This window comes from Nicotiana tabacum, chromosome 22, assembly GCF_000715075.1.
Source record: "Nicotiana tabacum cultivar K326 chromosome 22, ASM71507v2, whole genome shotgun sequence".
In the NCBI taxonomy this organism is placed as follows: Eukaryota; Viridiplantae; Streptophyta; class Magnoliopsida; order Solanales; family Solanaceae; genus Nicotiana; species Nicotiana tabacum.
In genome coordinates, this window is record NC_134101.1 from 158555535 (window position 1) to 158627623 (window position 72089).

The 72089-nt window shown below is 39.2% G+C and overlaps 2 protein-coding genes across 4 annotated transcripts; both read left to right on the top strand.

Moving 5' to 3' along the window:
• Positions 1–23504: 23504 nt before the first annotated feature.
• Positions 23505–26897, top strand: LOC107772612 (endo-1,3;1,4-beta-D-glucanase-like). The gene is made up of 7 exons (XM_075243942.1): positions 23505–23823; positions 24455–24476; positions 24971–25097; positions 25526–25616; positions 25727–25816; positions 26178–26278; positions 26607–26897. Exons 1-7 carry the CDS (start codon positions 23676–23678, stop codon positions 26745–26747), a joined length of 720 nt encoding a protein of 239 aa, XP_075100043.1. The 5' UTR covers positions 23505–23675; the 3' UTR covers positions 26748–26897.
• A 13495-nt stretch (positions 26898–40392) lies between these two features.
• LOC107768049 (endo-1,3;1,4-beta-D-glucanase-like) lies at positions 40393–42729 on the top strand. 3 transcript variants are annotated; one of them, XM_075245141.1, is made up of 6 exons: positions 40393–40640; positions 40934–40955; positions 41100–41641; positions 41711–41803; positions 42102–42202; positions 42391–42729. In XM_075245141.1, exons 4-6 carry the CDS (start codon positions 41734–41736, stop codon positions 42442–42444), a joined length of 225 nt encoding a protein of 74 aa, XP_075101242.1. In that variant the 5' UTR covers positions 40393–40640; positions 40934–40955; positions 41100–41641; positions 41711–41733; the 3' UTR covers positions 42445–42729. The 3 variants fall into 3 exon arrangements, with proteins under 3 accessions (XP_075101242.1, XP_075101243.1, XP_075101244.1); XM_075245142.1 differs by having other exon boundaries at positions 40934–41641; XM_075245143.1 differs by having other exon boundaries at positions 40393–40581; positions 40934–41641.
• Positions 42730–72089: the final 29360 nt, after the last annotated feature.

A 72089-nucleotide genomic window follows, 5' to 3' on the forward strand; every position in this document is an offset into this window, starting at 1 on the left:
CAAGGAGATCGGTGAGCGGTAGCATCCTACAGCAGCATGCAATAGCGCACAACAGCAGCAAGCACTACAATCACACGGCAGTCCCAGCTACCAAAATTTCCCGAACTACATTGACCTGATTCCTGTTCAGCCCAGGATATGTAGGAAACCTCTGAAGCAAAGGTTCGGTCAAATCTTTTTCAAAAAATGCTTCACACGGAGTACTCAGACGAGCAAAAATCGCCCGCTTTATCTTTGCGCGAAAACCCTTCGTGTCTTCGGGCAAAGAGGGGCAGCTGTAAGCACGTGATTTTTGCTTCGCGAAAGTTACTCCAAAAGAAAAAGAAAATCAAAAATATATGTTAAAATGGTGTGTTAATTGTTATAGGTGTTAACCAATATGTGTGTAAGTTTATTTTAATTTTTACAATTTTTTTAGGAATTGTTAGTTTAATTTGTTGATTTGAAAAAGGGAAAGGGAAAATCGGATTGATCCCCAAAATGAGGCCCAAAGCCAAAGCAAAGACCCAGTCCAAACCAGGCCTGCCCAGGCACGTCCCCAAAACGACGCCGCATAGGGCGTTTGATCTGAGCCATCCGTCCAGGCCAATCCAACGGCTCAGGACCCCTTTCAGCAACCCGTTTTCAAACCCGACCCAATAACCGGTCTAACCCAACCCCTCACTTAAACCAAACGACCCCGTTTCCATACCAAACGACCCCGTCCTGTTACCCGCCAATAGATCTAAGCCGTTCAGATTACTTGATCCAACGGCTCCAATCTCCCGTCCCCTTCCGTATATAAACTTGGCCCTTCACCCCACGCCCCCTATCCGAACCCCCCCCCCCCTTCAGTCATCTCCTTCCCCAAGCTCTGAAACCCCCAAACCCTAACGCCACCCTAGTTTCCCTTTCACCAGAACCCGGCGGCATGAACGCCGATGACCACCCCCTTCACACCCCTGAAGCATCCAACCACCCTGAACACGAATCCACTAACCATGAACCTCGAATCACCTCCTATCGTCTCGAATCTGGATTTGAAGATTCGAGACAAAACTCGATCTATACCAAACCTCACCATCTTTGTATCAGACACTCCCATGACCCTCCTCGTGACCAAACCAAACTTGGTTTGGTCCGAATCTACCCACAACTTCTAAAAACCAGATCTGAAAATCCAGACCCTAGAACATATGAACCTGTGGAATCCGGCCAGTCTTGACAGGGGTCTGAGGTCTAATAGACCTTAACCAAGGTTTTCTCATGTGAGAACACCCTGGTTAAAGTTTGTTCGGCCTCAAATGGTCAAAGTGAGTCAGTTTTGGGTCAGTTTGGTTTAAACATTTTTTCGGTAAGTTTTTCTTTCCCTTTTCGTTTTATTCAACTGCTAATTAAGTCGTTAGCATGCTTTGTGATGATTGTTTGTTATTTTCTGATAGTTTCTTAATTTCTTCCATCTCTGTCAAAGACCTTTTATTTGGTCGATTGTTTTCTGTGTATGATTTAAATGCGTCCTGTGATAAGCATGTCCGATTAGGATAGTCGTCGCATAAATAACTTATATAGGTTCCCAGTGATAGACCAAAGTTGTCCGAAGCCCTTTAGGTCCCTGTACGTGTTGTTTATATGAGCGACTGATTGTTACTTGTTATAATTAGTATAGTCGACTTGATAAATATCGTCGACTAACTTCCCACGACTGAATGTTCAAATATTCTAATACGTACAACCTCACTTGACTGAATGGACCTGTATTGTGATTTGAATGTTGGGCATTACCTATGAATGTTAGTTTGTAACTACATTGTAAACAATTAAAATAACCAGGCTGGGGCAGTTCTGAAATCGAACGATCAGAAGCCCAAAATGCCTTGATGCTGCAATAGGCAGGGCAGTAATAATCAAGGTTAAACAGGGGTAGTCTGGGGTTTGAAAAGGACAGAAAAGATTAGTTTAAATGAACTGACAAGCAGGGTACTAATTAAGATTAAACTAATACCAATGGGGAACAAGACACAAGAGTATGGGGGTTTAAAGTGAATACTAAAATGAGCCCATAACTCTTGATTAAAGAATAAGCCAGGCGTGGGGAACAAATGGCTGGCATAAAAGATGCTTAAGCATGGGTTTAAAGAGTATGGGCAGTCTGCAAGTAGGAGGGAGGCGGCTTAGCTGCACTGGGTCATTTGGCTTATATATAGGCCATTTGAGAACTTAAAAAGGACTGGAACTTTTAGTCTGAAGAGAGGTCTAGTGAGTTTAAAGAAAACTGAAAAACATAAGGTAGTTTCCAGTAAACATTGTAACCAAACACTGTCTGAAAGTTGTATAAGAGTTCATATTGGTCAAGCTGCCTTGGCCAAGTTCTGTTGTTTGCATTGACTGAGCTGTTTGTGGTTGTCGAACTGTTGGTGTTGCTGCATTGAACACTCTGTTATTGTTGTTGTTTCATTACTCTTTCCTGGGATCGCTCGTTTGGTGCTCGACTATTTGTTGGTTCTCTTTGTTCTGGGAAATATTGCTAGTTGTCTGTGGGCTATGGAAAACACTTGGATTGTTAATTTGTTGCTGTGTTGTTGCTGTGTATCTGATGTTGCTGTGTTTACTGCATACTGCCCAGCTGATCATTCCTTTCTTCTTTGTCCTCTATACCAGGTACACTACCAATGCACTGTCAAAAAATGTAATTGGAAAATTTGAGCATGAATACAAATGAAAGTCCTGAAGAATGTCTTTTATACATATATTGTTACATTAAATATTCATGTAATGTGTAATAGTTTGCATTTTGTTTTGGATGCTGGAGATAGCCTTCAGGCCTAATAAATGTCAATGAATGGTAGTTGTATGTTAGATTATGTATATAGGTTGGTGATAAGAGTATGCCTAAGGCAGTAGGTTGTATCTCAGATTTAGTTCAATGGTGTAGTATAAGCCTGTAATGTATGCCAAGCATGACAATCGTACACTACTAGTTAAGTTCTTTCCTTTCCGATAAATTGCCATACATAACTGTTAAACCATGTTTTAAGACAAAAAAAAAACACAGGGTTTACAATCTCAACCCCACGAAAGTCGAGCCCAGGTCAAAACAGACCCAACAGGCCTGCCCCGGACAAACAATGGCCCAGGTCTGGCCCATCACGCGTGGGCTGGATTTGGGCCTTTAATTTTGCTCGGCTGGCTGTGTGCGTGGCCGCGCTTCTGATTTTGCTCAAGCACTCGGAATTCTGTTATAAATAACTTGCAAGTATGTAATTAATTAGGACTATCTGCTATTTTCAATTAGTAGAGACAAACACGACAAGAAACATAGTTGCTATAGGATACCCTTTAAAAAAATAAGAACGGGATGAGCCTCGACAAAAAAATAAAAATAAAATTGCACAAGCTGCGGGGCCCTCGTTAAAATGTATATTATCAAAGCATTTAGTTTCCAGGACGGGTCGTTTAGCAAATCCCACAACCCTCCCAGAATAATAACACGATAGCCTCTTTAGGCGCGTATTTAATTATCTTACCTTCTTAAACTCGGGTGCACATTTATGTGATCCAAGTCCAATTCTCAACGGAGTCGAAATGTGTTTCTAATCATGGGTACATTGATTGTGACGTGGTTCGAGATGTGTGTCCATGACGTTGCAAATTCATTTAAAAAGAAAAAAAAAGAATGTGATGAGCCTCGCCAAATAAAATACAAATTGCGGGGCCCTCAATAAATATTTGCCTTAAAAAAATTGTTTAGACTTCGGGATGGACCGTTTAGTAAAATTCCGCGGTCTTACCCAAAATAAATACGCTAGTCGCTCTAGGCGCGCCTTTAATAATTTAATTTCCTTAAACTCGGGTGCACATTGATGTGACCCAAATCCAAATCTCAACGGAGTCAAAGTGTGTCGACGACCACGGGTACATCGATTGTAACGTGGTTCGAGATACATTTTATAACGTTGCAATTCTTGATAAAAATAACAGTAAATGATAAAAGCGGTTGAAAGATAAAATTTGCACATAAGTTCATATTGTATTTAAAATCAGATAAATAGGCCGAATATAACAGTTGAGCGACCGTGCTAGAACCACGGAACTCGGGAATGCCTAACACCTTCTCCCGGGTTAACAGAATTCCTTATCCGGATTTCTGGTACGCAGACTGTAATATAGAGTCATTCTTCGGGATTAAAATTGGTGACTTGGGACACCCTAAATCTCCCAAGTGGCGACTCTGAAATAAATAAACCAATCCCGTTTCGATTGTCCTTTAATTGGAAAAACTCCCTTGTACCCCCGCGGGTGCGGAAAAAGGAGGTGTGACACCCCTCATTCGGAATCAGTAGCAAAGATTAGAAAACACAAGCATGGAAGATAAAGAAAAAAAAGGGAAAAGAAAGCAACAAAAACAACAAAAAAAACAACAACAAAGGAGAAAGAAAAAGAAAAGAAAATAAAATAATAGGTAAATGAAAAAATAAAGAGGAATTGGGAACTACGTTTGACCTGATTCCTCAAAGAGGATACGTAGGCGCTTCACGGCTCGGTCATAGTGTGCATAGTGTGCATAGTGTAACATAGTGTAAAAAATAAAAATCCCCAAGCAAGAAATTGGGGCAGAAGTTGTGCTTGATGTAGAGAAAGCCGGTTCCGAAGGTTGTAAATTTTGAACCCAAATTGATTCGTTTTGAGCTGCTAATACCTTTTCTTTCTAGCCCTATCCAAAACCCCACGTTACGGTCCAAAGAAAGACCTTTTGACCAGTCCTCGAAAGATGCCAAGTCATACAAACGGAAGTCGGGGATAGCACCCCGACTCCCAACAGAGAAAAAGGATCATGGACTGGAAATGAATTGATAGCCGAAAAGAATCCCCAGCAAAGAGAGTCATATCGGCAACACTCCAAATCCCCAACTGGAAAGTGATACAAATGAGAGAGTCTTATCGGTGAAAATCTTCACGGGCACCATAAGGCGATGGAAGTTGAGAGAAAAACCAAAATGAGAGAGGCTTGATAGTGAAAACCCTTCGGGCACTACAAGTCGAATAAAGATTGAGAATCAGATGGAAATCACCAGACGAAAGTTGTGAAAGGCGATTAACGACAGAGGATAGGCCATATGTGCATGTCATGACCATTAGAGTTGGTATCCGCATTTGATAGGTTTTTATTTTACAGTTTCCTCATTAGAGAGTCATCTCTTTCCTTTGTCTTTTATTCCGTTCCTTTTTATCTTTCTCCTTTCATAGAAAAATTCCCCAGTAGAGTCTGTTTGGTCAGAACAAGTGAGAAATGATTTCAAAGTCTGCCATCAGCTTTCCAATTGTGCAAGACGAGATCTGACTAGTATATCCAAGTGGTATAGTCAGCAAGGAACAAGCGCAAGGCCAGTGTCAAGAAAGATATCCCCAGCAAGAGGGAATTGACAAAAGGATGGACAAGTGTTAAGAGGGATATCCTCACCAAAATCAAAGGTTATAGACCTCAAGGCCAAGGCCCGTGGACAAATCAAGAAAGAACAACGCGGAGAGCAATGGGCATGATTTGAGAAATTCATATGAGACTAAAAGGTCGGGGAAATGCCAGTTTCTGAACTATGCCACAAAAGAAGAGGGATATCCCCAACAGAAAAGGTTGTTTTCAGTGACACGAATAAACAAAGAAAGTGGTTAATCAATGAACATGCAAGATCTGCAAGTAAAATCAGCTATCATGAAAATACACGAGGTCAGATAAGGAGACTGGGAAAATGGTCAAGAGGTTTGGGAATAAGAAATCGTCAAGAAGGTCGGAAGGTATCAACCCAAGCTTCAAGATGGACAGACAATGCATAGATGGAGAATGGTTGATGGCATCCCCAACAGGAGTATCACAACCAACCACCACATTCTAAACTGACCAAATTTTCTTTGATTTGAAGCAGGGACAGGGAATGCTACCGATGACGGAAAGATGCGCCACAAGAAAGATTGTCAAACTGGGGCAGAAAATTTTCGTTCATTTCGAAAATTTTTGGAAAGTATAACACAAGTTTGGTGAAAAACGGTATCCCCAGCAGTTTTCAGGAGAAGACAAAACGAGTTTTAAGGGAGGTAGTCTTCGAAGGAAGAAGATAACAAAACAAAGAAAAGAAAAATAAGAAAAAAAATAATAATAAAAAACTAAAAAAAAAAGAGAAAAAAAAAAGAGAAAGACCAGTTTTGCAAAAGGAAACAGTTTGCAGAGGAATGAAACATCCTACTTAAAGGAAGTAGTCTTGGAAGGAGTAAGATAACATATTTTACTCAACAGAGTTATCCTCAGCAGTGTTATCTCCAGCAGTGTTACTCAGCGGTTTGTAGTGTTATCCCCAGCAGTCCACAGAGAAGACAGTACAAGTTTTAAGGTAAGTAGTTTTGAAGAAAGATAATTCAAGTTAGAAGGAAAATGTTGTTGAGGTCAGGAGCTCCCCTGAAGAACAGAATGGCGATTTATTTTCGAAGTTGTTGTTAAGGTCAGGAGCCCCCTGAAGAACAGAATGACGATTTATTTTTCGAAGTTGTTGAAATCTCGCCCGCCTGAAGAAATGAATGGCGATTTATTTTCAAAGTTGTTGAGGTCAGGAGGCCCCTGAAGAACAGAATGGCGATTTATTTTTCGAAGTTGTTGAAATCTCGCCCGCTTGAAGAAATGAATGGCGATTTATTTTCAAAGTTGTTGAGGTCAGGAGCCCCCTGAAGAACAGAATGACGATTTATTTTTCGAAGTTGTTGAAATCTCGCCCGCCTGAAGAAAGGAATGGTGATTTATTTTTCAAACTTGTTGAGGTCAGGAGCCCCCCTGAAGAACAGAATGGCGATTTATTTTTAAAGTTGTTGTCGAGGTCAGGAGCCCCCCTGAAGAATAGAATGACGATTTATTTTTAAAGTTGTTGTCGAGGTCAGGATCCCCCTGAAGAACAGAATGGCGATTTATTTTTCGAAGTTGTTAAAATCTCGCCCGCATGAAGAAAGAAATGACGATTTATTTTTCAAAGTTGTTGTTGAGGTCAGGAGCCTCCCTGAAGAAAAGAATGGCGATTTATTTTTCGAAGTTGTGGAAATCTCGCCCGCCTTAAGAAAAGAATGGCGATTTTTTTTTCAAAGTTGTTGTTGAGGTCAGGAGCCCCCCTGAAGAACAGAATGACGATTTATTTTTAAAGTTGTTGCCGAGGTCAGGAGCCCCCTTGAAGAACAGAATGGCGATTTATTTTAAAGTTGTTGTTGAGGTCAGGAGCCCCCCTGAAGAACAGAATGACAATTTATTTTTCGAAGTTGTTGAAATCTCGCCCGCCTGAAGAAAGAAATGGCGATTTATTTTTAAAGTTGTTGTCGAGGTCTGGAGCCCCCCTGAAGAACAGAATGGCGATTTATTTTTCAAAGTTGTTGTTGAGGTCAGGAGCCCCCCTGAAGAACAGAATGGCGATTTATTTTCGAAGTTGTTGTTGAGGTCAGGAGCCCCCCTGAAGAACAGAATGGCGATTTATTTTAAAGTTGTTGTCGAGGTTAGGAGCCCCCCTAAAGAACAGAATGACGATTTATTTTTCGAAGTTGTTGAAATCTCGCCTGCCTGAAGAAAAGAATGGCGATTTATTTTCAAAGTTGTTGAGGTCAGGAGCCCCCCTGAAGAACAGAATGGCGATTTATTTTTCGAAGTTGTTGAAATCTCGCCCGCCTGAAGAAATGAACGACGATTTATTTTCAAAGTTGTTGAGTTCAGGAGCCCCCCTGAAGAACAGAATGGTGATTTATTTTTAAAGTTGTTGAAATCTCGCCCGCGTGAAGAAAGGAATGGCAATTTATTTTCAAAGTTGTTAAGGTTAGGAGCCCCCCTGAAGAACAGAATGACGATTTATTTTTAAAGTTGTTGTCGAGGTCAGGAGCCCCCTGAAGAACAGAATGGCGATTTATTTTTCGAAGTTGTTGAAATCTCGCCCGCCTGAAGAAAGAAATGGCGATTTATTTTTAAAGATGTTGTCGAGGTCAGGAGCCCCCTGAAGAACAGAATGACGATTTATTTTTTGACATTGTTATTGAGGTCAGGAGCCCCCTGAAGAACAGAATGACGATTTATTTTTAAAGTTGTTGTTGAGATCAGGAGCCCCCCCTGAAGAACAGAATGACGATTTAAATTTCAAGTTTTGAAGTTGGGAGCCCGCCCATATAACAGAGGAATACATTTCAGTCTTTACATTTAAGTTGAAGAAGTTGGGAGCCCGCCCATATAACAGAGGAATACATTTCAAGTCAGTAAAGCAGAGGAATGCAGCCGAAATCCCCAGCAGGAAACAACAAGAATCCCTAGCAGAGGAAGGAAGTCCAAGACTCGATGGAAAATAATGCGAAGCTCCCGAGAAGGACATAAGCAGTTCAAGATCGGCAGTCAAAGGAGAATACAAGACAAATCGGAAGTAAAGAAATACTAGAGGAGTCACCGAGACATCAAAGCAACAAGAGACACAAGAGCATGATCTAGATAAGATTTTGTAATTCATAGACTATGGTCTAGTCTAGCTTCTTGTTTTCTTTCAGCATGGTGTAATAAGGAGGTCAGCAAGCAGTAATAACAACATGCAACAATAGTAACATTGCAGTCCCATGGTAGTCCCAGCTACCAAAACTCCCGAACTACATTAACCTGATTCCCTTCTAGCCAGGGATATGTAGGAAACCTTTGAAGCAAAGGTTCGGTTAAATCTTTTTCAAAAAAAAAAATGCTTCACACGGAGTACTCGGATGGGCAAAAATCGCTCACTTTATCTTTGCACGAAAATTCTTCGTATTTTCAGACAAAGAGGGGCAGCTGTAAGCACGTGATTTTTGCCCTATATGAGAATTACTCCCAAAAATTCCAAAAATAAAATAATTTTTTGTTTGTTTGCAATTGTTGTGAGTTTTGTGTTATTTTTCTTGTATTGTTTGCATTTGTCTGTGCATGTTTATTTGCTAAATTAATAAAAAATACAAAAATATGTCGCATTTGCATTTAGGATTTAAGTTTGCAATTATGAGTAATTAAGTTTGTTTTACAAGAATGAAAATTACAAAAATAGGCATCTTTTGCATTTTTAGCCTTTAATGTCCAAATTGTGTGATTGTATTTTAATTGTCATTTCATTTTATATGATAATTGTTGCTAGGAACTAATTAGTATTTTTAATAAGTTAATTTAGTTTATAACTTAATTTATAATTTTAGTTTTATTAATTAAAAAGTAAAAGAAAAGAGAGCAAAAATATAAGGAAAATCGGATTGGGCCACCTTCTAATTTAAATCAACAATGGCCCAAACCAAATAAAACCCCACCGGGTCGACCCAACCCGGTCCGCCCCATAACCCAAACAAATCCCAACCCCCCTTCTTCCATTTTTCATTTTTCATTTTTTGGAAAACCTAAACCTAAAAAACCCTAAACTACCCGCCCCCCCCTCTTCTTCTTCTTCTCCTTCCAAACCCTCCTCCCATGGCTGCCCTCGCTGCTTCTTCTTCTTCTTCTTCGTCAGCTCCCATGGCCGCCCCTTCCTCCTCTCTTCCTCTACTTCTCCAACTCCAGCTCCAAACGACCTCGCCATTCCATGGTTGCCCTCGCTGCTTCACCTCAACAGCCTCACGTCCAAAACAACCAACATCCATGGCTGCCTCCTCCTTCGTCTGCGTCCAAACGACCACCCCGTCCCCATCGTCTTCGTCCAGCGAACTGCAGTCACCAAACGCTGCTGCTGCTCGACGACCCTAAAACCACCATCGTCGTCACGTCCAAACCACCATTGCTGTTGCCCTCCCCCGTCCGCCATTAACGAGCAACATGGATGCTGCATTGCTGCTCCTTCTTCTTCGTCCCAGCTCATCCATGAACACCACCCAAGCTACCATTCCTGCTGCCTTCGTCGAGCTCACCCCAAGTCTCCGTCCGCCAATAACGAGCAGCATGGATGCTGCTGTTGTTGTTGCTTTTTCTTCGTCTTCTTTTTCTTCACCATGAGTGCCTCGTCGAGGTCCAGTCTGAGTTCATCAAGGTTAAAAGAGAAGGTGGGTTGTCGTTGAAGTCGAGATCCGTTAGGTTGTTGGTAGTTTTGGTTCGAGTTTTCCGTTTCCGTTCGAGTTCGTCGTTGTTCATTTCCGGTTAGTTGGTTTAAGTTTCATTTCTGTCTATACTTTGTTTGGTATTCTCGGATTTGAAATCAATATATGTTTGATTCTTTTCTTGTTCGTTGTTTATCATTTCATGATTATTTCTTCAGTTTGTTTTTATTCATTTAAAAGAATTTAGTTTTAATATAGAAGTGTGTTAGTTTAATAACTTGAATCCTTCATCTTGGTTGTAATATTGTTAGATTTAGTTGGAGGTTCAATTGATTATTGAGTTTAGTGATTTGAATCTGTTTATTTGTTTTGTTTTTATTTAATTTGAATTTGAGCTCAATGATTTGAATATACTTGTTTGTTATTGTTGTTAAATCTGAAAGTAGGTTTGTTGTTAAAAAATACCAGTTGTTTCTTTGTTGTTCATCATTTAGTTTAAGTTTGTTCATAAAATTTGATTAAGAATTGGTTATAGCTGTTGTATTTTGGTTAGAATTGATTAGGTGAATTGGTTATAGCTGACGAGGTTAGAATGGCGAATTGCAGTATTTACAGGGCTAAAATGGTAATTTCAGTAATTTCAGAGGGGTATTTTGGGAATTGAAAATCTGAACAATTATTTATTTTGAGTGCTCTATCCACTAAGTATTAAATAATATTTAAATAATATTAAAATAATACGTAGTGGGGGACAAGACATAATGGTGGGGAATTAATACATTGTTTAATATAGTGGGGGACAAAACATGCGGTAGTGAGGCAATAAGTGATTTAAATAAGGGAAAGATATGTGTTAGTGGGAATTAATATATTTGTTTAATATAGTGGGAGACGAAACATTAAGTAGTGGGAAGATAAAGGCGGATGGGTAGAAGATAGTGAGATTTTAATTTAAATGCTTCAAGTTTGTAAATAAATAGGAAGCTGGACACAAAATAAGAAAGGGGGACAATTCCGAAAATAGAGAAGGAGAATTAGCTGAAAATAAGGAAAAAGAATTCCGAAAAAATATTGAGAGAATAGGAGATTTTCTGAATATTAAGAGAGATTTGAGGATTTTTCGGAATAGAAAAAAACATTCTGGAAATTTAAAGAGAGTAGTATACACCCGATATACAATCTGAATACACTGGATATACGGATTTAGAAATTAAGGGTTAAACATTAACTGGTCTTTCAATTTGAAAAAGATTCACTTTGTTTCTGCCCGTTGATTGTTGTTGGTGTTTCTGGATTTTCATTTGGTTTGTTCCTTGAGTTTGGTTGGTTATTTGCTACTACTTCACTGGTTGTTGCTGGATTTTTGCTCGGTTTTTAAAATCTGTTGATGGGTGTTGCTGTTGTTGTATGCTACTGCATTCCTGCTGATCTTCCTTTTCTTTTGCTTCCAATATCAGGTACACAACTGACACGCTGGTTACTGTAAACTGAAACATGAAGCATGAATATGAAATGAAGAGTTGAAGTTCTGAATTATCTTAGTTATATTCTGAATTTTATTTGTATATATACATTATTTAGCTTCCTCTAAATCAGAATCATGTAGTTGTTTAATATATATAATGGACCATCTGACAGTAGCTTAGTGGACGAACTGTCTATGTATTGCCTAAAAAATAAATAAATGGTGTAGTAACTCTGTCCAGTTAGTTCGTTATTGTTGGATGATTATCATGTCTCAAAAAGCATGTTAGCTGATTTAGACTATTCTTAAACATTCAACAGTTAGCTCATTAAACGAATAGACCGTTTCGGAACTTGTAGGAATATTGTTTAGCTAGATACTATTGGTTAATTTCATCATGTAAATGGTTTAGGATTAAAACTAGATTGCCAAGTTTTTTTTGTAATTTGACAAACTATGAACATGCCTAGTATAATGTAACTAGGTAGTAACATATGAATGAGATGACCCAGGTCCAGTTTTGTGCCATACACGTTGGGCCTGGGTCCACGTTGGCCAACAGGCTGTCCATATTGTGTTTACATTCTGATTTAACAAATTGCGTTCGGAACCCGACTATAACAACTCGTAAGCATGTAAATAAATTAGGACCTTTTCTCTTTCATTTTTTAGAGACACATTTAATAGAAAAAATATAGGCACTTTAGGATTATCCTTTTTAAAATAAATGAGATGAGCCTCACCCAATAAAACGCACAAGTTGCAGGGCCCTCAATAAATGGTTAATAAATTGTATAGACTTCGGGATCGGTCGTTTAGCAAATTTCACGGCCTTACCCAAAATAATGATACGCTAGTAGCTTTAGGCGCGCCTTTAACAAATTTATTTTCTTAAACTCGGGTGCACATTTATGTGACCCAAATCCAAATCTCAACAAAGTCGAAATATGTCAATAACCATGGGTATATTGATGTGACGTGGTTCGAGATATATTTTCACGATATTGCAATTCTCTGTTAAAATAATAATAATGATAAAAGCGGTTAAAAGTTAAAATTCGCACATATGTTCAACATGTATTATATCAGATAATCAAGCCGAATATGATAGTTGAGCGACCGTGCTAGAACCACGGAACTCGGGAATGCCTAACACCTTCTCCCGGGTTAACAGAATTCCTTATCCGGATTTTTGGTGTGCAGACTGTTAAACAGAGTCAATATTTTCCTCGATTCAGGATTTAACGTGTGACTTGGGACACCATAAATCTTCCAAGTGGCGACTCTGAAATAAATAAATAAATCCTGTTTCGATTGTCCTTTAATTAGAAAAAAACTCCCTTCCGTATCCATTCATGGAGGCGCGGGCGAAAAAGGTGGTGTGACACCATTTAATTACTGTTCCATGTGTGTGTACTGTTGAATCTGATAGAGGACCTGGTTCTCTATAGAGTTTGTTGGACCCTTATTATTACATCTCGTATTTTCGTACATTAAAAGTTTCGTCTTCAACTAATCGACATAGAATCGGGGATGAGATTATCTTGAACTTAACATATTTACGCTATTTATAACAAGCGATAAATAAGTGTTATGAAGGATAAATGGTACACGAATTTAAAAAAATAAGTTTTGTTGATATCAACTTGTCACGACCCCAAACAGGCCCGGTCGTGATGGCGCCTCTCGTGAAGACAAGGCCAGCCGACACAATACTCACCTTAACCCTTTAAGTATTAAGAGTCATTTTTAAGTCTTTAAAATAAACAATGTTTCATAATAAAATCCTGGAATAACAGTGCAGAACAAAATACTAGCCCGACATCGGGGTGTCACTAGTCATGAGCAACTATCAAGATCTGAATACAACAAAAGTCTAAAAATGTACTAAATACAGTAACAACAATGAGGGGAAGGAAGCAGTGCTGCGAACGTCATGCAGCCACCTTGCTAACTCTGATGACTCCGCGGCTGAGCTATCAACACCCGCTACCGGGTTCCGATATACCTGAATTTGCACACGAGGTGAAGGGAGTAATATGAGTACTCCAACCCAGTAAGTAATAAGAGTAAATAAAGGCTGAGCAGTAGGAAACAATGAATCCACATTCACGTTAGGCTCAATAAACACAACAGGCTTTCAAATCATAATAGAAGTCAATCTTCCCTTTTAAAATCCAGCTTTTAGTAAAAATCATTTTGAAATACTTTCCAGCAGTTTCGGTATGGGTTCAATACCATTTAAGATAATAATAGAGATTAAAGCCATAATCGGCCCCTCGGGCAAAACATAGTTTGTAAAACATCCCCTCGGGCAAAACAGTAATCATAAACACTTCATAACTTAAAAATCTTAGTGGAAATAACCAATGCCAAATTAGTGATTAATTTCTAAACATCTCATAAACCCCAGTTTAAATAAAAGTTGTTTTAAAACATTTGTTCAACTTTCCGACAGAGGCTCAATATAAAGATGAGTAAAAACAGTCGATAAATTAACATATTCGATAGAAATTCACTTTAAAGAGGAGTGAAATCAATAAGTCCATAAACAGGCCTCTCAGGCAAAAACATCACTCATATTCATGTATATATCTATCGCCCCTCGGGCTAGCCTCTCTGTCACTCGTGACTCAACTCTTACCAATCAGTACTCGCACTCAACATTCATGCTCAATTGGTATCATATAGTAACTGATGCGGCATGCAGCCCGATCCATATATCTCTCACAATAACTGAAATTAAAGTAATCGCTGCGCGCGTGCAGCCCGATCCATGCATCGCTGTGGCGCACAGCCCGATCCATATAAATAATCAACTGCGCTCACTGGGGGTGTGCAGACTCCGGAGGGGCTCCTACAGCCCAAGCGCTATATTGCTGCGGCGTGCAGCCCGATCCATATACATATATATATACATTGCTGCGGCATGCAACCCGATCCATAGATATATAATCCTCACAACTAGGCCCTCGGCCTCTCTCAGTCATTAACCTCACCATCAGACTCTCAGTCTATCTCAGTCATCAATATCACAATCAGACCCTCGGTCTATCTCAGTAAAACAGGGAACTCGGCCCAAAACAATTTCCACATGTTAAGAATATAGTGATAAAGCCAGATTTGAGCAATAAACAGGTAAAACATGACTGAGAATATTCTTTCAACAAATAGAGTGAGGAAAGATAGTAAAAATGCTCCTAAGGGTCTCAACAAGTCGGCACAAGGCCCCAAACATGGCATACAACCCAAAAATATAATAATGTCAAACAATTAACTATCGAATACGCATTAAAATATTCGTTCGGGATGGACTAGGTCACAATCCCCAGTGGTGCTCTACCCCACGCTCGTCATCCAGCGTGCAAGTCACCTCAAAGTAACACAACGACGTATAATCTGGGGTTTCAAACCCTCAGGACAGTATTTACAATCATTACTTACCTCGATCCGGTCCAAAATCTATGCCGTGATGCCTCGCCCGCACGAATCAACCTCCGGATGCTCCAAATCTAGCCACAATCAGTACATAATCATTAAAATATGCTAAGGGAGCGAAGCCCACTCGAAAATATCCAATTTAACATCAAAATCCTGAAATTTCTCAAACCCGACCCCCGGGACCACGCTTCGGAATTCGACGAAACTCACAAAATCCGACAACCCATTCAACCACGAGTCCAACTATACCAAAATTACTAAATTCCGATAACAATTCGGCCTCCAAATCTTCAAATCTTATTTTCAAATCCCTAAGTCCAAATCCCCAATTTACACCTTAAAAACATGTAATCTAGTCGGATTATTCGATGATAATTCAATATTATGGAGTAGAAATGATCACAAGTGACTTACCTCAAGATTTCCCATGATTTCTTGCTCAAAAATCGCCCTAAGCCGTGTTCTTTCACCAAAAAAAAGGTCAAAATGAGCAGAAAAATGCAACAGCTTTAATAAACATATTCTGGTCGCTAAAAGAGCCATTCCCGTCGCTAAAAGTGAAAAATCTGGTCGCTAAAGGTGTGCACCAGATCCTGCTGCACCAGCAATATTTATCTTCACTAAAAAGGCTCTAACTCCACCATACGAACTCGGAATTCGATGATTCTTATTCCTATAAGTCAAAAATAATGATACGAACATAGTCCTTCAATCGAAACTCAATTCGGAGCTCGTTTGCTCAGTGCGATATCCATTTCGCTCGTTAAACAATTAACTCATGATTCGCGTCAAAAACCCAATCGCGACTTGATGAAATTAGCCAAACTTTCCAGATCACTCCTATAATTCATTATCAAAATTTTGGAAGTCTCAAAATCAAATTTCGATCTCTAGAACTAAAAATGGACCTTTGGATTATTACATGCTTATGCTCAAAACGACAAAAATCTTCCAAAAACTCTTCCAAAACTTATCCTAGCCTCATGGGACCTCGACCAAACATGCCAACATAATTCATAACATCGTTCAAACTTGTTCCAATCATCAAAACACCTCAAACAACATCAAATTACCCAAAACTCATCGAATTCAAGCCTAAGTTTCCAAAAACTTCTGAAATACACTTTCGATCAAAAACCCGACCAAACGATATCCGAATAACATGAAATTTTGCACACACATCACAAATGACATAACGAAGCTACAACAACTCTCGGAATTCCATTCTGACCCTTGGATCAAAATCTCACCTATCAACCGGAATTCGCCAAAATACTAACTTTGCCAATTCGAGCCAAATCTTTTCACGAACTTCCAAAATGCATTCCGATCGCGCTCTTAAGTCATAAATCACCTAACTGAGCTAACCAAATCATAAAAATTCCGATTCGAGATCATATACAAACAAGTTAACTCTTGGTCAGACCTTTCAAATTCAAAGCTTTTATCTGAGACTGTTCTTTTAAATTCCCTCTGATTTTCCTGAAAACCAAAAACATCGATCTACATCAGTCATAATACATCATACGGGGTAAATCATGCCCGAGAACTGGCAATCAAAGTACAAAAGCTCAAAACGACCGGTCGGGTCGTGACAAAAGTAGCCAATTTGGGATAAAATACGGGTCGAGCGATACTATCCAATATTTATGGACTAGTACCATACAAGGTACCATATGACCGTGATAATATGATGTATAAAATATGTTAAAAATAAGTTTTAAGTAAATTGAGATAATTTTTAATTATACGGATAATTGGTTAATTATCGAGTAGCGGGACATTACCTAATTAATTATTAAAAAAATGAGATAAGATTAACCCCCCTCCCCCAACCCCTAAGAAAGGTAACGTGGCAGAAGGTCACAAGTAAAGAAATGACTCTTAAGTCATTCCATGTATAGGTATCTTATCTTGGGACAATTAAATCATTCAAGTAAGGTTTAATATAAAACCTTGTACATTCCATTTTGGACAAAAGAAGAACCAAAAAAACGTTAAGAATTATAAACCAAGAGATATATTCCATTCTTTCTAAATCAAGATACTTCAGAGAACAAAAGCTTCATTTTTCATTCAAAATACTTCACAGAAGCAGAAGCTTCATTTCGTTCAAATAATTCAAAACAGAAGCGTAATTCCATCAAAAATTTGCGTTTATAAAAGAGTACGGTGCAATCTTCGCCAAGAATATTATACGGAGTTTTTCCTACTCCAGGTATGTTAAGGCCATCCCTTCTTTCTTTTTGGTATGGTCCAAGTTATACAGAAGAAACAAGCAAACGCACAATTTTCATAAACGACTCTATTCATAGAAATACTAGGGGTCTCTTTGTTCTTGATTCCCCATGTGACACATTGTTATATCTTCTGTTCATGGGTCTCAAAATAATACGCATTTGAAAAAGTTTATCCGGAAGGAATATTGAGATTATTACATATTTTTCATGCATTTCATTCATTTATATATGTACATTGACCCATGACCAGATGTCGTTATATACATGGATTTATATATATATATATATATATATGTATATGGGATATGGAAAAAAGGTTACGACGTTATATATGCACCACCACCTGATCTGTTTAACATCGAATTGGGAATAGTTGGCTGGCCTTGTCTTCGCGAGAGGCGCCATCACGACCGGATCCGGGTCTAGGGTCGTGATAGATATTTACACGCACGTGCATGATGTTGTAACTATTTTAGGATTTGCAAAGTTATTTATACTTACATGCAGAATTCCTTGTTCCATGTTTCATCTATGTCTCTTATGTACTGATTTTCATGCCTTACATACTCAGTACATTATTCGTACTGACGCCCTATTTTTCAGGGCCTGCATTTCATGCCCGCAGGTGCAGGTAGACAAGCTGACGATCCCCCTTCTTAGGATCCTTGATCATCGAGAGTTGGCGTGCTCCACTTGATCCGGAGCTGCTTTTGATTTTGGTACGATATGTTTGTGTGTGTATATATATATATATATATATATATATATATATATATATATATATGGGTATGACGTGGCTCAGTCCCGTCTTTGTATAGTTATATTTCTATTAGAGGTCTGTAGACAGTATGTCTAGTTGGATAGTATGTGGCCTTGTCGACTTTCAGTTTTGAGGTATGTAGTTGTCTATAGCAGCCTTGTCGGCTCGGCTTACGTACGTTGCACGTATATGTATGTATGCCTTTTTGGGCAGATTTCCTTCATGTACATTATTCTCGTAATTCAGCAGATGTTATTCAGGTTTATATCTTAGACGCATGGTTAGAGGTGTTTGATAGGTAGGCCTCGGATACCCGTTGAGGCCCATCGGTTTGGGTCGTGACACTTATATTCTATCACAATACTTTTATACTTTGGCATGATCGATTGGGACACCCTGGATCAATTATGATGAGATGAATTATAAAAAACTCAAATGGGCTTCCATTAAAGAATTTAAAGATTCTTTTAAGTAATAAATTTTCTTGCACTTTTTGCTATCGATGCAAATTAATTATTAGACCATCACCAACAAAGGTTGGGATTGAGTCCCATGTGTTTTTGGAACATATACAAGAGGACATTTGTGGACCTATTTACCCACCTATTGGGTCGTTTAGATATTTTATGGTCTTAATAGATGCATCTTCTAGATGATCTCATGTGTGCCTGTTGTCATCTCACAACCTCGCTTTTGCAAAACTAATGGCACAAATAATTCGATTACTGGCGCAATTCCCCGATAATCCAATTAAGCCTATTAGACTTGATAATGTAGCTGAGTTCTCATCCCAAACATTTAATGATTATTGCTTATCAATTGGAATAAAAGTGGAACATCATGTAGCTCATGTTCACACTCAAAATGGCCTTGCAGAGTCTTTGATTAAACATCTGCAATTGATAGTAAGACCATTACTCATGAAAACGAGATTACCCATTTCTGTTTCGGGTCATGCCATTTTGCATGCAGCAATGCTAATTCATCTCAGGGCGACAAATTATCATAAATATTCCCCGTTGCAATTAATTTTGGGTCATGAACCTAATATATCCTATTTAATAATTTTTAGATGCGCAGTATATGTGCCTGTAGAACCGCCATATCGCACCAAAATGGGTCCCCAAAGAAGGTTAGAAATATATGTTGGGTTTGAATCGCCCTCCATTATTCGCTACCTCGAAACATTAACGGGAGATTTATTCACTGCTCGATTTGCATATTGTTGATTTGATGAGACACTTTTCCCAAAGTTAGGGGGAGAAATTGGTGAAACCAAACAGTAAATTTTGTGAAAAAATCCACCATTATCTCATCTTGATCCACGTGCCATTATTTGTAAAAAAGAGGTGCAAAAGATTATCCATTTGCAGAGAATAGCCAATCAAATGTCAGACGCATTTACGAATCTGAAAAGGATAATAAAATCACATATCCCTGCAGAAAATGTTCCAATCCGTATTAATGTTCTTGGTGGACAATCTTCTAGTGTCATAGCTAATGAGTCAAAAGCACGCCTAAAACGTAGCAGGCCATTGGGTTCTAAGGATTGAAATCCTAGAAAAAGGAAAACAAATAATCAGGATGACACTATGAAAGAGTCTCTTGAAGAAATCCACGATTTAACCAATCCTGAAATTCATGAGAAAATCACTGAGCCTAAGACTCAAGAAAATAAGGAACTATCAATAAATTCAATCGATATTGAAACAGATTTGAATCAATTAGATATATTGGTGGATTATGTATTTGCATATAATGTTGCATCTAGAATTATGCAAAATAGTGAGGATATTGAACCTCAATCTATTGGAGATTGTCGACAAAGACATGATTGGCCAAAATGGCAAGAAGCAATCCAATCAGAGTTGAATTCACTTGCAAAACGTGAAGTTTTTGGGCTTGTAGTCCAAACACGTAATGGTGTTAAGCATGTTGGATTTAAATGGGTCTTTGTACACAAGAGGAATGAGAAAAATGAGATACAAAGATATAAGGCACGCCTCGTTGCACAAGAATTTTCACAAAGGACTGGTGTCGATTATGAGGAGATATATTCACCTGTTATAGATGCTATAACGTTCCGTTATCTTATTAGTTTGATGTCTATGAAAAGCTTGACATGCATTTAATGGATGTGGTTACTGCCTATCTTTATGGCTCACTTGATAATGAGATATACATGAAAATTTTCGAGGGATTTAAAATGCGTAACACATATAATTCAAAGTTTCGGAAAATATTTTCAGTCAAATTGTAAAGATCTTTGTACAATCTAAAGTAATTAGGACGATTGTGGTATAATCGTTTTAATGGGTATTTATTAAAGGAAGGTTATATAAATGATGTCATTTGCCCATGTGTTTTTATGAAGAAAACAACATCGGAATTTGTTGTACTTGCCGTATATGTTGATGACATAAACCTTATTGGAACTCCAATAGAACTCTAAAAAGCAATTGATTATTTAAAGAAGGAATTCGAGATGAAAGATCTCGGAAAGACAAAATTATGTCTCAGTTTGCGAATTGAACATTTGGCAAACGGAATTTTCGTTCATCAATCTACCTACATAGAAAAGGTATTGAAACGGTTTTATATGGATGGAGTACATCCATTAAGTACTTCGATGGTTGTTCGATCACTTGATGTGAATAAGGATCCATTCCGACCTCAAGAGAAGAATGAGGAGCTACTTGGTCCTGAAGTATCATATCTTAGTGCAATTGGTGTACTAATGTATCTTGCTAATACTACAAGGTCTGACATAACTTTTTCAATTAATGTCTTAGTAAGATATAGCTCTGCTCCTACAAGAAGACATTGGAATGGAATCAAATACATATTGCGGTATCTAAAAGAGACTACCAATATGGTTTTTTTTATGACAATAATTGTAGTCCCCATCTTGTTGGTTATGTCGATGCTAGGTATTTATCTGACCCACACAAGACTCGATCTCAAACAGGCTATGTGTTTACATATGGAGGCACTGCCATATCTTGGCGATCGACTAAGCAATCAATCGTGGCTACTTTATCTAATCATGCTGAGATAATTGCTATTCATGAAGCAGGTCGAGAATGTGTGTAGTTGAGGTCTGTAATATATCTTATTCGAGACAAATGTGGTTTGAAGTGTGACAAACTACCCACGATTTTGTATAAAGATAATGCAGCATGCATAGCCCAATTGAAGGGAGAATTCATAAAAGGAGATAAGACAAAGTACATTTCACCAAAGTTATTTTTCACACATGATCTTCAAAAGAATGGTGATATCAATGTGCAACAGATTCGTTAAAGTGATAATATGACCAATTTCTTCACTAAATCTCTACCGACGTCAACCTTCAAGAAGTTAGTGTACAAGATTGGGATGCGAAGACTCAATGATGTGAATTGATGCTCTAATCAGGGGGAGTTAATACGCGCTGTACTCTTTTTTCCTTACAAGGTTTTGTCTCACTGGGTTTTCCTTGCAAGGTTTTTAACGAGGCAACCAAAAGGCGTATTTCTAAATATCTGTACTCTTTTTCCTTCTCTAGAATTTTTTCTCCATTTATTTTAATTAAAGTTTTAATGAGGCACATTATCTGTTGAATACACATTCAAGGGGAGTGTTATAAATAAAGTTTTATTTAAGGTGAATGTCTATATTTTAGAAAGATTTTAGGGATTTTACTTGGTAACTAAGTCACTCTTTCCCTATAAATAGAGAGGTAAATGTTCACATAAACTGAAACAAATAAAATATTATTTATCATAAATGACAGAATGGTGAGTGATGATACGCATTAATTTATTAATTACTAGTAGTAGTAGTTTGTAATTGTCTCTCTTCCGGTCTTCCTTTTTCTAGTATAAGATTGTACTCGTATTTTGGTGAGAGGAAAATTTTAATATGGCAACACGATTCCTTATGTTTGAATAAAGAAAAAAAGAAAAAGGAAAGTGTAAAGGCAAATTAGTAAGGTGGTAGGCCTCATTTGTAATTTTAAGATTAAGACGTCTGAATTTTAATACACATCTGAATAGTAAGATGTGCATTAAGATTAAGACATCTGAATATGAATACACATCTAAATATATTAAGATGTGTATTAAGATCAGAATACTAAAAAGTAAGATTGTTTGATTTCTAACATCTGAATGCATAAAATTTATCTTTATTTGAAAAATAATAAACATAAAATTCAAATGAAATACTAACTAATCTAATATTCTATCAATAAAATATATAGTTTTTTAAAATATGATAGTTGTAGACGGTAATGGCTAACGGGTGAATGCCGATTAGAGGCGGTGGTTGCTGGTAGTTTTGGTTGATGATGATGGTTCATGCTAGTAGCTAGTAGTGATTGGTAGTGATGTCGATTATGATTGAGGATGGTAGTGGTGGGTGGTGATAGTTAATAATGACGGTTGGTGGTTTGTGATTGAGGAAGGCGGTGGTAGGTTATAATGATGGGTGGTGCCAGTTGTGGTTGTTAATGGTGATGGGGTGATTGGTTGTGGTAGTTGAGGTGGATAAGTGTTGATTGTAGGTGAGAATGATGGTGGTCAGAGTGGTGGGGATGGTTGATAATGGTGGCAACTATGATTGAGGATGATGGTGGTGGTGGTGGTTGACTATGATGGTGGTGGTGGTAGTGGCATGGTGGTAGTTGATAATGGTAGGCGGTGGCGGCAATTAATAATGAATATGTGATAGCATCTTAATGAAATTAAGTCTCTGTTATAGATTTTAATCATACAGACCTATTCAGACCCATTAAGTGGTTGTGAAGTAAAAAAAACAAACAAACACACTTAATGATTAAGATATGAATAATTAAGATTCAAACTTTAAAAACAAACGAACTTAATGTCTTAGATCTGAATGATTAAGATTCAGACCTCCATTAATTGCAAACAAATGAGACCAGAGTTCTTTGCCAGGCGCAAGTTTAAATTTAATTTGAAAAATTGTTCGTCTGAGATGTTTTTGCTAATGGGTGGTCTTGTATTAGTGTTTTCAAAGATGAGTTTATTTTTGAATTTCTGGAAAAGTATTTGATACGATTAGTTTTGCAAAGATGAAGCAATTTTTGGGATAAATTTTAAACTCAACTTTTCAAATTTCTTATAAACTCGAAATACTAAATTTGAATATTTGAAAGATTTGTGAGTTTGGAAATTTAAATTTTGCATATCAATTTTTGTTTTTGTTGCAATTATCCTGTGTCTGCTCTCTTTTCATAATCTTTTTATTCCAAATTACTATTTGAGAAGTTACAAAGATTCCTTTTACTATGCTTTTCTTAAGTAAGTATTTTTATATATTTTTAATTATCAAGTGTTATTGACTTATATTACTATTTTTAATATAATTTTAAAATACTATATAAATTTTATTTCAAATAGCTTAAAGAGTCTATACAAAAAAAAAAAAATTAAGCATTTGACCCTCACACATAAAGTGGCACTATTAATTTTCAACAAAAGTGGAAATGAAATTGAATTCAAATGGGCGTATCTGGAATTCTGTCCATAGAAAATGGTATAGACGTAAAGTATAGCTAAACCGCACAATCAACCCTCCCACTCCGGGTCCAGAATACATTACAATAGGACGCTTGTTTCTTTCTCATTTCTCAAACGCACTACTCGACCTCTGACCAGTGACCAGTGACCAGTGACCAGTGACTGTTATTAAGGAGCAAATCTTTGGTTTTTGGACAACTTCTCTCTCTCTCTCTCTATCAGTCACAAAGATGTCAGGGCCTCAGTGCTGTGAGAACCCACCAACTTTGAGCTCAAGTAGCGGTGTTGGGTCAGTGTTAGAATTTGGGGGTCTCAAAACCTACGTCTCTGCTTCTTCCAATTCCAAACACGCCATCCTCCTCGTCTCCGACATTTTTGGTACTTACCCTTTTAACCCTTTATTGTCTGTTCTTATTCATGAACTTTTGGCAACTTGCTTCTTCTCAATTTTCTCTTTCTTCCTATTTTATCACCAAGATTGACTAATCTATTGATCAATTTGGTACGACGGAGATTTCCGAAAGTAAACATATTTTTTGGAAAATACTTCTGAAACAACTTTTTTTAGAAATTGATAAATAATGTTAGCAAATTAGATAATGTTTTGATGAAATTTGTAAGTTTAAAGATGGATAATGATATCTAATTGTTATTACCTCAGTCCATTTTATGGGACACTATTTCATTATTAGTCCGTTAAATCATTGAAGCTTTTACTATCTTGGAAGTTACATAGATCTTTCTTAAAATATTTTCATTCTAAGAGTTGTGATCTTGTGTGTTCGTTGTTAAGTATCTTAATCTCATTTCAAATGCCAGATGAAGTTAGATGTTTTGAACCTTGGTACTCAACTCTTATGTCAAACACTTAAGGAAGAAAATTATGTTTTTCACCCTTGGTAATGTAAAACTATTACTCTTTTCGGTCAAAAGGGAGTTTATTATGGTTTGAGGATTAGTGTTGTTATTTATATTGGAAGACAGAACTTATGTTACGAATACTTTGCAGGTTATGAAGCACCAAACCTGAGGTATGTGCTGCTTCTCAATTTCAGCTTGGAGTTGTCAAATACCTTCTAAATACTTTCTGTACTTATGTACTTATGCTTGCACCATATGTATTCTCTAGTATGTTTCTCTGTTGTCAAGTATCAACAACTTCAGTTATTGCTTTCTTAGCATATACAACCACAACTATTTTAAAAAAGAAACAGAAGTCAATTCTCTAGGGTGTTTCTATATTGTTGACGACTTCAGTTTTTGCTCCCTAGACACAGCAATACTCGTTTAAAAAAAGAAACAGAAGTCAATTCTCTAGGGTGTTTCTATATTGTTGACGACTTCAGTTTTTGCTCCTTAATCACAGATTTCAGGAGATTCATTTATCTTATCTGTGTATCTTTTTGTTTACATTTCAAGGGAAGAAGTTGGGGTGACCATTTTTTGCATTTTTTCCAGTAATTAAGCTGCAAAAAGTTTATGTTTTATCTTGGGCTGATTCCAAAGCTTAACTGCTGGTATGTAGGAAGCTTGCTGACAAAGTTGCAGCTGTGGGATACTATGTTGTGGTTCCTGATTTTCTTTATGGGGATCCTTATAATCCTGAAAATACGGAGAAGCCTTTATCAGTCTGGATACAATCACATGGAGTAGTATGCATTCTGACTGATTTCTTTTGGAGTTGAGTTAGGCCCAAGTGCCATATCTTTACATGGTATCATAGCCAAGTTCGTTGCCGTTTGGGACCCTATGATATATTGTCCATGCTCTAGTTGATGGTCTGGGCGTGCGAGGGCGTGTTAGAGTGGTTTAGAGTCCCGCATTGGTTGGGGAATGGGTCGGTGATCTCCTTATATGGACTTGGGAAATCCTCCCCTCAAGAGCTAGCTTTTGGGGTTGAGTTAAGCCCAAGCGTTTACAATAATATTGCCATCTGTTTGCATCGAGAGTAAAAGGAGGCCATGCCATCATTATCACAGTTTTCCATTCATTAACTTTGTCACTTTGGGACTATCATTGTGCGACATCCATAGTATCAGGCTCACCACCGTTTTATTCATTTTTTGCTTTGTTCTGTTAGGACAAAGGATTTGAAGATGCAAAGCAGGTTGTTGCAGCTTTAAAAGATAAAGGCATATCTGCAATTGGAGCTGCAGGGTTTTGTTGGGGTGGTAAGTTGTTCAATTTTCTCTTTTTGGATTATTCATCCTCGCCGGTACTAGCATGTATAGGTTAATTTCTTGTGGTTGTCTGTGATCCTGATCTCCTCTTTCCTTAACAGCCAAGGTGGTTGTTCAACTAGCTAAGTCTGACGACATTCAAGCAGCAGTGTTATTGCACCCATCATTTGTCACTGTGGATGATATTAAGGGTACGACTGTTTTTTACCAGAATCATTTGTGATTAGATAGAGCTTTTACTCTGGATTTTATACAAGTGCATTGCTTAGGGACAAAACATTTTATGTCTAAATGTCACTAGAATATTGGTGACTTGTTCGGTCAAGTTATATTACTGTCCTAAATTTGTTCAATGTCTAGATTCCGTTCTTATAGGAAAAATTACTACCAATTGCTTTTGCATATTCCTACGTCCTAAGTGATATTTGGTATCGCATGTTTTCTGAATTCTAGTGAGTAAAGTGAACTGCATCACTTTTAGATTCTTCCTGTTTCCTTGAATCTTTTTTTCCCCCTCCTATCCATCGGAACTTATGATGTATTTATTTACAGAGGTGAAGGCACCAATAGCTATTTTAGGAGCTGAGATAGATAAAATGTCTCCTCCTGAGCTTATTAAGCAGTTTGAGGAGATTTTATCATCAAAACCTGAGGTAAGCGACATTAGGGCCTTCCTGTCATTTAAAGATGTCTTTGTTTCAGAAATACGGAGCTGCATAACAATACTCTCCTGTTTATTCAGGGGATGTATTGAAATAAGAGATAACTACTTTAATGAATTTCTTAGATTGCATTACAGCCTATGTTGCTCGGATTCTCCGAAAATGTTGTCTAGTGCCTGTCGAATCCTCTAAAAGTAGTGTATTTTTGGAGGATCCGACATGGGTGCGGCAACATTTTGGAGAGTACGGTGCAACATAGATTACAGCTAGAGTTCTAGATTTATCCTGTGTGTTGCATTGTTTCGGTCTGTAAAAATAGGTGGACAACTTTGTGAAAATTTATCCTGGTGTCGCCCACGGATGGACTGTGAGATACGATGTGGAAGACAAGAAGGCTGTGGAGAGTGCTGAAGAAGCCCATCGGGACATGTTGGAGTGGTTTACCAAGCATGTCAAGTGAGTGCAAAGAACCCCAGCAGTTTGCAGTTTACAAGTTTCCAGTTAAAAGTCTGAATGTCCACATCATCATAGTTATGGAGCTAATTATTGATAGACCTTATATTGTATTTCATATTTGAAGAATAATATATCGTGCTATTGTCTTGTGAAATGTACTGTTTGGTCCATTATGCATAGCTCTGTAAATTATGAAATACTTATAGTATCATGCATATGCATATGAATGTCATGTCGTGCATAGGTACTGTCATGGGCTGCTTTCCAGACACGCCCCATGACCCCTTGGCCGCGCCCCATGGCGGCCTAGCAAGCCTCACAATGCCTAGCGCCATGGTCGGCCCCGTGGTCTTGGCTGCGCCAAGTGACAAGCGCGCATGCGCCTCTGTCGCCCCACCGATGCCTCTCGCCAGCGCCCAGTGGCTGGCCAATGACAACAGCGCCGCGCGCCCTGACAATGCCGCGCGCGCAGATCCTGATGCCTCGCCAGCGCCCAGCTGCAGGCCCATTCCAGCAGCGCCTCGCGCACAGACCCCGATGCCAAGCACCAGCGCCCAGCCTCAGGCCAACACAGCAAGTGTCACGCGCGCCCACAGCAACGCGCACGCAGACCCTGACCCGCAAGACAAAGTTGTTGCCATCGGATTTGGTTCTACATTGTAATAAACTAAGTCCTTTTCATTGTAATTATAGGCTAGTTTACATCATTTTCATTCAGTGTGCTTCTACAACTTTATTAGGACTAGTCATGTAACTTTGGTTTATTTTTTTTAAGTATTATTAGGTGGGATCAAACAATCAAACATTTTCAAGCAAGCAATTTTCTGTACTGGTGTCTCTCCCCCTCGACACCGCATCTTTTGTAATCAGCATTTCATTCATCAATAAAATCATCATCATCATTCAAAACCCAATTCTCTCTCAGCTTCCGCAATTGCTCGTGACATTGATTTTCCCGCACGACTCTGACAATCTAGTCTAACGTGCGGAGGGGACCTCATTGGCGGACAACAACCGCACTGACATCGGTTGCTTAACCTTACGTTGCCCTTCCAAAGAACATCAGGAAGGCGTTGCGTAACAGTTGATATCAGAGCCTAGGCTCGACATCGAACGAGGGAACACATTTACCATCATCACCATTTCTGACCATGGTGAATCATGGGGAGTGTCTAGCATCCCTAGAAGAGACGGTTGACCGATTACGACCCATCGTGGATACGGTGCCCGATCAAAACAACAACCTAGTGCAAAGGTTAGACGACCTGGACCGCCGAATGTGGCAGGCGGAAAATGACATTGCAAACATCAGTCGTGACTCTGAGGACGACCGACAAACGACAACCATTGAAACTGCCATTATTCATGGCAAATTTGAGGACCTCCAACAGGAGCGTGCCGATGATTTAGCCCATCAGCAACAAGAGGCAGACAAACTAACTGCCATGCAGCAAACCATAGACGACTTGATAGGCAAGCTCAATGTTGTCAATGCTGCCCTACAGAGCCTGCTTCGAGGAGGCGACAACCACATCAGGGGTGCAACAAACCTCACCCCCATTCCACAAAAGCTTAAGATACCGGAGCCAAAGCCATACGACGGATCCCGAGATGCTAAAGAAGTGAAAAACTTCATCTTCGACATCGAACAATACTTCGATGCCGTGGGCCATTTGGAAGAATCCAAAAAGGTAGCAACTGCTGCCATGTATCTTCAGGGCGATGCCAAACTTTGGTGGCGGGTCAAATACGAAGCCATCAAGGCCGGTGAAGATACTCTCCAGACATGGGATGAATTGAAGGCAACACTACGCCTGCAGTTCTTCCCCGTAAATGTGGAATACAACCAAGGAGAAAGCTACGGGAGCTCCGCCACACCAGATCAGTGCGGGAGTACGTGCGCGAATTCTCCGCACTCATGCTAAACATACGCGACATGGGGGACAAAGACAAACTCTTCACATTCATAGAAGGTTTGAAACCTCATGCCCGTATGGAACTACAGAGACAACGGGTAGACACCCTGCCCAAGGCCATTCAAGCTGCAGAATGCTTTGGCGATTATCATTTGGGAACTCAGAACGACAGGCCCCAGCTGTCTGTCCGAGGGGGATTCAACGGGAACCATCCTAGCAATGGTGGCCCAAGCAAAAGTGGGGGAGATCGGAGTGCATCCAAAACTAAGACTCCTCCCTCCAGCAGCAACAGTGCTGCATCCATCAACAACAATCAGGGGAGAAAGCCTCCCTCAGAATGCCATCATTGCGGCGGGGCACATTGGAACAATGAATGCCCAAACATAAAGGTCAATGCTCATCAAACTGTCGAGGACGAGTCAGATGCATCAGACACATCAGAATCAGACCAGGTAGACGCCTTCAATGCAATTGTTGGCTTTATCCTATAGGCCTTAGCAGGGACCAGTGCACGTCCTCCTAAGAAAATCTCAGTCCCAATCACCAAGAAAGGGAAGGAAAAGATGGACGAGAGGCCTCCTAAACAAGCGAGGACCCTAATGTTCGTCGAATTGAAAGTGAACGGCAAACCCCTTCACGCATTGATAGACACATGTGCTACCCACAACTACTTGGCTTCAACTCAAGTAGAGCGCCTCGGTCTTGTTGTGCAAAAGAGCAAAGGCCGCGTCAAGGCCATCAACTCGCCACCCCAGGCATTGGGAGGAACAACTACAGATGTCCCAGTGAAACTTGGCCCATACAAAGGAAGCATCGACCTGCGCATCGCAATCATAGATGACTTCGACATGATAGTGGGTTTGGAGTTCATGAGGCAGACCAACACCATACCAGTGCCATATGCCAACATGCTCATGATGTTGGGGGAAAACGGGGCCAAACCCTACACCTTACCATGCTTTCCCATAAAGATGGCCGCTGGAAACATCTCAGCCATGCAGTTGGAGAAGGTAGTCAACAGACATGAACCCTTGGTTCCAGCTACCCTTCGCAGCAACAATCATCCATCATGTCATCGGCCTCAAAAGACTGGTGACGCTCCTCAGCGTGTGAAGACTTGTCAGCCATGCCACAAGGACAAGTCAGATCACTCATCATAGAAGGGACCCTTGCAGCCATTACATGTCCCTCAGAGACCATGGGAAATTGTTTCCCTCAGATTCATCACGGGATTGCCCCAAGTCGGTAATCTTGCATCCATCATGGTTGTCATAGATCAGTTTTCAAACTATGCAACCTTCATAGCAGCCCCGCAAAATGCATTAGCAGAAGATACAACTCGACTCTTCTTCTCGCACATTGTCAAACATTGGGGCCTGCCCAAAGACATTGTTAGTAGGCGCGACTCACGCTTCACTAGCAACTTTTGGACCCATCTCTTCAGGTGTTTTGGGTCAACATTGAGTCAAAACTCAGACACCATCCACCATCGGATGGTCAGACAGACTGGTTCGATGACATGCTGGAGGAATATCTCCGCAACTTTGCAACCGGATCACAGAAGCATTGGGTGAAGCTCTTGGATGCTGCTCAACTGTGTTTCAATTCTCAAAAGAGCCATCATACAAACAAAAGCCCTTTTGAAATTATTACCGGATAGTAACCGCTTCTCCCGCTAACGGTGAATGCATCAACCTAGCCGAAATCTCTTCGAGCTGCCAACTTCTCGAGCGAATGGGAGCGCAACATGGGGATAGTGCGGAGCTATCTCAGCAAAGCCCAAGAGCGGGCAAAAAGGTTCACCGAACAAAAGCTTTGTTTTGCCCAACATCAAGCAGGGGACAAAGTAATGCTATGCATCCCAAAGCGATACTTGTTTGCAGAGAGGACCCATGACCCTCGCCTGTAACAAAAATACATCGGCCCCTGCCCATCGAAAAACGCATTGGGAAGTCCATATACCAGGTGAAAACTCCATTCTGGTGGAAGATCCATCCAGTCTTCCATGTTAGCCGCATGAAATCATTGCGTCGCTACAACAACAAGCTCAAAGAACAGAGGGGCGCAGACCTCCCATCCAACAACCACCACCACCACCACCATCATCATCATCATCATCATCATCATCATCATAAGGCTCCGAGGACGGCGACAACTCAGGTGGGGGAGAATGTCATGGGCTGCTTTCCAGACACGCCCCATGACCCCTTGGCCGCGCCCCATGGCGGCCTAGCAAGCTTCACAATGCCTAGCGCCATGGTCGGCCCCGTGGTCTTGGCTGCGCCAAGTGACAAGCGCGCATGCGCCTCTGTCGCCCCACCGATGCCTCTCGCTAGTGCCCAGTGGCTGGCCAATGACAACAGCGTCGCGCGCCCTGACAATGCTGCGCGCGCAGATCCTGATGCCTCGCCAGCGCCCAGCTGCAGGCCCATTCCAGCAGCGCCTCACGCACAGACCCTGATGCCAAGCACCACCGCTCAGCCTCAGGCCAACACAACAAGTGTCGCGCGCGCCCACAGCACTGCGCGCGCAGACCCTGACCCGCAAGACAAAGTTGCTGCCATCAGACTTGGTTCTACATTGTAATAAACTATGTCCTTTTCATTGTAATTATAGGCTAGTTTACATCATTTTCATTCAGTGTGCTTCTACAGCTTTATTAGGACTAGTCATGTAACTTTGGTTTATTTTTTTTAAGTATTATTAGGTGGGATCAAACAATCAAACATTTTCAAGCAAGCAATTTTTTGTACTGGTGTTTCTCCCCCTCGACACCGCATTATTTGTAATCAGCATTTCATTCATCAATAAAATCATCATCATCATTCAAAACCCAATTCTCTCTCAGCTTCCGCAATTGCTCGTGACATTGGTTTTCCCGCACGACACTGACAATCTAGTCTAGCGTGCGGAGGGGACCTCATTGGTGGACAACAATCGCACTGACATCGGTTGCTTAACCTTACGTTGCCCTTCCAAAGAACATCAGGAAGGCGTTGCGTAACAGTTGATATCAGAGCCTAGGCTCGACATCGGACGAGGGAACACATTTACCATCATCACCATTTTTGACCATGGTGAATCATGGGGAGTGTCTAACATCCCTATAAGAGACGGTTGACCGATTAAGACCCATCGTGGATACGGTGCCTGATCAAAACAACAACCTAGTGCAAAGGTTGGACGACCTGGACCGCCGAATGTGGTAGGCGGAAAATGACATTGCAAACATCAGTCGTGACTCTGAGGACGACCGACAAACGACAGCCATTGAAACTGCCAATATTCATGGTAAATTTGAGGACCTCCAACAGGAGCGTGCCGATGATTTAGCCCATCAGCAACAAGAGGCAGACAGATTAACTGCCATGCAGCAAACCATAGACGACTTGACAGGCAAGCTCAATGTTGTCAATGCTGCCCTACAGAGCCTGCTTCGAGGAGGCGACAACCACATCAGGGGTGCAACAAACCTCACCCCCATTCCACAAAAGCTTAAGATACCGGAGCCAAAGCCATACGACGGATCCCGAGATGCTAAAGAAGTGGAAAACTTCATCTTCGACATCGAACAATACTTCGATTCCATGGGTCATTTGGAAGAATCCAAAAAGGTAGCAACTGCTGCCATGTATCTTCAGGGCGATGCCAAGCTTTGGTGGCGGGTCAAATACGAAGCCATCAAGGCCGGTGAAGATACTCTCCAGACATGGAATGAGCTGAAGGCAGCCTTATGCCTGCAGTTCTTCCCCGAAAATGTGGAATACAACCAAGGAGAAAGCTACGGGAGCTCCGCCACACCAGATCAGTGCGGGAGTACGTGCGCGAATTCTCCGCACTCATGCTAAACATACGCGACATGGGGGACAAAGACAAACCCTTCACATTCATAGAAGGTTTGAAACCTCATGCCCGTATGGAACTACAGAGACAACGGGTAGACACCCTGCCCAAGGCCATTCAAGCTGCAGAATGCCTTGGCGATTATCATTTGGGAACTCAGAACGACAGGCCCCAGCCGTCTGTCCGAGGGGGATTCAACGGGAACCATCCTAGCAATTGTGGCCCAAGCAAAAGTGGGGGAGATCGGAGTGCATCCAAAACTAAGACTCCTCCCTCCAGCAGCAACAGTGCTACATCCATCAACAACAATCAGGGGAGAAAGACTCCCTCAGAATGCCATCATTGCGGCGGGGCACATTGGAACAATGAATGCCCAAACATAAAGGTCAATGCTCATCAGACTGTCGAGGACAAGTCAGATGCATCAGACACATCAGAATCAGACCAGGTAGACGCCTTCAATGCAATTGTTGGCTCTATCCTACAGGCCTTAGCGGGGAACAGTGCACGTCCCCCTAAGAAAATCTCAGTCCCAATCACCAAGAAAGGGAAGGAAAAGATGGACGAGAGGCCTCCTAAACAAGCGAGGACCCTAATGTTCGTCGAATTGAAAGTGAACGGCAAGCCCCTTCACGCATTGATAGACACAGGTGCTACCCACAACTACTTGGCTTCAACTCAAGTAGAGTGCCTCGGTCTTGTTTTGCAAAAGAGCAAAGGCCGCGTCAAGGCCATCAACTCGCCACCCCAGGCATTGGGTGGAACAACTACAGATGTCCCAGTGAAACTTGGCCCATACAAAGGAAGCATCGACCTGCGCATCGCAATCATAGATGACTTCGACATGATAGTGGGTTTGGAGTTCATGAGGCAGACCAACACCATACCAGTGCCATATGCCAACATGCTCATGATGTTGGGGGAAAACGAGGCCAAACCCTGCACCATACCATGCTTTCCCATAAAGATGGCCGCTGGAAACATCTCAGCCATGCAGTTGGAGAAGGTAGTCAACAGACATGAACCCCTGGCTTCGGCTACCCTTCGCAGCAACAATCATCCATCATGTCATCGGCCTCAAAATACTGGTGACGCTCCTCAGCGTGTGAAGACTTGTCAGCCATGCCACAAGGACAAGTCGGATCACTCATCATAGAAGGGACCCTTGTAGCCATTACATGTCCCTTAGAGACCATGGGAAAATCTTTCCCTCAGATTCATCACGGGATTGCCCCAAGTCGGTAATCTTGCATCCATCATGGTTGTCATAGATCAGTTTTCAATCTATGCAACCTTCATAGCAGCCTCGTAAAATGGATTAGCAGAAGATACAGCTTGACTCTTCTTCTCGCACATTGTCAAACATTGGGGCCTGCCCAAAGACATTGTTAGTAGGCGCGACTCACGCTTCACTAGCAACTTTTGGACCCATCTCTTCAGGTGTTTTGGGTCAACATTGAGTCAAAACTCAGACACCATCCACCATCGGATGGTTAGACAGACCGGTTCGATGACATGCTGGAGGAATATCTCCGCAACTTTGCAACTGGATCACAGAAGCATTGGGTGAAGCTCTTGGATGCTGCTCAACTGTGTTTCAATTCTCAAAAGAGCCATCATACAAACAAAAGCCCTTTTGAAATTATTACCGGATAGCGACCGCTTCTCCCGCAAACGGTGAATGCATCAACCTTGCCGAAATCTCCTCGAGCTGCCAACTTCTCGAGCGAATGGGAGCGCAACATAGGGATAGTGCAGAGCTATCTTAGCAAAGCCCAAGAGCGGGCAAAAAGGTTCACCGAACAAAAGCTTTGTTTTGCCCAACATCAAGCAGGGGACAAAGTAATGAGATGCATCCCAAAACGATACTTGTTTGTAGAGAGGACCCATGACCCTCGCCTGCAACAAAAATACATCGGGCCCCTGCCCATCGAAAAACGCATTGGGAAGTCCACATACCAGGTGAAAACTCCATCCTGGTGGAAGATCCATCCAGTCTTCCATGTCAGCCGCATGAAATCATTGCGTCGCTATAACAGCAAGCTCACAGAACAGAGGGGCACAGACCTCCCATCCAACAACCACCAGAAGCATCATCATCATCATCATCATAAGGCTCCGAGGACAGCGCCAACTCAGGTAGGGGGAGAATGTCATGGCTGCTTTCCAGACACGCCCCATGACCCCTTGGCCACGCCCCATGGCGGCCTAGCAAGTCTCACAATGCCTAGCGCCATGGTCGGCCCCGTGGTCTTGGCTGCGCCAAGTGACAAGCGCGCATGCGCCTCTGTCGCCCTACCGATGCCTCTCGCCAGCGCCCAGTGGCTGGCCAATGACAACAGCGCCGCGCGCCCTGACAATGCCACGCGCGCAGATCCTGATGCCTCGCCACCGCCCAGCTGCAGGCCCATTCCAGCAGCGCCTCACGCACAGACCTTGATGCCAAGCACCAGCGCCCAGCCTCAGGCCAACACAGCAAGTGTCGCGCGTGCCCACAACACCGCGCGCGCAGACCCTGACCCGCAAGACAAAGTTGCAACCATCGGACTTGGTTCTACATTGTAATAAACTAAGTCATTTTCATTGTAATTATAGGCTAGTTTACATCATTTTCATTCAGTGTGCTTCTACAGCTTTATTAGGACTAGTCATGTAACTTTGGTTTATTTTTTTTTAAGTATTATTAGGGGGGATCAAACAATCAAACTTTTTCAAGCAAGCAATTTTCTGTACTGGTGTCTCTCCCCCTCGACACCGCATCTTTTGTAATCAGCATTTCATTCATCAATAAAATCATCATCATCATTTAAAACCCAATTCTCTCTCAGCTTTCGCAATTGCTCCTGACATTGGTTTTCCCGCACGGCACTGACAATCTAATCTAGCATGCGGAGAGGACCTCATTGGCGGACAACAACCGCACTAACATCGGTTGCTTAGCCTTACGTTGCCCTTCCAAAGAACATAAGGAAGGCGTTGCATAACAAATATAATGTAATCACGAGTTGGTAATTAGAATTATAAATGTCACACTCTCCCACCACTTCTGAGATTCCTGCTTCTCTTTGTGACTGAATAGCCTCTTTGGCCGTGTTTATAAAATTAGCTTATTTTGAAAAGTGTTTTTTCCAAAAGTAAAACACTTTTCTAAAAAGTATTTTTGGCGAGAATTAATTTGTATTTGGCTAATCAATTTGAAAAACATGGTTTGAGCAACAATCAGTGTTTGATCAAGCTTTTTAAAAAAATGCTTTTGGGAGAAGTTAGTTTTTTTTTGCTTCTTAAAAATTGCTTTTGCTTCTACTCAAAAATACCTTTTTCCTTTTATAATTTGGTCAAACACTTTAACTTTGAAAAAAAAATACTTTTGACAAAAAGAAATTTAGCAAAACAAGCTTATATCAATGACGATGTAGAGTGACAAGAAAGATTGGCATTTTTACTTAAAGGTGTCTAATGGGCTGGGTCAACCCGCTTTCGGACCGGCCCAGACCGGTTGAAACCGGAATCGGCCCGGACCGGTACAAAGGGGGTCGGGTGAGCTGGGTTAATAGGGTAAGGGGGGTTGGTCCGATCACTTAAATTCCACCGGTTAACCGGACCGGTCAAACCCGATCAACAATATTTACTATAGATCCGGTTAACCGGCCCGGCCCAGACCGATATTACGACTACTTTCAATTTTTTTTAATTATGCCTGACTTTCTGACCGTTGGCAATAGTCTGCTGGCCCTTGGGGGCGTTGCCCAATGTCAGTTTTGCACAAATAGCCCATTTTTGGGCCTTTTTTTTAAAAAAACTAACACCTTTTATAATTACCTAATTAGCCCTTTGAAAACCTATAAATACACCCTTCCTCTTCTTCATTTCTTCACTCATCTCTCATTTCTCAAACTCATATTCTCAATTATCATTCTGTCATTCTTCACCTACAGTGCAATAAAGTATTTGGCTCTTATTTTTTTTTGGAATTTCATTTATCGTATTATTTATTATTTGAAGTTTGAAGTTTGAGTTTGAACAACTGACGTTTCTTCGTGGTAATATTGGAGTTGCGAAATCATCAAGTGTTTAATTTATTGCCGAATTCAGTGCACTCCCTCCAACTCTTTCTCTTATTTACTATTTTATATGCATATTTAATTTTTGCTAGTAGTTAAATTTTCACAATATGTTTAATGCTGCAAAAAGAATTTGTAATAAGGTTACTAATCGGGGAAATAAAAAAGAGGTAGTACTTCTGCTTCATCATCTGGTAGTAATTTAAATGACTCTACACATATTCCTGAAACATTACCTGATAATAATATAGATTATGAACAATTACCGGAAGTTTTCGGTATAGAAGATAATGAATTAGAAATGGAAGATGAGATACCACTTACACATAGTAGTGTTGGAGATGGTAGCAGGGGTGGTGGTCATGGTGCTAGTAATAGACCACCTGTGGCCCCGATTACTAATCGGAGAAAAAGAAGTAAGGTTTGGAATTTTTTTGACGAAATAGAAGGTACTGATAGAGTTAAATGCAAACTTTGTAATGATGATTTTAAACATTAGACTGGATGACAATTAGGGGGGGACTGGGGTACTTAGTAGACTATGAGAATTGAGCATCCTATAGAATGAGGCTCTGATGGAGATGGAAATCAAGCAACTCTAAACCCTACTACTGGAGGACTTATGAAATATAATAAAATGAAGGATCGTGAGGAGTTAGCAAAAATGATTGCTTGGGATTGTCTACCTTTTTCTTTTGCTTCTTCATCATATCTTATTATGTATATTCAAAGGATTTCTAATCCTTTATTTAAAGGTATCCCTAGAAGTACTAGTAGATCTGATATCTTTAGACTTCATGGACAATATCAAACATACATACGTTATTTGTTTAGCCACCTTCCTTGTAGAGTTTCTCTAACTTCTGATATTGGCCATGCTGTTAATGAAAATGATTATTTGACAATTACATGTCATTGGATAAATGATAATTATTATATGCAAAAATGTATTATCGCTTTTAAATATGATGAAGATCAGAGTCATACTGCTGTGTTTATAAGTACTACTATTTGCGAAGTTGTTGAATTTTATAATCTCAAGCAAAAAGTATTGTGTATGTCTTTTGATAATGCTTCTAACAATAATGCCGTAGTTTCAATATTAAAACTGCATTTGCAACCACCACTTGACGAAATTTTCATGTTAGGTGTGCATGTCATGTTTATAATTTAATTGATAAAAGTGGCCTTGATTTATTTTCAACTGAGATTACTCATGTTAGAAGAGCAGTTGATGTTATTCAAGGAAATAATAGACAATCTAGAATTAGGGAATTTAAGAATAAGTGTACCGAGCATAACCTTAAGCCCAGATTCATGCCAGAGGAAATTGTTACTAGATGGAATTATACATATATATTTTTAAAATATTACTACAAATATAGATTCCCAATAACTGAAGTTGTTAATGCGCATTGTACTGATCCAAACTGTATATTAACAACTACTACTTGGGAGACCATTAATGATGTTGTTAAATTTTTACATAAATTTTATACAGCTACTATTGAGTTTTCTGGAGCATATTACCCTACTGTTACTATGACTTTAGTACATATAGCTGAAATTTCTTTTCTACTCTTTGAATTTAAGAAGAAAGAAAAATATAAGGATGTTGTTGAAAAAATGCAAGCAAATTCAAAAATTATTTCTTTCCAATTCCTCCGATTTACTTAATTGGTGTTGTTTTAAATCCTTCTCTTAAGATGTCTGGTTGTTACCAATTAATCGATGCTTTATATACTTATATGGAGATTGGACCAACTGAAACCCCAGATATGTATGTTTGTATGAACAAGCTAAATGATCCTTTACAAAATTATATAATCATTATGCAAATATAATTGATGATGATGCTCTTAATGTAGGCAATGTTAATCCCACTATGCATTGTACCACTTCTACTATTGTAGATGATGATAAAGACCTTGATAGTTTTAATATTTTTTCTACATTTTCTAACACTCAAACCAGTAGCAGGAACATTGATGAACTTCAATTCTACTTGCAAAAGCAAAAAGAGCCTCGCACAAAGGAATTTTTACTATGGGATGGCGGCATGAGAATGGAAAGCAATTTCCCGTTCTTTCCGCTATGGCTCGGGACGTGCTGAATGCGCCAATTTCAACTGTTGCATCAGAGAGTGCATTTAGCCAAGCAAGACAACAACTTGGAGACACCCGTCACTCATTGGGAAACAGTGCTTTGAAAGTTTTAGTATGTTTCAGAGATTGGATTAGATCGGAGCGAAGAAATCAAGGACGTGAAGATGTTAATAGCCCAGAAGATGAGGAACTTGGAGATATATTAATACATGGTAACCCATCTGAATTTAACACTCCAGAAGAAGGCCAATCAGTTCATATTGATTATGAAGAACTTACTAAGACAATGCAAAACCTTTGAATTTACTCTTTTTTCGTTAATTTACTTGTTAGATGTAAACCTTTCGATTTGTAAGTTTGAAATTTGAAATAAATGTAGCACTTGCAATTTATAAGTGCAATTTTTCCCCATCTTCATTGTATTCTTTATATTTTTACTTTATATTAATATAACTTACAATAGTTATACAAAATACAAAAAAAAAAAATAATTAAAAATTACACTAACCCGGCCCGGCCCCTTGTACCCGTAACCCTTACAGTTCATTTTACCCGGATAAACCCCAATCCGTTAAGCCCGGTAACCCCTTACCCGTAACCGGCCCGATTCCAAATCGGTACGATTCAAAATATTTCCTACCCAACCAAATCCGGCCCACCCGTTAGACACCCTTATTTTTACTTGGTTAGCATTTCCATTCCCAGTCGCCAGCCGGTAGACGTAGTCTATTATTAGATTGTTTATGAATCCACGAAAAAGATAATTACAAGATTTGGTAGTATCAGATATGTACGAATAATTCGTGAGTTGTGTATAGCTTGCCCCAAAAAGTCAGAAGTTTGTAAATAAATACTAAACTCGAAATATTAATCACTTAACTAGCCAAGTGTCATCTTTGCCTCTTGCTGACAGTTGATTATGAATTCCAAGGAGTATTATATGTACCAGTTAAAAAATATTATAAGAGCACGCACATTCTGGATTTGACTTTCGTTCTCAATTATAAAATGCCACTGACACAATTCAATGTAAACGAGAGCGTAAATCTCACTCCACGTTTTAACCTTATGAATTTGAAACAATACGTCCTTGCCTTTTGCATGAGGTTATAACACACTCCCCAGACCTTAAATTAGAGGTGAAAAATGAGTTTCAATTGCTACATATATTTTTAAAATGTCAAAAATGACCTTCAATTTTATTGGATTACTATAAGTTCATATAAAAATGAAAGAAAAAACTAAAAATGCCCAATTGTACTGTATATAAATGCATAAATTCTGTCTAACCACCTTGTATAATTTTGACAGAAGAAATAATACTTTGTTTATCTTTTGCATGAAATAACCGACACACCTGACTTAACATTTTAATGGAGATTTCAAAAATTTAAAATATCATATATCAGACCTAGAAACTGTACTAACATTCAAAAGAGAACATTTTATCTTCAGAATAATTTACCAATGAAATATTTCCAAAAATTATAGACATGTGCATATGTTAAACAGCCATGAAAATAAAAGGAGGATTTAGCTAGAGAGGCGTGTAATTTGATTTTACTATTTTTTAATGTTTATTTGTTGAAAAAAAGAAAACATAATATAACATATTAGTAATTGAGAGCCATTGCTGACTTTTGAAGATTCGTTGACTATTTCATTTATTTATTCCATTAAAAAGGCGAAAATCATACATATATAATCGTGCAGTGCATCCTTGTAGCTTGCTAACTCCACAACCTCACTATAATAATTTACTGGCATGAAGATTAGTGATTATAAAGTCGCTGAATATCATTCCTTTCTTTCTAATTTGATCAATCTTCAGTAGCAAAAGATGGCAGGGGCTCAATGCTGCGAGAACCCACCAGCGGAGGGGTGTGTGTGTTTGACCTTGGGGGCCTCAAAACGTACGTCTCTGGTCCTTCCACTTCCAAACTTGCCATCCTTCTCGTCTCGGATGTTTATGGTAGGCGGAACCGCGATTGAGTTTTTTAAAATTCCAAAATTCCTAGCTCCTCCTACATCCTCCTTGGGACGCACATTGTGTAACAAATATATATATATATATATATATATATATATATATATATATATATATATATATATATATAACAGGAACAATTAGATTATGTATACCAGAGACTCTAAAAACCTCCTGATTTCCATTTTTCACCTTATTACTATGGTATAAGGATTATCTTCTTTCTATTTTTTTGGGATCGGAAGACAATCACTTATGGTCTTAAGTATTCTTTGCAGGTTATGAATCACCAAATCTGAGGTATGCATGTGTTAATTTGTGGTTACATTTCAAGGGAAGAAGTCAGGTTCACCGTTCTTTGTTTAATTTGTTTAGTAATTAATTAAGGAAGTTCCTATTTTATCTTGGGCTGCTACCAAAATTCAACTGCTGTTGTATATGTAGGACAAAGTTGCGGCTGCAGGATACTATGTGGTGGTTCCTGATTTTTTTTATGGCGATCCTTATGATCCTGAAAATACGGACAAGCCTTTACCAATCTGGCGGAACAATATGTGTTCAGAATTTGTTGAATTTAAGCTTTCTTTTTTTAATAATATAGCCATAGATTTGTCTCTACAGAGTCAAAGGAGCCCATGCCATCAGGGGTGGATCTAGAGTTTAGGTTATGGTTCGGCTGGACTCACTAGTTTTGGTCTAAAATTATATTTGTCTTAAGAATCCATTGAATACATACAAATTATTAACTTAGAAATCATTCTCGAATCCATAAGCTTCAAATTCTGACTCTGCTTCTGCATGCCATTCATTAAGTTGATTGTGCTCGGAATGTCCTGTGACATTCTTAGCAGCAGGCCACCTTGCTATTCATTTTCTTATTGTTAATTCTTGTTAGGATAAAGGATTTGAAGATGCAAAAAAGGTTGTTGCTGCTCTAAAAGATAAAGGTATATGTACAATTGGAGCTGCAGGATTTTGCTGGGGTGGTAAGATTTTGAACTCTATGGTTTTAGGGTTAATATTGTTGTGATTCTGATCTCTAGTTTTCTTAACAGGAAAGGTGGTTACTGACCTAGCTATGTCTCATGACTACATTCAAGCTGCAGTGCTATTGCACCCATCATTAGTCACGGTTGATGATATTAAAGGTATTGCTGTTATTACTAAAATCAGCTTGAATACCATATTGAGGTATTACTGTTGAATTTACACTAATTTGATGCATATGCATCCCATATACGTAGTACCCTACCCCAGGGGAATTCGAATCTCTGCTGCCTCCTTGAAAGAGAGATGCTCTAATCCACTAGAACTAGATGATGAGGCCTTGCTTGACCAACTGTGATCGTACTAGGATCATAGTATGATAAGCTTACTGAAATTGTCTTATATATCAAATAGTTTAGATTATTGAGTATTTCGATTGGTAATGCATATTACTTGCAGAGGTTAAGGCACCAATAGCTATTTTAGCTGCTGAGATAGATCCAATCTCTCCTCCGGAGCTTATTAAGCAGTTGGAGGAGATTCTATCATCAAAACCCAAGGTACAAGAACATGATCAGACTTGATTATTAAGATTTTCTTATCAGATTGAAGTTTGAAAATATATACTACTGTCCTGTTTATTCAGGGAATACACTAAGATAGTAAGGAACAAATTTGATGGATTTGTTACATTCATGATTTTAGGTTTTACCCTTTGCTTTTCTTTGTTGCCCTTCTGTAAATATAGGTGGACAGCTTTGTCAAAATATTTGCTGGTGTTGAGCATGGGTGGACAGTGTGATACAATGTGGAAGACAAATAGGCAGTGAAGAATGCTGAAAAAGCCCACAAGGACATGTTAGATTGGTTTTGCAAGTATGTCAAGTGAGTGCGCGCAAAGATTACCTTCTGCCACTTGCAAATTGCAATTTCAAGTTAACAAGTCTTAAAATTCTGCCATAAGAAAAATGACAAGCTAATCATTGGTCTTGTTATTTCTCTGCGTGATTTATAGGAAGTTTGGTTACTATCACTTGTAAAAAAATTGAACTTCATTACAATGTGCTTGAATATTCTCATGCTTTAACTCGGCCTATTTTTGTTTAAATTTTATTTTCGCATTAAAGATGGCTATTTCTCAATTTGATTTTGAACAATAGCTATTATTAATAAGTAGTCCAAAATTTGGTCATCAGATACAATTTTTACTCACTTCATTAGCATTTCCACTCCCAGTCGGCGTAGTCTATTTTTGGATTTTACGAATGGATCCACGACAAATACATGTCAAAATAGCACGGTATAGCCAGTTTTCGGACTGGTCATTCAAAAATAGCCAGCGTTTACTAAATCAATGAAATATAGCCACTATTTTGCTGCAACAGAGACCGTTTCAGCATAATATACTGGAGTTCGGTGCACCTGTGTATGAACTCCAGCATATTATGCTGGACCGGTATACTTTGCTGGCTCCAGTATAATATACTGGAGACTGGAGCACCGGTGCTCCAAACTCCAGTATATTATGCTGGACCGGTATACTTGCTGGAACTCCAGTATATTATGCTGGAGTTCTAGTGTACTTATGCTGGAACTCCATCATATTATGTTGGAGTTCCAGCATACTTATCCTGGAACTCCAGTATAATATGCTGGAGTTCAAGGATAATATGCTGGAACTCCAGCATAATATACTGGCGTATTTTCCGGGGTTTTGAACAGTATTTTCGCTCAGATTTATCTTTACATGAAAAGTAGCTAAATTTTGATTACTTTTGAAACTGAGCTATTTTTGAACGACCAGTTGTAATCTGGCTATTTTTAAATTTCACCCCAAATACATAAGATGAGTTATCGGATACGTAAAAACAATTCAACTATGTATAGCCTGTATTAGGGGTGTAGATGGACCGGATTAGTTTAATTTTATCGAATTTTACGGGTTTTTTTTTGTTGCATGAATATTATGACAATCTTACTTTGTTAAAGCTATAGATAAAGGTTTGATAAGTGAATATATGTTTAGTAAAAATTTAAAAAACTGACAAATATATAATCTATTAAAATATTCTTATGGAATTTTTTTGGTAAGATATAATAGTTATTTTCTTAGTCATCTAGCATTGATTTTTCGTGGATGTACGCTTTCAAAGTTAACCGAATTTAATAAGTAAACACAAAAATCAATATGACACGTAAATAATGATATGTACTATTGAATTTTAAATTATTAAAATACCATTTCAAATTCAAAAAAGATATAAGAATTTAATAGATCTTGTATGAATATGAAAGGACAAAAAAGATTGATGCATTTCAATCATAAGAAGTGATGATACAACTCATTATTTAAAGTAAATAAAAATGGATACACTTCATAGTTCTATTAAATACATCCTATGGGAGGATCCCAAATATTTCTAGATACTTTTTAAAGAAAATTCTATATAAAGTCTTAAAAGTATATATAAAAATTATATATTTATATGTCGGTTTGGTTAGATTTTTCTACTCAATACCAAACTTAATAGGGTTTTTTAATTGGTGTGGTTTTACTTTTCGGTTTAGTATGATTTTTTAGTTCGGTTTGAACACCCCTAGCCTGTATCAAATAGTTAGAAGTTTGTGTAGTTAACTGAGAACTTAACTCTAAAACATAACCTCTTAACTAGCTAATACTCCCTATGGTCCACTTTAATAGATTTTTTAATTTTTTTTTGTGTGGTCCACAATATATGATTTTTACAAATATCAATACGGAATTAATTTTTTTTCCAAAAGTTGCCCTTAGAATAAAGAACATAGGAGTATTTGTTACAGTTCCAATAAATAAATTAAGGTTAATATGGTAATTTTATTATTCAGTAATGCAAAAAGGTGGATCATACTATATTATAAGTATGAAGACTTTTAGGTGAAGTTATTTTACTAAAATATACTTCAAAAACTTAATGACCAAATTAGCCTTTAGCCAAATAAAATCCATTAAATGATTATTTACCACAATCAATCATTTCTAGAATACTCTAACATATATGAAGAGTTGTTCATCTTCTGCTAATTATTCTCGGCCATGTGGTATGCCAGGCCTGTTTCAACCAATATGGTCATTAATCATTTGGCCAACAGAAAATTAAGTTGACTGTTACATTGGAACCCTATTAAATGGTAAGTAATTACTACAATGAGCTGTTAATTGGAAAGAATATTTATCACAATCTATGCCTCTTCACCTCCTAGTTTTAACAGTTTAACATTAGCCGAAGAACTTTTGATTTCATTTCTGATCAATGATCACTTTTATAAATGGAAATATATAACCCTCACCAGTCACCATTAAAGAAACAATAGATCTGGAAAGCTGTGGATTTACTAGGTATGTTCGTTTTCTTTTGTTATTTACTATGAGTATTCGTGACAATATATATTTTTGTGCTAATTTGTATTATCATTTTGTAATGTTATTAATATTTCGCCGGATAATAAATTACAGAAGTTTCAGCTTTCGTAATCAAGCAAATTGATTAGCTTGTGAGTTTTTGAAAAGTGATTTCTTATAATCAAGCTAATCGACTAGCTAGTAAAATTTTGAGAAATTTGGTCTTTGTAAAATAATGAGCTTTATTAGAAGTTTCATGATATTTCTTTTCTTCTTCTTCTTCTTACCGTCACTATTTTTTTAATCATTATCTTTCTTATTGATATTTTTCTCTCATTGACCCATTTTATTAATGGATTGATTCTATATAGATGTTTATGTTTTTCCAGTACTCCTCACTTGGCATAAAAAAGAAACTGAAAAATAAGAAAGAAAAAAGAAACAAAGATTTTGTTATAAAACAATAAAAGAAGAGAGAGTATTCCAGAGAAAAGTAGAGAGAAAGAGAGTTTATTGATTTGGAATGATTTACAATGAAACAAAACTTAGGGAAAAAGTGACTTAGGCACAAATTAACAAACTCTATCTCTCAAAAATATAGACATTCACCTTAAATGCAATTATATTTATAATATTCCCCATGAATGTCTATTCAACAGATAATGCGCCTCGTTAAAACCTTAGCTATAATAAAACCCAGTGGGAAAAAATTCTAGAGAAGGAAAAAGAGTACACATATCTAACAATACGCATTTTGGTTGCCTGGTTAAAAACCCTGCAAGAAAAATCAGTGGGACAAAATCTTTTAAGGAAAAAAGAGTACAACACATATTAACTCCCTCTGATGAGACAATCAATTCACATCTTTGAGCCTTCGCATCCCAAATCTTGTGCACCTATCTTCAAAAGATCGTTGGTAGAGATTTGTTAAACAAATCAGGCATGTTAACTTGAATGAATATGTTGCACCTTGAAATCATCAATCCTGATAGATATGTAATGCCTTCATATAATGCCGTGGAATGACCTTTTCAATATCTCCATAGAGGTAAAAAATTTCACTATCATATTATCATGCTTAGAGTTATAGCAAGATACATATGTGCATAAATTGCACTTAGGATGTGGTACTTCAGGACTAAAAGTTGTATGCTCTTTAAGCGATTTAAATCCTTTAGGGATTGTCATATAAGTTAAGTCATTTAAATTCTTCAGAGATGGTCATATAAATTAAGTCATATAAGCCATATAAATAGACTTTAGATGCATATCAAGTTTTCATGTCATGCTAGACATATAAGATAGATAAAAGTGATTGCATGCATTATTGACTTTTATACTTTCAAGTGTTTGAACTGCAAGTCCAAAACTACATGTCTTTCATATGAAATCAATTCTACATGAATTGTTTCTCTAGACTTAAGATCCTCATATATATTTAGCGTTATCATAGATGTAATCAACGAACATTGTATATCAGTTCTAACCACTTTTTTTCATAAAGACATGACATAGAGATCTCTTCATTCATATTTTCATGTACCTGAACCTCTCCTGGAATTTTATGAAGTATTATATTATGTGATTTTCTAGATCATTTGCCTCCTTATTATGATCATTTTGATCATTTGCTCATCTTCTTTGTCAAGAATTTTATTTGAGACCGGTTTGTCTATACGCTTTAAGCGTACCATATATTTTGTCTTTATAGGACTTATTCTAACAGGAGCATTTGCAGTAAGAATATAGTTACTTTCTTTAGGTAAGCAAATGCGTTTGGCATGCTTTGCAACATATTGTAGATGGATTATCTTTTTATGAACTTCAAGTTCATATTATCTTATTCGAGGATCTAGATGTACAAATGATAATTCATTTCGTAACTATTTCTCAACTGTTTATCATGTCTCCCCCTTATGTTAGAAAAGCTAACTTGCTTCCTCAACTTTGGAAATCTACCTTTGTGTGATATGGTGTTAATCAAAATATACACCGCACATTAATAATAATAAGATAGAATTATTTGGTTCCTGACCTTGAACCATTTGTGAGGGAAAAATGTAAGTTATAGACAAACTGTCACGACCCAAAATCAACAGTCGTGATGGCGCCTATCGTGGAACTAGGTCAGCCACAACTCAACATCTCAATACTGTAAAACACTCTAAAAATAAAGGCAGAAGTAATTAATATTTAAGAAAAAGCCTCTTGAAAACAGAAACAACCCAAAATGCGATTCAACCTATATCAGAATCGGGGTGTCACAGAGTACACGAGCGTCTAACCCAGAATACAGTCCACTATAGTGTCTAGGGAATAAAAATCAAAATATTGATAGAAATAAAGAAAAAGAGTCAATGCCTGCGAACGCCATACAACTACCTCGGTAGTCTCCGAGATCTGACTTCTCAATCAGCAGCCGCCGTGACCAGAAGCGTCTAGATCTGCACACGAGGTGCAAGGAATAACGTGAGTACAACCAACTCAGTAAGTAACAAGTCCAAACTTTGGACTGAAAGGTACTGACGAACTCAACTGGTACAGATAAAATAGAAATAACTGTACATAAACATATGCATGGTTTCAAATTAAATAGGCAACTCAAAACAGTAAAGTGAAGCAGATCCGAACAGTGTAAAGAATATAACTCTGCTATCTCTACATGCCAATGTACATGCTGTATGTGATGCACCATGCTGTCAGCCTCATGTGCTCACACTCTATAATGCTCAACCACTCGGTACTGTATATGGCCCATACGGCCCAGGGAAGATCTATCTCGGAACTTATACATCACTGACTACAAGTCACCCAGTACCGAGGAAGGCCAATCCAGCCATGTGGAGAAGATCCATCTCCAAGTATCAAGTACTTCGGACAAGATCCATGTCCAGGGAAGATCCATCCCTTAATAATATCAATCGCGCTCACTGGGGGTGTGTACAGACTCCAGAGGGGCTCCCACAGCCCAAGCGCTATCATAAATTAGTATATCCGTTGCGGCGTGCAGTCCCGATCCCATAACTGTCACTCGTAATCAGGCTCTTGGCCTCACTCAGTCATCAATCTCTCCAGTCTCACTCGCAGACTCAAAAAGTCATGAAAACTAGCCCGAAATAATGATATAATGTATCAATAAATAACAACTGAGATTTAGATATGATATGAAATGAATAAATATGACTGAGTACGAAATATCAATGAAATCAGTAAGGTGACATTATTGATACATTAATTTAGCATGATTGGAAGTTCAATTAATTTATCACTAATAAAAATACGGATATCAACAAGATAAAATCACTATACGATACCATGGAATCAACCAGGTCACAATTCTCATGGTGCATGCCCGCCCGCCCATCGCTTGGCATGTGCGTCACGTTAATACCAATCACATAACAAATAATTCGGGGTCTCGAATCCTCAGAACCAAGTTTGAAAGTGTTACTTACCTCAATTCGGGCAGAACTCAACTCCAAAATGGATTTGCCTCTCAAATCGGTCTCCAAACGTCCCAAATCTAGCCACAAGCAGTACAATACATTTAATATAGGCTAAAGGGATCAATTCCACAAGAAAAGTACTTAATTACAATCAAAAATCCGAAATCGGCTCAAACGCAGCCCCCCGGGCCCACGTCTCAAAATCCTACAAAAATCGCAAAGTCCAAAAGACCATTCACTCACGAGTCTAACCATACCAAATTTACCCAAATACGATAACAAAATCCCATTCAAAACCTTAAAAATCTATCTCAAGAACTCTTCCTCTTTTTTCTCAATTTTCCACCCCAAATCACAAATTAGATGATGCAATTAAAGGTAAAATCATGGAATTTAGCTGAAAACAAATTAAGAATCACTTAGCCTAATCGACTCCTTGAAAACCCCTTCAAGAATCGCCCAAATCCGTGGTCTCTAGCTCAAAATATGAAAAATGGGTCCAAACCTTCGTTTTTGAAATTTAACACTGCTGCCCAGATATTCCTTCATCGTGAACGTGACCCTTCTCTCGCGTTCGCGTAGTAAAAATGATTCTATCGCCAAAAACCCTCTTCTGAACGCGTCCAACCAACCGCGAACACGATGCTTCCCTGGCCCCTTACTTCGCAAATGCGACTACACTTCTGCGAACGCGTAGACCAAATGGCTGGGGTCCTCAGCTGCCTCACTCCTCTTCGCAAATGCGTTACACTTCTCGCGTTCGCGATGCCTCTATTGACCACACCTTCGCGTTCAGTCCTCTTCTTCATGAACACGAAGAACAAAATCTTCCCAGCTCATAGACACCCTTCGCAAACGGGAGTCTCCTCTCGTGAATGCTTAAGAGGAAACTAGAAGAACAAACTAGAAGAACACACCACCAGTTATCAGCTAACAACCTAAGTCCAAAAATGATCTGTTAACCATCCGAAACTAACCCGAGGCCCCCGGGACCTCAACCAAACATAGTATCAAGTCCCAAAACATCATAGGAACTTAGTCAAACCCTCAAATCACCTCAAACAATATCAAAAATATGAATTACACCCGGATTCAAGCCTAATGAACATTGAAATATCCAAATTCTACAAACAACGTCGAAACCTATCAAATCATTTTCGATTGACCTCAAATTTTGCACACAAGTCATAAATGACACCATAAACCTACTCCAACTTCCAAAAAATCCAATCCGACCATGATATCTAAAAGTCTACCCTCGATCAAACTTTTTAAAATTCCAACTTTCACTAATTCAAGCCTAATTCTACTACGGACCTCCAAATCACAATCCGAACACGCTCCTAAGTCCAAAATCACCTAATAGTGCTAACGGAACCATCAAAATTCAAATTCGAGGTCGTTTACATGTAAGTCGACATCCGGTCAACTTTTCCAACTTAAGCTTTCAATTAGGAGACTAAGTGTCTCAATTCACTCCGAAATCACTCCAGACCCGAACCAACTAACCCAATGAGTCATATAATAGCTGTAGAACACAAACTGAGCAGTAAATGGGTAAATAGGGCTTCAAATCTTAAAATGACCGGCCGGGTGGTTACATTCTCCCCCTCTTAAACAAACATTCATCCTCGAACGGGTCTAGAAACATACCTGAAGTCTCAAATAAGTGTGGATATCTGCTCCGTATCTCCCTCCCAGTCTCTGAAGTATCCTCCTCCACGGGCTGACCTCTCCATTGCACCTTCACTAAAGCTATATTCTTTGACCTCAACTTTCGAACCTGCCGATCCAAAATGGCCACCGGCTCCACATCATAAGTCAACTCACCATCCAACTGAACCATGCTGAAATCCAAAACATGAGACAGATCACCGGCGTACTTCCGGAGCATAGAAACATGAAATACTGGTTGTGCACTTGACAACCTAGGTGGCAAGGCAAGCTCGTAGTCCACCTCTCCAATCCTCCGAAGCACCTCAAACGGCCTAATAAATCGTGGACTCCACTTGCGCTTCTTTCCAAATCTCATAACACCCTTTATGGGTGAAACCTTCAGCAGAACCTTCTCCCCAACCAGGTAAGACACGTCACAGACCTTCCTGTCATCATAACTCTTCTATCTCGACTGTGACGTGCGAAGCCACTCCTAAATCAATTTCACCTTGTCTAATGCATCCTGAACCAAGTCTGTACCCAAAAGCCTAGCCTCACCCGGCTCAAACCAACCCACCGAAAATCTACACTGCCTCCCATATAAAGCCTTATACGGAGTCATCTGAATGCTCGACTAATAATTGTTATGGTAAATAAATTCCACCAGCGACAGAAACTGGTCCCATGAACCTCCAAAATTAATGACACAAGCGCGTAGCATGTCCTCCAATATCTGAATGGTGCGCTTGGACTATCCGTCCGTCTGAGGGTGAAATGTTGTGCTCAACTCCACTTGAGTGTCCAACTCTCACTGCACGACCCTCCAAAACTGCGATGTAAATTGCATGCCTCTATCTGAAATGATATAAACTGGCACACCGTGAAGGCGAACAATCTCACGGATGTAAATCTTAGCCAACCACTCTGAAGAATAAGTAGTACCAACTAGAATGAAGTGCAGACTTGGTCAGTCGATTCACAATCACCCAAATAGCATCAAACTTCCTCAAAGCTCGTGAAAGTCCAACTACAAAATCCATGGTGATCCGCTCCCAATTCCACTCCGGAATCTTTATCATCTAAAGAAATCCACCCGGCCTTTGATGCACATATTTTACCTGCTGACAGTTGAGACATCGAGCTACGAACCCAACGTTATCCTTATTCATTCTCCTCCACCAATTGTGCTGCCTCAAATCTTGATACATCTTTGTGGCACCCGGATGGATGGAATACTGCGAGCTGTGGGCCTCCTCAAGAATTAACTCCCGTAGCCCATCTACATTGGGCACACATATCCTGCCCTGCATCCTTAATACCCCATCATCTCCAGTAGTGACATCTCTAGAATCACCACGCTGAACCCTATCCTTGAGGACAAGCAAATGAGGATCATCATATTGGCTCTCTCTGATGCGATTAAACAAGGAAGACCGAGAAACTACACAAGATAGAACCCGACTAGGCTCCGAAACATCTAATCTCATGAACTGGTTGGCCAATGCCTGAACATCAACTGAAAGATGTCTCTCACCAACAGGAATAAATGAAAGACTACCCATACTCACTGCCTTTCTACTCAAGGCATCGGCCACCATATTGGCCTTTCCCAGATGATACAGAATAGTGATATCACACTCCTTTAGCAGCTCCTACCATCTCCGCTGCCTCAAATTGAGATCCTTCTGTTTGAACAAGTGCTGGAGGCTATGATAATCAGTAAATAGCTCACAAGACTCACCATAGAGATAGTGCCTCCAAATCTTCAATGCATGAACAATGACAGCCAACTCCAAATCATGAACAAGGCAGATCTTCTCATGGGGCTTTAACTGGCACGAAACATAAGCAATTACTCTACCCTCCTACATCAAAACACATCCGATACCGATCCGAGAAGCATCACAATATACTGTATAAGAACCATAAGCTGATGGTAGAACTGGAATTGTGGTCAAGGCAGTCTTGAGCTTCTGAAAGCTATCCTCACACTCATCTGACCGCCTGAAAGGATCACCCTTTTGGGTCAATTTGGTCAAGGGCGATGCAATAGATGAGAAACCCTGCACGAAGCAACGGTAATAACCATCCAAACCAAGAAAGCTCTGAATCTTTGTAGTTGAGGACGGTCTGGGCCAACTCTGCACTGCCTCATCTTCTTCAGATCCACCTGAATACCATCAATGGACACCACGTGCCCCAAGAATGCCACTAAAATGAGCCAAAACTCACACTTGGAGAGCTTGGCATAACGTTTCTCCTCCCTCAATCGCTGGAACACAACCCTCAAATATTGGGCGTACTCCTCCCGGCTACGAGAGTACACCAGGATATCATCAATGAACACAATAACAAACGAGTCGAGATAGGGCTGAAACACACCGTTCATCAGGTGCGTGAATGTTGCTGGGGCGTTGGTCAGCCCAAATGACATCACAAGGAACTCATAATGACCATAGCGGGTCCTGAAAGCTATCTTAAGAATATCCGAGTCCCGAATCTTCAACTGGTGATACCCTAACCTCAAATCAATCTTGGAGAACACCCTCTCTCCCTGAAGCTGGTCAAATAGATCATCAATGTGCGGCAAAGGATACTTGTTCTTGATTGTGACTTTTTTCAACTGCCTATAATCAAGCACATTCTCATAGTGCCATCATTCTTCTTCACAAATAGAACCAGTGCAGGTGACACACTAGGCCTAATAAACCCCTTCTCAAGAAGTTCCTAAAGCTGCTCCTTCAACTCCTTCAACTCAGCCGGTGCCATATAGTATGGAGGAATAGAAATGGGCTGAGTGTACGGCACCAAGTCAATACCAAAATCAATATCCATGTAGGGCGGCATGCCCGACAGGTCTGCATGAAACACATTCGAAAAATCTCGTACTACCGGAACAGAATCAATAGTAGGGGTCTCTGCACTAACATCCCTCACAAAGGACAAATAAGAGAGACAAACCTTCCCAACTATCATATAGGCCTTTAGTATGAAATCACTCTACTGGGAACATAGTCTAAAGAACCTTGCAACACAATCTGTGGCAACCCCGACATCGCCAATGCCACTGCCTTAACATGACAATACAAAATAGCATGACACGAATACAACAAATCCATACCCAATATCACATCAAAATCAACCAAACTAAGAAGGAAAAGATCAACTCTAGTCTCCAATCCCCAAACAGTCACTAACACGACCGATATACACGGTCCACAATAATAGTATCGTCCACTGGCGTAGATATATGAATAGATAAAACTAAAGACTCACAGGGCATATCCAAATGATGAGCAAAATATGAAGATACATATGAATAGGTGGAACCGGGGTCAAATAATATAGATGCATCTCGATGACATATGGAGACAATACTTGTGATCACTATGTCTTAAGAAATAGCATCTTGTCTAGAAGGGAGTGCATAGAAATGGGTCTGACCGCCACCTGATCGGCCTACCCCTAGCTGACTAAGCTCCACCCCGAGTTGGCTGGGCAGGTGGTGAAGTAACTGGTGCTGAAGGCATAGGCTGACTCCTCTGCGGAGCTGAACCTCTTGAGAGGCGGGGACAATACCTCTTGATATTACCCAAATCTCCACACTCAAAGCAACCTCTCCCTGCAAATGGGGTGGGGATTTAAGGGAGCCCTGAGCACCGAGATAACTGCTTGAAGGCCCCGATATAGATGAACCCTGAGCTGATGGTGCATGAGACGAACTCTGAGCTGGAAGGGCACTGAGAGATGAGTGACCCTAATGAGAACTGTGAGAACCATGGACAAATGATGCACCACGGTGAACTGGGCGAGCCGTCTGAGCATGCTTATAAGGACGACCTATGTCGTGGTGGAACTGATCTCCAGAAGGAACACCACCAAAACTACCTAATCCATGAGATCTATTATCCTCCCTCTCGACCCACTCTTGGTTGTGCACCAACTCTATTTGTCGAGCAATGTCAACAACCTCATCAAAAGTAGCACCAGACACCCTCTCTTTAGTTATAAGTAGCCGCAGTTGAAATGTGAGGCCATCAATTAACCTCATGATCCTCTCCCTATCAGCGGGAACAAAATCGCATGACGGGCCAACTCAGAAAACCTCATCTCATACTGCATCACAGTTATTATCATCCTGACGCAACTGCTCAAACTGTCTGCACAGATCCTCTCTACGAGACTGCAGCATGAACTTCTTTAATAAGGGAATGGTGAACTCCTGCCAGGTAAGTGGTGCTGCACCGACTGGCCTACGGCTCTCATTATCCTTCCACCAACTGAGGGCAGCCCTAGAGAACTAAAAAGTAGTGAACGAGACCCCACTGGTCTCCAGGATACCTATTGTACAGAGAATCCTGTACCACTTGTCCAAGAAACTCTGGGCATCCTCCGCCTTTGTACCACTGAAAGATGGAGGCTGGAGTCTCCCAAACCTCTCCAATCTCCGCTGCTCATCATCAGGCATGACAGGAATCACATAGTCCTGAGCAGCTGCAACCGGTTGGGTTGGTGGTTCCCTCGGTGTCTAGAGTCCCTGCATCACCTGCTCTGGTATGCGGACGGCAGGAGTCTAAGTACCTCCCCCTGCTTGAGAAGTGGTTGTTGCGACCGGAACAGACACTGTCTGAGCAAGACTGGTGCAAACGATCAGAATTTGAGCTAAGGCCTCCTAAAGGCCTGGAATCACAATGGGCGCGGGCGGTGCCTAAGCTGGCCCCACTTGCACATCGACAACTGGGACCTGCTCTTGAACTGGAAAAACTGGTAGATCTGTAGGTGCCTCCCTAGCTGATGTGCAAGATGTACCTATGCCCCTACCGCGCCCTCTACCATGACTTTGGCCTCTCGCAGCCCTAGCTGGTGGTACTGGCGACTGTCCGTGAAATCAGTAAGGTGATAGCAAGAAACGATCCTTCTGGGTCTCAACAATACCGGCATAAAGCCTAAATATGATATCTAGCATGATTGGCAATACAATTACTTTATCACATAATGAAAACACAGATATCAATAAGATAAAATCACTATATCGTACCATAGAATCAACCAGGTCACAATTATCATGGTGCACGCCCACACGCCCGTCACTTGGCATGTGCGTCACCTCAATATCAAACACATAACACATAATTCGGGGTCTCAAACCCTCAGAACCAAGTTTGAAAGTGTTACTTACCTCAATTCAAGCAAAACTTTACTCCAAAATGCTTTTGCCTCTCAAATCGGTCTCCAAATATCCCCGAATCTAGCCAAAAATAGTACAATACAACTAATATAGGCTAACGGGATCAATTTCACAAGAAAAGTACTAAATTATAGCCAAAAATCCGAAATCGGCTCAAATCGGGTTCACGTCTCAAAATCTGATAAAAATCACAAAACGCGAAAGCCCATTCACTCACGAGTCTAACCATAACAAATTTACCAAAATCCGATAACAAAATCCCAATCAAAACCTCAAAAATCTATCTTAAGAACTCTTCCTCTTTTTCCCAATTTCCACCTCAAATCTCAAATTAGATGATGGAATTAAAGGTAAAATCATGGAATTTAGTTAAAACGAAGTAAGAATCACTTATCCCAGTCGACTCCTTGAAACCCCTTTCAAGAATCACACAAATCCGTGGTCTCTAGCTCAAAATATAAAAAATGGGTCCAAACTCTCGTTTTTGAAATTTAACACTGCTCCCCAGATATTCCTTCATCGTGAACACACCCCTTCCCTCGCGTTCGCGTAGTACAAATGATTCTTCGCCAAAAACCCTCTTCGCGAACGCGTCCAACCAGCCGCGAACACAATTCTTCGCTGACCCCTCACTTCGCGAACGCGACTACACTTCCGCAAATGCGTAGACCAAATGGATGGGTCCCCAGTTGCCTCACTCCTCTTCGCGAATGCATTACACTTCTCGCGTTCGCGATGCCTCTACTGACCACACCTTCGCGTTCGCACCCTATTCTTCGCAAACGCGAAAAACAAAATCTTCCCTGCTCACAGATACCCTTGGCGAACGCGAGACTCCTCTCACGAATGCATAAGAGGAAACCAGAAGAACACACCAACAATTATCAGCCAACAACCCAAGTCTAAAAATCATCTGTTAGCTATCCGAAATCCACCCGAGGCCCCTAGGACCTCAACCAAACATACATTCAAGTCCAAAAATATAATACAAACTTAGTGGAACCCTCAAATTACCTCAAACAACATAAAAACACGAATTACACTTAGATTCAAGCCTAATGAACTTTAAAATTTCTAAATTCTACAGACAACGTCGAAACCTATCAAATCACGTTCGATTGACCTCAAAATTTGTAGACAAGTTATAAATGACACCGTGAACCTACTCCAACTTCCGTAAATCCAATCCGAACTCGATATCAAAAAGTCCACCCTCGATCAAACTTCCCAAAATTCTAACTTTTGCCAATTGAAGCATAATTCTACTACGGACCTCCAAATCATAATCCGGACATGCTCCTAAGTCCAAATCACCTAAAGGAGCTAACGGAACCATCAAAATTCAAATTTGAAGTCGTTTACACATAAGTTGACATACAATCAACTTTTCCAACTTAAGCTTTCAATTAGGAGACTAAGTATCTCAATTCACTCCTAAATCACTCCGGACCGGAACCAACTAACCCAGTAAGTCATATAATAGTTGTAGAACATAAAAGGAGCAGTAAATAGGGAAACAAGGCTACAACTCTCAAAACGATCGGCCGGGTTGTTACACAAATACCAGGTTGCGGTTTAATAATCGCTCATGTAACCATCTCATAGATGTATCTTATATGATATTTCCAGTATTCGTGGAATTCAATCCCAATTTTAGTTGGTCTATTAATTAATTAGAACAAGTAATATAAAAGAATTCGTAAAGATTTTTCTAGTTCTTTAATATTTACCCATGTGAATTCTCTTTTATTTTTCACATCATATTTTAATTAATATGGCTAAACCAATTATGCCACCTGGATAAATTATCAATATTTATAAACTTTAGGTTTACACAATGACGTGTGCAATTATGAATAAACTCCAAATTTATTATGATATAGTTTTTTATATCAATAAACTTCTACTTTATTGTGTCATTCTTTTATTTATGTAGTACAAATTGGGGAATAAAGCGGGTATCTTTTCACTTGCCATATTACCCCGCTACAAGTTGTAGTAATAGAAGATTAAATCTTTCTTTTATTTTTGTAATGACCCGATCGGGTGTCTTGAGAATTTGCACTTCGCTCGGTAGTTTGAGTATATGAGTAGCTCCGTATGATGTATTATAACTTGTGTAAATCATCGATTTGTGTTTTCAGGTTATTCGAAATCGATTTGGAAGAATGGATTCCAAGATTTAAGCTTAAGTTGGAAGAATTGAGAAAGTTTGACTTTTTGGTATTTGACCTTGGATTAGAGTTTTGATTATCCCATCAGGTCCGGATAGTAATTTTGGACTCGGACATATGCCCAGATTTGCATTGGATATTTCTAGAAGGTTTCGACACAAACTGGCAAAAATTGGAACTTGAAGGTTTGGAAAAGTTTATAAGTTTGATCGAGAGTTAACTTTGATGATATCAGATTCGGATTGTGGTTTTGGGAATTGAAATATCTTTGTTATGTTATTTGGGACTTGTGTGCAAAATTTGAGTTCATTCCGAGTTGATTTGATATGTTTCGGCGCGAGTTTTGAAATTTGAAAGTTGAAAGTTCATTAAGTTCGAATTGAGGTGCGATTCATTGTTTCAATATTGTTATGTGTGATTTGATCCTTGATTAGGTCCGTTTTATGTTATGGGACTTGTTGATATAATTGGTCGGGGTCCCAGGTGGCCCGGGTGAGTTTCAGATCGATTTGGGATCATTTTCCTTCATTTTAGCATTGCTGGTTCTACTGAGCATCTGGTTTCCTTGTTCGTGATTGCATAGAGTTAACCAGATCGTGTAGAGTTTCTTGATGGATGGGGTTGTTCATTGCATTCGTGAATCCTCAGACGTGTTCGCGTAGGCAGCTGCCAATTGTGCAATGTGTCTGTGCAAGTGTTCACGCGTTCGCATAGTGTTTGGCTGAGCTGGGCAGTCGATGGCCTCTTCTTTGTGTTCGCGATGTTTCTACCATGTTCGCTAGTTCTATCTTATGTGTGTATCGCGTTCGCGTGGATTTTTCCGCAAATGCGTAGAGTTAATTGTAGCAGTGTTGGGTTGTGCATCGCGATCGCGAGGGTACTGCCGCGATCGCGTAAATTACCACTAGGCAGTGCATATAAGTACTCTATATTTTCGGACCTTGAGTCATTTTATCATATTTGAAGCTATGGAGCTCGGATTGGAATGATTTTTGAAGAAAATTTCACCATGTGGATTGGGTAAGTGTTCTCTACTTATTTTTGATTTTATATCATGAATCTATCTTCGATTTTGGCATTTGGACTATAAATTTTAAAGAGGAAATTGGGGTTTTTTGTCTAAAATTTCATAAAACGAATTTTTGAGTTTTGAACATCGACTCAGATTTCGATTTGAGCGGAACTAGTATGGTTGGACTCGTAATTGAATGAGTTTTCAGATTTTATGAGTTTCATCGGGTTCCGAGGTGCGAGCTCGAGTTTGACTTTTTGGTTGATTTTGGGCTTTTGATTAAAGATTCGACCTTTATCGATTGGATTTATTTCCTTTGGCATTATTTGTTGTATTTGAGTTGCTTTTAGCTAGTTTTGAGTCGTTCGAAGGTCGGTACGCGCGAGATGGCATTTTTGGAGCATTGTTTGGCTTGCTTGGTGTTGGTTTTGGCTTGTTCGAGGTATGTAACACTTCTAAACTTGGTGCTGAGGGTATGAAACCTTAAATTATGTATTATGTGATTGATGTTGAGGTGATGCACATGCTAGGTGATGGGCATGTGGGCATGCACCGTAGTAATTATGATTTAGTCGATTTCATAGAACTGTGTAACTATCTTATCTGAACATTTTTACTGTACTCTATGTGTTAGAGCACTTGAGTTGTGATTTATGCTAGAAATCATGTTTAGGATGTGTGATGATACTATTGGGACCCATAATGGTCGTTCTTTGTTGTTGAGTCATTTGCTTAATTGCAGTTATTTACTCAGTCGCATTCATCATTACATATCATATTTTAGTCTCTGTTATTGTATATTGTCACATCCCGTATTATTGATTAAGGCTGCTTAGCATGAGTGTTGTGAGCCCGAGAGACTAGAGAGATTGATGTCTAAGTGAGGCCGATGGCCTATTGTGAGTGATATTTATGGGATCGGGTTGCACGCCGCAACAGGTTTTATTGAGTCATGCCAGGATTTAGATTATTACAGTGCTTGGGCTGGATCAGCCCCTCCGAAGTCTGCACATCCACAGTGGGCTCAATGCTAGCAGTTATTTAAATTTGGGTTGGATCTGCCCTGGACTCATTTGCATTGGGTTGGATCTGCCCTGTACAGTACTGAGTGACTGAGTGTGCTGAGTATTAAGCATGATGAGTGAGAATACGAGACATTGAGATTGAATGCTCTGAGAGTGTGAGTACATGAGTTCATCACTGAGATGCATTGCACTTGACATGCATACTTGAGATACATACATAGAGATGCATTTCCTCATGCTACCTGTTTTGGTGACATTCATGGTTTCACTTGCATATCGACATGTAGGTATAGAGATGTACTTTCCTCATGCTATCTGAAAATGAAACATCTTAATTATTGTTGAACAAGTTTTGGGAAAAATCACAGTTTTCGGACATACTCATATTTTTGGTGATTTGGTGAAAGCAATTGAGCTTTACGAACATCTTTGAAAAACATGGGGTTGATTGTACTAATACTACACTTCTACACCTTGCGTGCAGATGTTGGATGTTGATGTTGCTACGTACGTCGGGAGCTGGATCTGAAGATGTACATGCATTCTGGTTATGGCTATCACTTGTCCTTGGTAGCATTAGATTCAAGTTCTGTTCATTTACATTTCAAACAAATGTTGCAATATTTCAATCCAGTCTTGTTAAAATCTAAAATCTAAGAAGCTCATGATTTGTACTATCAGTCCTTGAGAAATTCTTGTATAAAAGCAGTTGTATTGTATTTCTTTCTCTTAATCAATCTCATTAAATTGGATAGTTGTTAATTGTCTTACCTAGCGGGTTGAGTAGGTGCCATCACGACTAGTATAAGTTTCTTTGATAATTAATTTTATTTTCCAAAATAATATAATTGGCTCTTCCAGCAATCTCAATTAATTTTGTACTATCACATAATCATCAACATCCATATGGTGAATATCTTTTTCAAGAAAAAGTTATACCATTATGGTTATGGTCAAAATCATTATTGGCAAGATATGCTGCTTCCATTACTTTTACCCCATAATAATCATATTGCGATAATATTTGGCATAATCACAATATGTATGTGATCAATGACCATTCATGCCATAATAATGAAATTATTTTCTTATTTCATCTCAAACCTTTTTCTAGAGGTTAGTGTGGTATATTCACTACCACTAGCACGTTCATATTCTTCCAAGAATGAATATGTATTCAAAAATCACATGTTGTTACATTCACATCATTAATGGACCATAATTATCTATATGTGCTTTATAAATCTGATGCCAAATCGATGACAAATATTAGCTTCATATAGTGATGGATTGTTTTGAGAATCCTTATTATTCTCATTACCACAATGATGACGATTATAATTTCGTCTATTGCCACGACCACATCCATTGATACTTTCACGGTAATAATTTATTGCTACCACATTCTCTTACGGTGAATGAAGCAAATTCAATGGGACGAGTTTTCACTTTTTGTGCTCACAATCATACATGAATTTGATTATGGCAAGACGAAGAAATTTTACCACTTCGAGTGGTTATAATTTCTTACAAACTCTAATGGAGTTATAATCAAAATTTATTGTCTTTCCTTGTATTTAAAACCAATTATAGAATTTCAAGAATTTAAAAAAGAAAAATAAGGTAAAATACTTATCTTAAATCCAGAATTTATTCCTATAGGAAATTCATAGAATGACATATTATGTACAATTTGAGCACTATGCACGTATCCTAAAGCCTGATGACCAAAGCAGATGCCTAGCATATGAATAACACTGCATTCACGCAAGAGCCTCACACAAATTCCTATATCTTCTCTCCACCGGTGGTTTAATTTCTCAAACTCTATACAACTAATTAATAGTATATCTACAAACTAAAACAATCACCCTTTACTCAATTGGTTAGAGGCTCATACTGATAACATGTTATGAAACAATAAAAGAAGAGAAAGTATTCCAGAGAAAAGTAGAGAGAGAGAGAATTTTTATTGATTTGGGATGATTTAAAATGGAATAAAACCCCTCTATTTATAGGGAAAAAGTGACTTAGGCACAAAGTAACAAATCCTAAAATTTCCATAGAATATTGTGATGACCCGATAGGTCATATCATGTTTTGAAACCTAATTCTGTGATCCTAAGCCTTAAAAATCATGTGTTAGGCCTTTCTCAATTTACATGCACAGTCTAGATGTCTTTCCAAAAAGCTTTAATGTTAAATAACTGTTAAAATAAGAAAATTTACCTAAAAACTTCATTTGAGTTGACTTCGATCAATATTTTTAGTAAACGGACCTGAATTCATGTTTTGATGGTCTCGTTCAGTCCGCATCGTGATTGGGAGTTGGGCGTATGCCCGGAATCGTAATCGAAAGCCTCTAGCCCAAGATATCTAACTTTGTTGAAATTTAAAAGTTAAAGCCTTAATTAAATTAAAATGTTTGACCAAAGTTTGACTTTTTGGATCACGGGTCCGTATTTCGGTTTTGAAATCCGGTATAGGTCCAATACTATATTTATGACTTTTCTGTGAAATTTGGAGAAAAATGAAGTTGATTTGACGTGATTCGGATGTCCGGTTGTAAAAATAAAAGTTTCAAAGTTTTCTTGAAAATTTCATTTGATTTGGTGTTCAATTCGTAGTTCTAGGCATTACTTTGGCGATTTGATCGCGCGAGCAAGTTCGTATGATGTTTTTGGACTAGTGTGCACCTTTGGTTTAGAGCCTCGAGGGCTCGGGTGAGTTTCGAATAGGCTACAGAGTGAAAATAGGACTTAGAACTCAGCTATTGTCTGCAATTTCTGGTGTCTGGTCTCTGATCTCGCATTGGGTTCGCATTTGCGAACATTCCCTATTCCTGTCATGCTCGCATTTGCGAGCCAATTTTTCCCATTTGCGAAGAGTGCCCGAGTTAGCACAAATTCGCATTTGCGATCATGAGGTCGCATTTGCGGGAAGGCCAGACATCGCATTTGCGAACATAGTTTTGCATTTGCGAAGTGGGTGCTGGGTAGGCAATGATCGCAAATACGATCACTAGGTCGCATTTGCGGATGCTTCAGAGTTCGAATTTGCGAAGACAACAGAGGTATGAAGGGCTTCGCATTTGCGATGGTTCCTTCGCATTTGCGCTCTTTGCATTTGCACAGCCCGACTCGCAAATGCGACATCTGCAGCTGAACAGAATATGACTTAAACGGGGGTTTTCTCTCATTCTTCAAATTTCCAAAACCTAAAACCTTAGAGGCGATTTTCCAAAGAGCTTTTCTTCCCCAAATCATTGGTAAGTGATTCTAAACTAGTTTCTTTCAATCTTTCACTATATTTCACAAGTTTTCAACCTAAAATCTAGAGTTTTCATGGTAGAATTGGTTTTTTTGGGTAGAAACTAGGAATTTAGTAAATTGGGGATTTAGACCTCAAATTAAGGTCAGATTCCAAAACCAATTATATACTGAGTTCGGGGGTGAATGGGAAATCGAGTTTTGATCCGAATTTCGGGTTTGGACCAAGCGGGCTTGGGTGTCGACTTTTGTTGACTTTTTAAATAATGATCTAAATTGAATTCTTTACAATTGTGGGTAGTTCCTAAGGCTTAATTTGAATTGTTTGGTTGGTAATTTGCTTGATTCTATTGGTTCAGAGGCTTGTTTGAGAGGAAAAGCCATGGTTGAGCTTTGAGTTTGGTCGTTGGAGTGAGGTAAGTGTCGTTGTTAACCTTGGCTTGAGGGATTAGGACTTAATTATCTATTTGCTACGTGTTTGAATGTTGGGTACAACATATAGGTGAGGTGACGAGTACCTATGCGTTGTTGTCCGGTTATAACATGCAGGTGGGTCTTATTCTTGTAATTGTTGCTTTTTTTTTTTATCATTCTTATCATGTTTATGAACTTTGGTAATAATTGAGTATTGATTTAAAGTTGAGGTTAGTGTTGTTGGAACCAAATGTTAAAGGAAGACTTGTTCTTATTATTTCTATCCCCCTGTTGTCATTTGTTCATTATACTTGGTAAGGGAGAGTGTTAATGCACGAAGGGTGATGCCGTGCCATATTGTGAGTGTTAATGCTCAAAGGGTGATGTCGTGCCATATTGTGAGCGTTAATGCACGAAGGGTGATGTCGTGCCACGTTATGAGAGTTAATGCACGAAGGGTGATGCCGTGCCGTATCTATTGATTTATATAGTGAGGTTGAGAGTAAAAGCATGAAGGGTGATGCCGTGCATTTTCTTTTACTGTGTTTATTTGTTCTTATTGGTTCAAGGCATGTTGGTTGATCAAGTTCTTATTACTGCTGTGATTCTTTATCTTGTGATTCCCTCAGCATGTCCCCTCCTGATATTACCTGTCTAGCTTTTACTTGCTGTATCTTTGCACATATAATGTTAAATTGCACAGGTTTATTTGTAGGTGTGTTGCCTTAACCGCATCACTACTTTGCCGAGGTTAGGCTCAACACTTACCAATACATGGGGTCGTTTATACTGATACTGTACTCTGCACTTCCTGTGCAGATTTTGGTATTGGTCCCAGTTGATCGAGAGGCATAGCAGCTCGGATCAGATCACCGGAGACTCAAGGTAGGTCTGTCGGCGTTCGAAGACCTTGAAGTCCCCGTCTATCTTTTCTATTTTACCATTTCTTTCGTTCAAACAGTTGTATTCCTTTCAGACTTTTATTTGTAGTAAATCCTAGAATGTTCGTGAATTGTGACACCAGATCCGGGTAGTAGTAAATGATGAAGTTTTCATATTATTTCGCACTCGCTGTATTTCATTTTAGCTTATTTACTGTTATTTGCTGAATTGAATAAGGATTGGCTTAGTAACTCTCTAATGTCGCTTGCCTAGCAAGTGAAATTTAGGCGTCATCACGATCCCGACAGTGAAAATTTCGGGTCGTAACAAATATAAACATTCACCTTAAATGTAATTCTACTTATAACAGATTTTGCTTTGTTGATGATTAATAAAGAATGAGCTAATTTATGGCATTTTGGAAAACATAGCACTGAGTAGATACACATAAAAATCCAAACTGTTACATTACACTTTATGCAAACTTATATAATACTGGACTTTACATCATATCACTTTATTCTTGTGTTTACTCTCTTTGTCCGTACATAGTTGCTCTTTCAAGTGCAAAAATGAATATTTCATAATTGGACAATTGCTTTTACTAGAGCAGGTACTTCAAGAACATTGTCTATAAAGAAGTATCAGATACGATTCGAATATATTTCGTGTTTGCCCCGAATAACATGAAAATGTAACTCTTTATACATTTTACATACCTAACCAAATTTAGTTGTTTAATTTTGCAGGTTCACACAATATCTATTTATATGTCGTTCAACAAAGACATCATTAGAATAAGGTGATTGCTCATCAATTTAAGTTTGTTCTTTTTTCCCTTAAATTTTCTATTACTCATTATACTTCAGTTTTAATGTGATGCATATGTCATTTCATTCTGTACCACTTGCATAGGACACAACGCACGGGCTTAAAAATTAGTTCCTTAATATATGTGAAAACATCCAAAAACATCAATTAAAAACTTAAATGAATCGGAGGGAGCAGTCATTTGTGCTGACAATAAATTATAAATTCCAACAAGTGCATTTCTTAATGTGTCATTTATGTGGTGGGTCCCATCACACGTATTTCATCTCTAATTATGTATTCTTCTTCACAAGGTAATATAGACTACCATTTAACATATTAATAGAGCACGCACATTTTGGACTTGAGTTCTCACACATCGGCAAAGTATTTACTCTTTATTGAATCCAAAAAAAAATCAAGTTGATACATGAGGGAATGAGTTGCAGAATTAGACAAATAAACTAATATGTTATGTTTCTAACCATTGTAATTTGCATAATTAAAAAGCGATTGACACAATTCATCAACATAAAAATGAAATAAATTCCAATTTCCTTAACCTTTTTAGATTGAAAAACAATTTGTCATTCACCTTTTGAATTAACAGAATGTCCCCTATTTTAATTAACAGCCGAAAATGAATGAGTCATTGCACACATTTTAAAATATCAAAATGACCTTCAATTCGGATTACGTATATGATATATCAAAAATAAAATAAAGTAAACATACCCGATAATTTTCTATAAAATGAGTAAATTTCATCTAATTGCACTTGTGTTCGGATGTGAGGAATAATGTAATGACCCGACTGGTTGTTTTACTTTCTAGAACCCCGTTCCCCTAAATAAGACTTCTTGTACTTGCTTTTACTAATTTATGACTTGCGGGGATGGTTGATTCGGGATTTAGAAGAGTTTGGGTTGAAATCGGAACACTTGGTTCCTTAAGGTTGACTTAAAAGTCTAAGTTTGACTTCGGTCAACATTTTGAGTTAACGACCCCGGAATCGGGATTTGAAGGTTCCAACAGGCTCGTATGATGATTTCGGACTTAAGCGTATGCCCGGATTGGGTTTTGGATGACCCGGGAGCGTTTCAGTGCCTAATAGTGAAAGTTTATTCTTTAAGGATTTTGAAGTTCTTTAAATTTGGTTTGGAGCGGTATTTTGTGATATTGAGATCCGAACAGAATTTCGAGATCGAGAACAGTTCCACAATATCATTTAAGACTTGCACGCAAAATTTGGTGTCATTCCGAGTAGTATAAGTACGTTTCGGCACATTAGAAGTAGATTGAAGAACTTGAATTTCATAAGTTTGACTCAATTGGTTTTAGGGTGTGATTCTTAGTTTTAATATTATTTCTGGCATTCTGAGGGTTCGAGTGAGTCCGTTTTATGATTCCAAACTTGTAGGTATGTTCGGGCAGGGCCCCGGGGACCCCGAGCGTCAATCAAACGAGGCTCGAACTAAGAAATGTTTTTTGAGAAGAAGCTGAAGCTCCAGTTGCTATCATAACCACACCTGCGGTTGGCCAACCGCAGATGAGACTGAAGTATCGCAGATGCGACCCAAGGGGAGGATCCCAGGTTCCGCAGATTCGGCTCCTCTTCCACAGAAGCAGAACCGCAGGAGCGGTCACCTGTCCGCAGGTGCGTCCCCAGCTGGCCTGGCCCATTTCCGCGAGCGGCCAATCTCCCGTAGAAGCGAGACCGCAGATGCGGTTAACGCACCGCAGGTGCGGAGATCGCTGAAAGTAGTGGTCTTCGTTTAATACGAGAGTTAGTCATTCTTGGGCGATTTGGGAGCTTCAAAAGGGAGATTTCAACCTAGCTTTGTGAGGTAAGTTATTTCTACTTAATGTGAGTTTAATACTTAGTTTATGGGTAGATTACAACATGTAAATTAGTGAAAATTATGGGTTTAGAGTAATACCTAGGGTTTTGATAAAAATAAGATTTAACCACGAAATTTATTATGAAATATAGTAGAAATCATATATTCTTGATCCTAAGGTTATAGGTAACAACTTTCTTTGAAAATTTTCGGAATTCGGGCACGTAGGCCCTAGGATGAATTTTAGGAACCTTGCATTTAGGATTGGAAAATTATTTTAATAGTTAGAATATAAACTCTTGAGCATATATTGACTAGTTCTTACCCCGTTTGAATAGTTTGGATCATTCGGCTCCGTTTTGAGGGTTTGAGCGCATTCTTGAATTTAGAAGTAAGCTTTGAGGAAAGGTAAGTCTCCTTTATAACTTTGTAAGAGGGAATTAACCCCATATGTGAATTAAATAAATTATGTAACTATCTGTGGGGGCTACGTATGTATGTGGCGACGAGAGTCTGTACGTAGCTACTGTTATGCTAATTGTCCAGGTAGTTTAGGACCCGTATCATGCTATACTTACAATGCTTGCGTCCCTACTTGTTGCTAAGATCACTTAAGTCATGCTGAAAATTGGTAAAACAAATATAGACGGCTATATTCACTTACTTAAGAATTTGTATGAATTACTTGACTGTAAATGGGCAATGTGTGCTTCCTTGAAAATAAATTATATTTGTGGATCGGGCCGAGCGCATCGGTAGATAATAGATGCATCTATAGTTCGCGCCATTCGACCCTCTAACAGTGCACAATTTAATATTATATTAGATCGGGCCGTACAACCTCGACACAATGTGCGCATGTTATTTGTGTGGAACTTTCCATGATTTACACTGCTTAAATGCTTTGAAATGTAAGTTGTTACATGATATGACTAAAATTGACATGTTGTTTATGAAAGAATATCTTATTTCTCCTTATTATTAAACTGTCATTTGTATTCATGCTATTCATGCTTAGCGTAATAATTAAGCTGTATTATTATTGACCCTAGTAGGTGTCAAGTCGACCCCTCATCACTTACTTCTTCGAGGTTAGACTGGATACTTGCTGGGTATATGTTGTTTATGTACTCATACTACACTTCTGTACTTAACTGTACAGGATTTGAGGCAGGTGCATCTAGCTACCCGTCTGGCGTGCATTCCTGATACCTGATCGAGATTTCACGGTGAGTTGCTCTCTTCTAAGCCGTTCAGCAGCATGCCGGAGTCTCTCCTTTGCTCTCTATTCTATTTCAGGCAGTAGGATAGTTATATTTTTGTATATTCTACTAGTTGTCCTTGTACTTGTGATACCAGATCTTGACACACACATTAGTAGACTATTATTTTTGGGTTGTATTCCTAAAATTATGATTTCCTTTAGTCATTCCCACTTCAGTTGCTTTATAAATTCGTTATTCATCGACTTTTTTAAATTTAAATTAAGTAAATATTGGGATTTTTTAATAAAATAAATGAGAATTCACTAGTTGATTAGTGTTGGCTTGCCTAACAGCGGTGTTGGGCGTCATCACGACCTATAATGGAATTCGGATCGTGACAAATAATACTTTATATATCTTTTGTATGAAATAGAAAACCCATTTGAATAAATATATTTTTTGATGCGTTTCAAATTTTTGAAATATCATAGCACCCATAAACTGAATTGACGTTCAAAATATTTTCGAAATGATTATCAATAAAATATTTTTAAAGAGTTAAACCTTTGAATATGTTGAAATAGCATGAAAATAGAAAAGATATTTGTCTATAAAATTGACTAGTTAAAGTAAAATTTCAATACTAGTGATAATACAAGTAACTAAATGGATCAAACATATTTAAAATTTGACACTCCATATAAAAAAGTATCATGAAGCAAATGAGGTTCTGAAAATAAAAAAACAAAACAAAAAAAAGTCAAAGGAGAGAAAAAGAGCCATGCAGTTTTAGAATTATCAACCCTATAGTTTAGTGGTATTAGTGAAAATCTCACTCAGAATGTTGACTTGATGAAATTCTTACAGTAATTGGAATGTGATTGACCATACGAGAGAGAAGAGAGAGATATTATTTTATTTCTTAGTGAATAAAATATTTGTACACTTTAGTTATGTAACGATCCGACCAGTCGTTTCATGAGTTATAGCCCCGTTTCCCCCATTTTTACTTTCTTATGTGTTCCTCAGCTGTATTTCATCATATCGTGTTGGTTGGTTTGGGTCCGGAGTGGTTTCGGTGTGGAATGAGATACTTAGTCTCCTATTTAGAGGTTTAAATTGGAAAAGTCAGCCGGATATTGACTTATATGTAAATGATCTCGGATGTGATTTTTGATGATTCAGTCAGCTCCGTTAGATGATTTTGAACTTGGGAGCGCATCTGGAATGTGATTTGGAGGTCCGTGGTAGATTTTGGCTTGAATTGGCGAAATTGGAAATTTGGCGTTTCTCGGTCGTCAGTGGAAATTTTGATATTGGGATTGGAATAGAATTTCGGAAGTTGGAGTAGGTCCGTATTATCATTTGTGATGTGTGTGCAAAATTTCAGGTTATTCGGAGGTGATTTGGTAGGTTTTGGAATCGTTTGCGAAATTTGGAAGTTTAGAAGTTCTTAGGCTTGAATTCGAGGTTGATTTGGTGTTTTAATGTAGTTTTGGGTGTTCCAAAGATTCGACTAAGTTTGAATGTTGATATGTGACTTGTTGGTATGTTGGTAGAGGTCCCGAGGGCCTCGGGTTGATTTCGGATGGTTGACGGATCAAGGATGGAATGTGGAGGAATGTTGAAGATTTGCCTTAAGTTGTCATAACCGCACCTGCAGAGTGGGGACCGCAGGTGCGGGCTCGTAGAAGAGGAGATCAGTTGTAGGAGCGGCCATAGCTGGGACGGGCATGAACCGCAGGTGCACATATGGGACCGCACCTGCGAGACCGCAGATGCGGGAATTTGACCGCAAAAGCGGGTTCTGAGCTTTAAGTGAAAACCGCACCTACGATGGATTTTCCGCAGGTGCGACGTCACAAAAGCGACATAAGGACCACAAATGCGAACAGTGCTGGGCAGAATGTATAAAAGGGGGACTTTGCGAAATTTGAGTTATTTTCCACCATTCTTGTTCGAACTTGGAGCTTTTTGGAGGGTTTTGAAGAGGGAATCAAGAGGGTTTACATTTGTCACGACCCTAAAACAGACTCGATCATAATGACGCCTATCGTGAAACTAGGCCAGCCGACACAAATCCCAAAACCAACCAAACAATTTTAATAAGTCATTTAATGACATTAATAAGCTAAAATCCCATAGTATAAGGAAGGATAAAACAGTACGGAAACAAAACACAGCCCGACATCGGGGTGTCACCAGTCATGAGCAACTACAGCTCATCTAGAAATATGAAAAGACAACATAGTCTAAAACCAAGCTAATACAAAGCGGAGTAAAGATAGGAAGGAGAAACACTAAGCTGCAAATTCCAAGCAGCTACCTAGTCAACTCCGAAAGCTTGCTGGAAGACAAATCAGCACTCGCTAGCGCCCGAGACTCATGGATCTGCACATAGGGTGCAGGGAGTAATGTGAGTATGCCAACTTAGTAAGTAATAAAAGTAAAGGCAGCTGAGCAGTAAGAAAATACGTAAACCACAACATAACGCTACAACAAAACAACAAAAGTCCAGAACAATGCAGTAAAGCAGTAAAATACGTGAAAACATCTCAGTTCAGAAAAACCTCTTTAAAACATCTTTCAATAGTTTCAAACGAGTGATGAAAACAGTGAGAAATGAATAGAAACGTAAAACAGCCCCTCGGGCAAAACAAGTACCACAACCTCCCCTTGGACAAAAATATCAACAGAACCAGCCCCTCGGGCAATAACATGAAACAACAATAGCCCCTCGGGCAACATCACATCTCACACTGGGTATGCGCGCTCACTAGGGGTGTGTAGACTCCGGAGGGGCTCCTACAGCCCAAGCGCTATAACAAGCCATCTCATGGCATAATCAAGCTAGCCCTCGGCCTCATAACAAGCCACCTCGTGGTATAACAAATCAGGCCCTCGATCTCATAATCATGAATCACTACAACACTATTGCGGCGCGCAGCCTGATCCCATAATATCCTCACAACACAGGCCCTTGGCCTCACTCAGTCAGAAATCTCTCAAGTCACTCAGGCAACAATAAAACATGATGCTCATCCCAAAATATAATTTAAAATATCAAAACGGAGTAAATATGGCTGAGTTATGAAAACAGTAGGATACAACATGACTGAGTACAAATATGAAATCAAAACAGTGAGGAATAGTAGTAAAAATCTCCTAGGGGTCCAGAACAGTTGGCACGAGGCCTAAATATGACATTTAGCCCAAAACATGATAATACTTTCCAAAACACAATGATATCAAACGGTTTTCAATCAAATACGCGACTTAACAGTCATACGGGACAGACTAAGTCACAATCCCCAACGGTGCACGACCCCACGCTCGTCATCTAGCGTGTGTGTCACCTCAAAGTAGCACAACGATGTGAAATCCGGGGTTTCATACTCTCAGGACAACATTTACAATCATTACTTACCTCAATCCGGTCCAAACTCTAGCCCGCGATGCCTTTGCCTCTTGACTCGGCCTCTGGATGCTCCAAATATAACCAAAAACATATTTATACCATCAAAATATGCTAAGGGAAGAAAGCTCACTCGAAAATAACCAATTTACATCAAAAATCCCGAAATTGGCCAAACTCGACCCCCGGGCCCACTTCTCGGATTCCGATAAAAATTACAAAACTAGAATCCTTACACTCTCACAAGTTCATACATATCAAATACATCAAAATTCGACCACAAACGACCCATCAAATCCTCAAATCAAAGTCTCCAATTTCAAGCCCTAACTCTCCAATTTTATGCTTTAGATTTCACAAATTTCATGTTTAATTAGGTAAAAATCACAATAGGATCGAGTATTAAGTCTATATATCTTACCTCCAGGTGTTTTCCTTTGTTTCCCTCTTCAATTCTTCTGAAAAAGCTCCAAAATCGCTCGAAAATGGTGGAAGTTAGGCCCAAAATCGCGAACAATGGCTATTTAAACATTTTGCCCAGGTGACCCTTTCCTTCTTCGCTAATGCGGTCAAAGCCTCGCGTTCGCGAAGTATAAAACTCATTGACCATAAATTCCTCTTACGTGAACGCGACCTCCAGATCGCGAATGCAGAGTTTCCGCTTTCCAGACCATCGCGAACGCGACCTCCTTGGTGCGAACGCGAAGCACAAAAGACTGGGACCCCAGCTG

What these genes read in the sequence shown, in the direction of transcription:
- LOC107772612 (XM_075243942.1), top strand. Translation starts at nt 23,676, where the DNA reads ATGTCAGGGCCTCAGTGCTGTGAGAACCCACCAACTTTGAGCTCAAGT. An exon ending in CCTCGTCTCCGACATTTTTG is followed by an intron (nt 23,824 to 24,454) that starts GTACTTACCCTT and finishes AATACTTTGCAG; the next exon opens with GTTATGAAGCACCAAACCTG. An exon ending in GGATACAATCACATGGAGTA is followed by an intron (nt 25,098 to 25,525) that starts GTATGCATTCTG and finishes TTGTTCTGTTAG; the next exon opens with GACAAAGGATTTGAAGATGC.
- LOC107768049 (XM_075245142.1), top strand. Translation starts at nt 41,734, where the DNA reads ATGTCTCATGACTACATTCAAGCTGCAGTGCTATTGCACCCATCATTA. An exon ending in CACGGTTGATGATATTAAAG is followed by an intron (nt 41,804 to 42,101) that starts GTATTGCTGTTA and finishes TATTACTTGCAG; the next exon opens with AGGTTAAGGCACCAATAGCT. An exon ending in TTCTATCATCAAAACCCAAG is followed by an intron (nt 42,203 to 42,390) that starts GTACAAGAACAT and finishes CTGTAAATATAG; the next exon opens with GTGGACAGCTTTGTCAAAAT.